This window comes from Monodon monoceros, unplaced genomic scaffold (assembly GCF_005190385.1).
Source record: "Monodon monoceros isolate NGI ecotype Baffin Bay Population unplaced genomic scaffold, NGI_Narwhal_1 Super_Scaffold_7, whole genome shotgun sequence".
NCBI lineage: Eukaryota > Metazoa > Chordata > Mammalia > Artiodactyla > Monodontidae > Monodon > Monodon monoceros.
The window spans coordinates 20,339,005-20,411,093 of record NW_021703784.1 but is presented as its reverse complement, the minus strand read 5'-3'; the positions used below and the strand labels follow the sequence as shown (position 1 = coordinate 20,411,093).

Below are 72,089 nucleotides of genomic sequence, written 5' to 3'. Positions count from 1 at the left end.
AGGATGATTCAAGCACATTGATTTTTTATGGTCTCTGGGCAGTCAAACCTCTCTGCTAATGATAATCTGTATTTGCAGCCACTCCCCAGCGCTAACATCACTGCCTCAATTCCGCCTCAGACCATCAGACATTACATTCTCATAAGGAGCGCGCAACCTAGATCCCTCGCATGCGCAGTTCACAGTAGGATTGGCGCTTCTATGAGAATCTAATGCCACTGCTGATCTAACAGGAGGCGGAGCTCAGGTGGTAATGCGAGCGATGGGGAGCAGCTGTAACTACAGATGAAGCTTCGCTTGCCGCTCGCCTCCTGCTGTGCAGCCCAGTTCCTAACAGGCCACAGGCTGGTACCCGTCTGTGGCCCGGGGGTTGGGGACCCCTGTGTACAGAGCTAATTCACAGCATGATGACTATAGTTAACGACACTGTAGTGCATACTGGAGACAACCTAATAGAGTAGATTTCAACTGCCCTTATCACACAGGCAAAAAAAAGAGGGTAACTAGGTCAGGAAATGACATGTTAATTAGCTTAACTCTAGTAATCATTTCACTATATATATATGTGTATCAAATCATGTTGTACACCTTAATTATATATAATTTTTATTTTTTAAATATATAAACAAAAGAGAAAATTTTAAATTTTAAGTAAAAAAAGATCCCCAGATGATTGGTAGGAACAGTAAAGTTTTAGGAGAATCATAAAACATTACACAGATGTTAATCTTAATTTCCACCAAGATAATTAAGGTATTGATGCTAATTTATACACACACACATGTGTGGGCACACAGACACCCACACACACACACCCTCCCTTGCAACTGCATTTCTTCCACTTTCACCATCTCCACCTCCCAACACACACACACACACACACACACACACACACACACACACACACACACACACCATTTCCTGTGAGCTCACAGTGCCACCTTCTGGAAAGACGAGGGAAGGAGGACTGTGCCATTCAGTGAGAACAAAGCAGATGACAGAGGGATGTGCAGGGCAGGGGGGCACTCACAGTCCTAGGGGCCCCTGGAGAGAAGTGGCTTTGCTGGAAGATGTCAACCTGCTCTGTTAGTATGGTAACCACTAGTCACGTGGATCTACTGAGCACCTGAACTATGGCCAGTCCGAATTGAGGTGTGCTGTAAGCGTAAAATGGATTTCAAAGACAGTACAAAAAATATATATGTATAACATATTATTAGTTTTTATATTGATTACATGTTGAAGTAATAGTTTTGGCACATTAGGTTAAATCAAATATATTATTAAGATTCATTTCACTTGTTATTTTTTACTCTCGTAATGTGGCTACCAGAAAACTATAGATTACATATGTGACTCTCATTGTATTTCTATTGGACAGCACTGATGTAAGCTATGTTGTTTCAGAATACTTGTTCCTAGGAATCTTAATTTCTTCCCCCTTAAATGTGTCTGTAAAGGAGCCTTTGCTTCTGCACCCCAATAACTCTCCTTCCAGCCCCAGCTCCACAAGCAGCATCCAACAATCCTTTGGAGTTTGCAGCACATTCTGTTAGGTACCAGCAGCCCCAGAAGAGAGCCTGGTACACAGTAAGTGCACAATAAATATCTGTGGAATGAATAATAAATAAGAGAGCAAGTAAGGTGCCCTACAGCACAGGGACACCTTGTCCTGGAGAGTAAATCTTTTCTTAGAAGCAGCCAAGTCATAAGTCATTCAGTGGAAAATTTGATGAATTATATCAGATACATGATTTACTATTTTCAAAACCAAGGCCTGATTACAAAGCCAAAGCCATGCAATAAGTTCTCTTAAGGCTCCCCTAACCCAGCACTATTCAAACTTGAGATCAGAGGTCTTATTTACAAATTTAAGTTATGAGGACAAGCTGGGTGGCCTCAAGGTCCCTGCGCTTCAGTTCCCTATCCCTCGAAGCCACATCTCATCTTAGCACTGACTTCCATTAGCATTTTATGGCTTTCCAAGCACTTCCTCATGTTAGCTTGATTGATCTTCACAACTGCAATGAAGAAAGCCAAGTAGTATTATTTATTACCACTTTTTTTTACAAGTGATAAGTCAACTGACTATCTGATTTCCAAAGGTAATTAACAAGGCCAGGACAGGCCCTGTCTCTCCACCACATGCTATGCTTTATCCATTGCATCTCTTCGTTATTCCAAGGGGCTCACCTGCTGTTTTATAGTTTTCAGGTATTTCATGTATGCATATTCTTTAAGAGCATTTGACTGGTTGTATGAATTTGTTCAAACTTTCCACCTTTCTGACCTCAGTCTTCTCATCTGTAAACTGGGACGATAGAACTTAATGATCGGTAAGGTCCTTTGTAATGCTAAAATCGTGTGGGTCTCTGAAACTTGGCTGAATGTGCCCCAAAGGCAGAAGCCTTATGTTTCATTTCTTTGTCATGTCTCCTGCAGGATTTTGCACATGGCGAGTGCTTAAACGAGGTTGACTAGCTTTGCCTTGCAAAAGGAGGGAGCTGGAATGTTCCTCCATCACAGAGCCCAGTTCTACACACACAAACACACACACACACACACACACACACACACACACACACGCTGCTCTAGGAAGGAAAAGTGTATGGAGAGAGGAAAGAGAGGGTGGCAATATTTAAGTTGTCTGGGCCAAAACCTCCCAGAGGACCTGTATCTCAGATTTCACTTCATGAAATATTCAATGAGCGCTTCCCACAGCTCCTGTGATTGGCAGAGGCTGGCTTTCCGGGACATTTCTTTCTACGTACTGATCCTGGGCCCAGGTCTCTCTCTGCATCCTCTATCCTGGTGTTGCTCTGTTACTGTGTCTTTGCCTTTTGCTCCCCTCTCTCTCCACCTGTGTCCCCAGAGTTCTTTCTCAGTGTCTGTCCTCCCCCACCTCCATGTCTTCCTCTCTCCCTGACACTGTCGCCCCTGCCCAGAAGGTGAAGATTCTCCCCTTTAGGAGCATCCCAGGGACATGGGCCTCTGTACCTCTCTTTTGCTTTGCCCTCCAGAGCGCCATGTGCCTGAGCAGGGAGAATACTCAGGACTGTGGGGACCAGATGCCTTGTGCAGAAGAGCCAGATGGACCAGGGTGCCCAGAGGGTAGGGGCTGGGGCTGCATTTGGGCCAAAGGAGTTGGGGGTAAAGTTGAGGAGTGGGGAAAGAAAAACAGCTCTGAGGGATGCTGGCTTTGGGAGACACCTGGGCTGGGTCGGGGATCAGAAGGCCCTTAGTGGGGGAAGAGAGCAGTTGGGGGTCCACCTGGGGCTCCCAGGGGAATCACCAGGGGACCCACAGCCCTGGAAGCTTAGTCTCGGCCTTAATTCTTGTTTGCCTATCACTCCACAGGTGGGCTGTGTCCTGACTCACCGCCTGCACCCTGTCCCCCTGGAACTTTCTTCTCCGGAGTGAGACCCCACAATGCCTCCTCCTGCCACCTCTGCCCTCGGGGATTCTTCAACTCCTGGCCTGGCCAGGATGCCTGTTTCCCCTGTGGCTCAGAGGCCACCCAGCCAGAGGAGGGCAAGGACACATGCGTATGCCTGGGATCTGGTCGAGTGTTCCAGGTATGTCCTCTGGCAGGAGGGACCCAGGGACAGGCTGCATTTCCAGGACTGTTTTGCTCTTAAGCCAAGTTCAGCTCAGGTGTAACATGACCAGGGTTAGTTCAGGTTTCCAAGTGACCTGGGGACAGGGTTGCCAGGTAAAATACAGGGTGCCCAGTTAAACTTGAATTTCACATAAATTATGGATACGTTTTTAATATGTCTCAAATATTTTATTTATTTATTTTTGGCTGTGTCGGGTCTTCGTTGCTGCGCACGGGCTTTCTCTAGTTGTGGTGACCAGGGACTACTCTTCATTGTGGTACACGGGCTTCTCATTGCGGTGGCTTCTCTTGTTGTGGAACACGGGCTCTATGTGCACGGGCTTCAGTAGTTGTGGCACATGAGCTCAGTAGTTGTGGCTCGCGGGCTGTAGAGCACAGGCTCTGTAGTTGTGATGCACAGGCTTAGTTGCTCCATGGCATGTGGGATCTTCCCGGACAAGGGATTGAACCCGTGTCCCCTGCATTGGCAGGCAGATTCTTAACCACTGTACCACCAGGGAAGTCCCTGTCTCAAATACTGAATGGGACATACTTACACTCAAAAAGTATTCACTGTTTATCTGAAATTCAAGTTTAACTGAGTGCTCCATATTTTTGTTTGCTAAATCTGACAACCCTACTTGGAGGAGAGGGCAGACTTAATATTGTTCTCCACCGTGACCACTCCCAAAATACGCCCAAAAGTCCAAGCCCTTCCAACTCGAACTTGTCCTATAAGCCAGCAAATACGCATCTTAGTTCTTCCTTTCCTGAACTTTCCATGTCTTTTTGACAGAAAAGATAGCACCACCTGGACCCTAAGCAGCATGTGCCAGTAACTTCCCCTCTGAGCTGACTCTTCTCTGCCCTGGTGATCCCTTACTTCCCCTCCCCTGCTCTTGTCCTCTGGTCCACTTCACACAGGGTCACAGCCAAAGGGTCCTGTGTGGTTCACAGCAACCAAGTACTACCAGCCAACCTGAAATTGCTTTCCCTCCCCACCTAACCCGCAGCCCAGTGACGGGCAGTGCCCCTGCCTCCAGGGCTACCAAGATGTTGGAGAGCCAAGGGGCTGTGTCCAACGGGAATACAAAAGCTGCAAGGATGGGGCCACCTGGAACCAAGAGGGGGTCTGTTTGACCAAGGATCAATGGAATGACCACTGTGCCCACGAGGTAGGAGGCGCCCATATAGTGTACCTCCTGCACTCCTAGCCCTCTGCTCACCTGTTCACCTGCCCAACCTCCTAGCCACTGGAGGCTCATTCCACTAGCCCCCTTTTGGAAACATGGAGACCTGCGCTCTACACTCTGAAGTTGGGGAGAACTGGGAGCAACCTCCCCCAGGGAGGTGTCCCCAAGAAGTGTGAGTCTTCATGCAGGTGTGTGCCACACCAGAGGATGCACGTGGCTATGACCCAGGCCTGGGGCTCTGTCTGTGCTGGGGACAACACTCAAGTGAGATGTGTGGTCCCCTGTGCCCAAAGAGACAGAGACACGTCCTGCAGCTCAGCTGTCTCGAGGGCATCCCGCAGATTTCCATCACTGAAGACACCTGAAGCCAGGTACGACACCCCAGGCCCAACCCGTGCCGAGCCGGGCCCACTGCAGAGCCATAGACCCAGCCCCTGCAGCCCCTGCCTCCTTTCTAAGAGGTAAGGTGTGTGACACGTTCATGCACGGGGTCTGCAGCCCTGCGCACTGACCCACATCCCTGGCCCAACCTCTGGTGCCAGAGAAAAGATATTATTGTTGATTTAATCTCATCCTATAAAACTTCTTGAAAAAGTCATGGCGTACGTTAAAGACGGGCAAGTGTCATGGAAATCTTCCCACATGAGCAAGGGACAATATTCAAAATCATGACTCCAGGTTGCCCCTGCCACTCCCAGGACTCTCAGACCTATTCCCACAACGGCTTCCCCTCCAACCTCATCAGGACACTCAGACAGGGCTTGAGAAAGCACCTATGCTCTCCCCACCTCCCTGCCAGGGGAGGGTGTTACTCACTGTGTCTTAAGAGAAGAGCTAACACTGGACCTCCCTGTTCCCAGGAATTTTACCTTCTAGACAGGCCTTCCTCACCACGTGCTGTGGGCCATCCCTGCCACTTGAACCAAAGGCAGAATTCTGTCCCTCTGTATGTGGTCAGCGTGGATGGTAAGAAAGCTGGACAGAAGGAGGCCCCAGGGAGGTCTGTGGCTCAGGTCCACACGTGGGCAAATCTTGTCCTTACCACGGCATAAACGTGGCCTCTGTACACAGAAGCTACGGGGGTGATGGGCAACTCCTCTCCAGAAAGGGGTCCCCAAGAAATGCATGTGAATCCTGACATCCCTCCCACAGTTTTTTAGAAAGTTGAACCCTGCCGAGTGCAAGTCGGGAATGGACAGCTTCTGCTGTATCCACACACTAGGACCAACTCTCTCCCCGGCCCTGCAGGCTCAGGGAGATGCCCGTCTTGTTCTAGGGACTGGCTTCCTGGGCCTGAGCAGACCAGGCCGTGACCTACTGCGCTCCCTCGGCCTGCCCCTCAGGGATCCCAGGCTCCCAGGCCAGGATGCAGGTGAGCATTTTGGCGGACACCTGTTGCCTCTCCTCTCCCTACTCCAACCTCCCCAGATCCTGGCACAAAACCACCTGAAGAGTGGCTGCCTTTCCTTGTGTTCTGAATCTTGCCCAGGAAAGTCCAGGGAAGCATATCTGAGCTCTCCTTCAACACTGAGCCTCAACTCCACGCACCTTGGGAATCTGTCTCCCCCAGAGCCAAGCATCCGAAACCCCACAGTCTGCCTCCAAACCAACGATACACTTGCCTTCCTGGTGACCCGTGAGCATTACCCCGAGTATGACCTGTGAGTGTCAGAGGGCATGGCCCTGCCACCACCGGAAATGCTCCTTGTGCCTACAGCCAAGAGACAACACGCCCCTTCCTTCCTCCACCCCAGGGGCCACTTCTACAACACACAGGGGGAATTTGACTGGGGGCGCCTCCGGGCCCTGGCTGAGGAGTCCCAGCTCCAAGACCAAAGCCCTCACCTCTTTCTGCAGCAGTTTCAGCAGCCTGGGGTCTGTGTCTTTCGCCTGAACAGCAACTGGCATCGGAAGATGGTTTGTCTGTGATGGCTTTTGCCTTTTTTAAGACATTATCCCACCATTTCCCCTCTCTTTAAAAAATACTGCCTCATAATCACCCCAGACAGCTCTCCAGGGAAGGAGGTGCCCCGAATGACCCTATCAGAGTCTCAGGGTCCCACAGTCCTAACAGATAATTCTGGGGACGCCAAGGTTCACTCCAAAGCAGCCCAACCTGTGATGTGTAAGGAAGGGATCCTTGTGAGGATGAAAATCCAATGTGTCTCGAAGGATATAGAACGTCTAGCCATCTCTCACAGCCCTCCACTTCATTTTCCCCTGCCCACCCCTCTTTCAACCCGAAGGTACATATCCCGAGCCAATCTATGCAGGATTTTATCTACGTGACCTGTGCATGATGCCACCACTGTTCCGGGTGCACTGTCTTGGTCACACACAGGATTTAGTATCTCAACCTGTCAGTCCAGCTTCCGAGAGATTGTGTTGACCTAGTCCCATAACGTGCAGACAGCTCTCCGGATAGCTATCTGATACAGATTCATTTCCCAGGGATCCAGGTATGTGCAGAGATCTGGACTATTTTGTTAGTGTCAACAGGCCTGGTTTCCCACTCTGTCCCCTGGCCAGGCTCTGGCAGACAGTGGGACCAAGGCTGAACAGGTTTCTTTCTCCCCAGTACGTCCGCACCCTCCCGCCAGGGGGCCAGTGCTTTGGGGAAGGGCCCTTTGTCCCCACAACTCCCAGGTATCTCATCCAAACTGGCATCGCCAAGATCCCCAGGCCCCTGAAGAGGTCCGACTGGCCAGGAGTCCTTGGGGAGATTGTCCTGCTCCTGGGGCTCTGCCTGCTTCTGTTGGTGAGTACAGCTGGACAAGTGACATCTTAACCACTGTGCCAGACCACCTCCCCAGTGCCGTGGAAATGGGTCTTCCAGGGCCCGTCTGCACTAGGCATTATCCTAGTTTCTAAGATGCCAAAGTGGCAAAGGTGCAGCCTCAGGCCTCCATCAGTCAAAGTTGAGCAGGGAGAATACAGACAAGGAGGCAAATAAATGCCAGTGAGTGTTGTGGAGCTCTGGTGAGAGTGTGCCCGGGACCCTGGCTGCACAAAGGACGGAGATGACTGTTCTCCCTGGGTGGTAAAGACAGGCCTTCCTGAGGAGGTGATCCCTGAAAGAGGCTGGAAATATGACACGAACAAAAGTTCAGTCCCTGTACTGACAAAGGGGTTAGTGAGTTGAGGGTGGGAGGATAATGCACTTAGGAGGAGCGGTGGGGAGTGTTATGAGCCAAGGCACAGAGGCATGAAACAAGGTTCACCTGCTCAGGGAACCAAACCTGGTCCCTGTGACTGCAGCTTCAGGTGCAAGGACAGGGATGAGGCTGGAACCAGGGGAGAGAACAAAGTGTGGATGGTCTCATGGACCCTGCTAAGAAGTTTGGACTTTAGGCAGTGGGGATCAATTAAGAATTTTGAGCAAGGGAGAAAACCTGGTAAGACTTTTATGTTTAAAGTGAAAGACAGAGATGGATTAGAAAGGAGAAAGTTACAGAGAGAGAGGCTGTTAGAATGGTCCAAAGAAGCAAAGATGAGGTGCTCCCTAACCACACTGAGCAGGGGTCCTTCTCCTCCAAGTGTCCTCAGAAAGGATGCTTCTCCCTCAGCTTCCCTTTCCTTCACATCACCCATGATGTACCCTGTAGATTCAGTGTCACAGACTGAGCTGGGCCCGGAAGGCTGCTCCCCAGCCCACCTTCAGGAAGCATCAGCAGGGCTACAACCTGGATGCCTACATTTCCCCAAGAACCAGGATAACCTCTCTGAGGAAAGGCCTACCACACCAAGACTCTGATGTCCCCAGGGTTGAGAGAGGTCATGGTGAGTGACAGGCTTGGGCTGGAATCCCAGAGGTGCCCCCAAATCCAACTGGCCAGCTCCTGCTTCCTTTGTTCATTGTTTCACTCCTCTCCACTCATTCATTCATTGCTCAGTACATGTTTATTGAGTAGCCACTGTATGCCAGACACTGCCAGCTTCCAGGCATACAGAGTGTAGAAGGGGACAGAGACAGCTAAACACAAACTTTCATAAAGAAATGTACAGTAACCACGTACAAAGTGGCCAAGTTAGGAAATGACCAGTACTTCTAAAGGAGGCATTACATGGGGCTTCCCTGGTGGCACAGTGGTTGAGAATCTGCTTGCTAATGCAGGGGACACGGGTTCGAGCCCTGGTCTGGGAGGATCCCACATGCCGCGGAGCAACTAGGCCCATGAGTCACAACTACTGAGCCTGCGCGTCTGGAGCCTGTGCTCCGCAACAAGAGAGGCCGCGATAGTGAGAGGCCCACACACCGCGATGAAGAGTGGCCCCCGCTTGCCACAACTAAAGAAAGCCCTCGCCCAGAAACGAAGACCCAACACAGCAAAAATAATTAATTAATTAATAAACTCCTACCCCCAACATCTTCTAAAAAAAAAAAAGTAATAGTCTCAGCTGTAAACCAGGGACAATAAAAAAAAAAAAGGAGGCATTACGTGTCATGCTGAGGTGTTTCCCCTTCTACTCTTGCTACTCCAAGTATGGGCCTCAGAGAGTAGCAGTTTGTTCTTCTCAGACTTCAAGGTGATTATGAAGTAGCTGGGGATCTCCTGCTGCAATAGGTCTGGAATGGGGCCTGGAATTCTGCATTTCTCACAAGTTCTTCAGCAAAGCTAATGCTGCTCATCCAAAGACCACACTTTTAGTAGCAAGTCTGTGAGGACCTGAGGAGGAAGATACATTGAGAATCTGTAGGGAAGCTCATATTTACGTTTCAGGAAGATAACCCTGCTTCCCATCCCCCCCACAGGTGGGGACTGGCAAGCCGAGGAGCAGGTGGACCTGGAGGGCTTTGACACAGAAAACTTCTTCAGGATCCTGCTCAGGCAGTCTCTGGCAGTGACGACCAAACTCAGCCAGACCAAGGAGGAGGTGAGTAGAGAAGCTGGGCCAGCAAGCGAATTTGTCTCTGGGAGCGTTAGTGATGGGACAGAAGGCCTAAAGAAATCCTCAGTGTATCCATAATGAACCAGAAAAAAAAAAAAAATTCATTCGGGGGAAGGGAAGAAGAAGATTTCAGCTTAAATTTAGGGCTGATTTTATGAGCCCTCAGGCTTCAGATCACTGGTAGGGAATCTATCCAGACCACCTCTGGAGTCTCTTAAGATCCCCACTCCTGATCTGGGTAGCCCATCTGCGTGAGAAAATGCAGGCCAGTAGGTGACAGATATTGGGAGCCAAAGAAGCACACTAGAAGTCCAAGTTTCTAAGCTGGGCCAGGGGTTCCCTAGGGGGAAGGTGTCTTGCCCTACGGCTGGGCTGGTCTTCACGGGTTTCTTCCAGTGTAAGGTCACTTTGTCCTCTGGAGTCCCTCCACAAACTGGCAGCAGAGGGCGCTGCGACCACAGCCGTGAAAGCTGCTGGGGCCTCTTGGGGCAAACTCTGCCCTCTCTTCGCAGCTCAAACTCCTCTGCCTCAAACTTGGGAACGAAGCCCGCTCTCTCCAGCAGCTGTGGGGTGCTGAGCACCGCATCCCAGCTTCCAGTGGCCAGCTTCCAGAGAGCCCCCAGAGGGAGCAGCAACAGGTTGGGCTGTTTTCACGCTTCCCATCTGGTCCCGGTGCCCACATGCAACTCTCTCCCTTCACTGAGGCTGCGCACCTCCTCAGCACCTGTTCCATCTCCCAGGCCCCAGGTGTCTTAGCCCCACACCCTGCGCCCCTTTGCCACTGCTGCCACGCCCACCCTCATTGCTCTGCAGTGCCCAGGGGGAGCGGGGTGTCCAGTCCCCGAGGCTGCTGTCTCTGGCGGCTACGGCCCCTGCAGGTAAGCAGGCAGGGTGGTCTCTGACCCCAGGCTGCGGAGGCAGCTGCCAGGGCCGCAGAGGAGGAGGCCAGGCGGAGGGGGCACCTGGCAGGCGAGTACGCAGCAAGCCTCAGTCACCAGCTGACGCTCCTTCGCCAAGACCTCGGTGCGAGGCGAGAGCACTGGGGCTCTTTCTGCTCAGCGCTGATGGCAGCGCGGCGGCTGCTGAAGGCGTATTCAGGCTCCAGGCCCACGAAGTCCTCCCGGGCTGGGCGGAACCCAGAAAGGTGTGTACCTGGTGAATCTGAGTCAAGCTGAGTGAGATCTGGGGAGGAGCCGTGTGGCTTCTTGGGGTCCCGGGACGGGCCGCACCAAAGTGTCCTTCTATCCCTAGTTGCCCCTCCCTCTGATGGGTCCTCCCTCATCCTCCTGCAGGGAAGTCCCCCAGCTGGACGCTGTGCTGGACCGCCTGTCGCAGGCCGTGCTGCAGGAGGGCCACCGCCTGAAGGCCTGGGGCGTCCTGGGCACCGGCACTGGGGCGGAGCTGCTGCGGCCAGGTGAGCCCTGCTGGCCTTCAGGCAGGGCCCCGCCCGCCCCCGCCCCGGAAACCTGGCCCTGTTTTCAGGCGGAAGGAAGGGAGGAGGAAAGCTAAACCAAGTGGAAACCCCCAAGGTTGGGAGGGGCTTCCTGTGCAGCGTCCTGGGCGAAGGTCTGTGTTACAGAAGAGGGAGCCTCCAAAACGGGAAGAGCAGAGGAGGAAACAAAAAAACCACCACAAAGTATAGCTTTACATATAAGGTAGCACTTCCTGAGAGCAAAAGCCTGACTGATGAATGCAAAGGCCAGGTGTGGAAAATGCTGGACTTACCTGGAAAGGAAGAGAGGGAGAAGGGTCCTGCAATATGATGATGTCAGGGTCACATCCCGAATGCGGAGTCCTGACCTGGACTCGGCACAAACACAAGATCCCCTTCCCATGGGGAGCATCTGCTACACCCCCATACCAGGGTGTGGATTGGGTAGGGTTCTCACCAATTCCTTCCAGTCTCCAGCCAAGGGAGCCCCTAACCTGCCAGATGGCCTCAGACCCAGGGCTGAGCAGGAATTTGCTTTCCTGCAGCCTCAGCAAGCCCTTCAGGGGACGCCGAAGACATCAGCGTGAATCCTGTCACCAAGTTAATGGTCCCTGGCCCCAACTGTGTGATGCTCCCGGCCAGTGGCCACACAGGGCCCATACCCCCTGGCTACTTCATCCACCCTGACACTGGACGTGTGCCGCCCGAGGCTGGAAATCTGGGTTATGATCTGCAGGAAGCTACCCTGGTGCCCACCACTGACTCCAGTTCTGGTGAGACTCTGACCACTACCTAGCCCCAACCCAGCACAGGGCCCACTGGGGCCCTCTGGAATGAACTCCCCAGGGGCACAGCATAGGAGGCAGGGCTCTCTCCTTGGACAGTGGGGCTCAGTGAGCAGCAGAGCAGTGAATGCCTTCTCCCCCCTTCCTCACTTTAACATTCTTGCTGAGGAGGCGCCATGCTGGAGAGAGCTGCCAGGTGAAGGAAAGCGGTTCTCTCTGCCCCTGCCCTGCAGGGCATGCCAACGGGTGTCAACACCTCCCTCTCTCCCTGTCCAGGTGGCGTCCGAACCTCAGAAGCTGCCATCCTCCCCTATGTGCCCTACCCAACCTGTCCGGCCACACGCTCCCCTCCAGCCACCTGCCTGCCTGTCCTGCAGCCAAGGAGGACATCACAGCTGGGGGCTCTCATGACGGACCGCATAACTGGCATCGAAGTGCCCGTGCTGGCTGTGACTCTGCACCCACAAACAAGGCAGTGGCTCACTCTTGGGGGGACATACTGCAATCCCCTCACCAAGACCTTGGCCCCTCTAGAGTTGGGGGGGCCCATGGAAGATCCAGTCACAGGAGGCATCTCGCCAATCCTGGGAGTCGGGTTGGATGAAAACACAGGTCTCCTGGCAGCCCTTGGTGCTATCCTTCTGCCTCTCCTCCCTGCCTGGCCTGGCTTCCCAATCCTCTCCTCTCAGCCCCCCAGATCCTCCACGTTCTGGTCCAGTCTGCAAACTCCACCCCAAGCCCGTATTTCCACACTTCATCCTCCCTCTGCCTCTTACCCCCACCTTTCCTCTCCTTCCCAGTTCCCCTCACCCTTTGCCATCTTTGGTGTCCCCCAGTGGGGAGAGAACAGAGTTGCTTCTACAGCAAAAACATAGGGATGTTTTTCAACCAAGAAGGCCATTCCTCCTCCTGCCACCAGTGTGTACTACACGCGCGCCCCCCCCCCCCGCCCTCTCCCTCACCCCATCCCCTGCCCTGCCCCTGCAACCTCCACGCGCACCCTGTCACTCACTCTGTCCTGGGTCCTGGTTCTCACGTGCCTCCTCTGCCTACATCCCTTCCCCCCTGCTTCCAGGTCAGGTGCTTGCCCTGGGAGGACTGCGAGACACCTCGGGGAACCTCATGATGCCTGGTGACAGCTTTGTGGAGCCACTGAGCAGGAAGCCAGTCTGGCTCCAGGGAGCTTCCCGACAGGAGGGACAGACTGTGCCCCATACCGGAGGGTCACAGGCCCTGCTGGATGCCAATGTGCTGGTGGCCCAGAGGCGAGTGATTGCAGTACTCCGGAGGTCCCAGGAGAGGCCAGGGCGGAGGGTACAGGGGCTTCTGGAGACTGCCATCGAGGACATGAGACAGGCGCTGGCTTTGAGTCTGCACCACGTCCTGCAGCAGGCTCGGAGACTGCAGAGACAGCGGGAGGCAGCAGAGAGCATGGAGGCCGGCGGCGGCAGGATAGGTACGTGTTGACCCGGGCCAAAGGCTCCCAGGCCCTGCAATCCCAGGCCCAGAATGACCTGATGCTTCAGTGCCCCTCAGCCAGTAAACCCAGGGACAAGACGACAGTCCCACTGGCCAGGCACACATGTGACCAAAGGAAGAGAGAAGGATTTCGATGACTTCATGCCCCAAGCTCATGAATGGCTTGGCTTTTAATCTCTTTCTTTTAAGCTCTTGCCAATTCCACTGGGTCTTACACTTGATGGTGGTAAAGTGTATATTCTCATGTAACTTCATAGGATCCCCAAGCACCATAACATGTTATGACACCCGTTTTACATTGCAGGATCTGAAGTCAAGGAAGTTAAGAGACTTGACCACCAGGGTCCTATAGCTAGTTAGCTGCACAGCCAGGCATAAAGCCTGAGTCTCCTGGGTCCTCAGTCCTCTTGTCACTTTCGTTCCTGCAGCAGCCTTCGGCTTTCCATTAGTAAACTCAGGAGAGGAGCCCACTCAACTCCTCTACCACCCCACAGCACTAACTAGCACAGGAACGGCAGGGAAAGGAAGTAGGAGTGGCATCTTCCTGGAGCTTATCTCACTCACTCTTTCTAGAACCTTCTATCCAGGGTGTGTACAAAAAAAGAACCAGGGTTTGGGATCACAACTGACTTGAGTTTGAAGACCTGCCCCACTGTTTATTACCTCTTTGACCTTGGGCAACTTACTAAACCTCGCTCTGCCTCTGTTATAGCATCCTTAAAATGAGGATTAAAATAGTATATACTTCAGAGATCTCGTTGTAGGACCAAATAAAATATAATTTATATGGAGTTCTGAGCTCAGACTCTGGCACATGTAGGTGCTCAAGAATGTTTGTCCCCTTCTTTTCCACCTTCTCAGCCTAGCCTAGAAATTGTTCTCAGCTTCCCCAAAGTCCTGCTGCCACTCAATCCTTCCTTTATGAATTCAAAACGCTAAGCTGGGCCCCAAAGAAAACAAATGCAGTCTTTGCAGGGAAGCCTCTCTAGTCAGAGATGTAGCCCTTTGAGCCTGGAAAGCCCCTCAGTGTGGCACTCAGCCCTCACCTCCTCCTCCCTGTGTCCCCTCCCCCTTGTGTTAGGGATGATGTGCTATCCTGGGACAGCGCTGTGGGTCCCGGTCATATATGGGATGGAGATTCCAGACCCTGAGGGCTCAGGGCTCATGGTACCCATCCTGGGCATGGAGATTGATGGGAATTCCAGTGATGCCACGCCCCTGGCAGGTTCAATGGAAGATGCCAGCGGCAAAGGTAGGAGGGAATTTGGAGCCTCCTAAAGCCCTGGGGGATCAGGAATGTAACTGAAAACCTTGTAAAGCTCCAGAAGGGTACCCCCAGTCCACTCACTCATGAGCCAAAGAGTGGGGTCATTCTGACACTACCACTAGGGCTGCTGAGACCCAAAATAGAGGTGCTCAGTGATTCCAGAACACTGGTACCACAGATCACTTATCCCCTACTGAGAAACCTGGATCCTTTCAAAGATGAGCGCTTCAGAAATTCCCCACACACCCTCACCCTCAGGGTCTGTGCCTTCCAGGAAACCCTCTAATCCCACTCAGAGCCCCTCGAAGGGTGAGCAGATTTCTCAGCCTCCTTTAGCTCCCTCCCAGCCATGTTTCCTTCTTCCCATGACTGCCCCTTCCTTCTTTCCCCATCACTGGTTCCTGAAGCCAGTGATGGGCTTGGCATCCCACAGGTCTGGTCCCAATTGCAATTGGGGCTCAAGCCGTAGACCCCTTGACTGGGGAACCTGGTCCCGTCATTGGCGCTCACATGGACCCTTCTGCCAGGGTGGTGGTGCCCGTTGTCCAGGTGCTGGAGGCCTTACCTCGGGGAGTGAGAGACCCCGGTCTGGTATGTAGGAGGCGATGACTCTATTTCTTCATTCACTCAGCAACTACATATCAAAAACCTTCTGTGTCTCAGGCACTGTGTTTGGTGCTGAATGCAGAAAGCTAGACAGGGCCCCTCAGGGCACTGGGCAGCTGTAGGTGCCAGCCGTGATCATGGTTTACAAGGGTGTTAAGGGAGCACAGAGGGGGGGCATCTAAATCACGGGGTGAGAGTTCAAGGAAGGCTTCCCTAAAGAGGCAACACTTGGGATGAAACCTGAGGAAGGAGTCAGAGAAAGGCCTCAGGGACCAGCAAGTGCAAAGGTGGCAGGTGTGAGACCACGAAGGTTCCAGGAGAACGAGGAAGGCAGAGGGGCAAAGGCAGCAGGTGAAGCCAATGAAGAAGGTAGGAAATGAATCATGAACAGCCTTGTGTGCCCGGCTGAGGCCAAGTAATGTAACTTATCATGAAAGCCATGGGGAGCCACTGAAGGATTCTAAGTAGACATGTGATATGATCAGATACGAATATTTTCAAGACTGTTTAATTTGGAAAATTTAGAACAATACAAAAAGAAAATAATTACTCAAAATCCTACCACATTTTTTAAAGTATCTAAATAAAGATGCAAGAGCTCCCTCCTCGCCATTCCTCTCTACTCCATCTGCCATCAACAACTACCCCATTTTGCTCCTCTATCCAGACACTACTCACCTCTCCTCCAGTCTCTCCCTCCAAATGCAGCCACTATTAACAGGTTGGCACACCTCCTCCCAGACATTTTTCTGCTTGAGTATGTGTGTATATAATCAGCATTCTAGAAATTTCCCTCTGGTAGCAGTGCAGAGGATGGATGGGAGCAGGGCCAGACTAGAGCATGAAGCCCTGTCAAGAGGTCATGGCAGTAATTCAGCCTCTGGCGGGTTCTCCACTGAAATGAAAATGATCTAGGGTCCTCCCATGCATTCTCAGCCTAGTTGCAATTTCAGAAACAAAGATAGATATGTTATAAAAGATTCTTGGTAAAAGCTAAGAAATATAGATTCCAGCCCCCCCACTCACAGTTTCACAGATGAGTTTGAAGGAGCAATTCGAGGATCTGAGAACTATTTCCTGCTGCCACGTGCCCATCTCCCCTGGCCTCCCAGGAGAAAGGTGGGCAGGGGGCAGGTGACCCTGGAGAGTCCAGGTGTTAGAAAGAGGGAGGGAGGGCCTGGGAGCTTGCAGAAGGTGTGTGGTGATTATTTTTCCATCTACCATCAAGTCGTTTGGCTCACCAAGCTTAGTCACAGATGCCCAGAGTGGGGGAGGCCCAGGTCTCGAAAGGCTTTGTGGTTCTTCAGCCAGAGCCCAGGCAGTGAGGAGAAAAAGTGTGTGGGCCCTAAACAAGCTGGACATTGCAGCTGGACACCCTGGAGAAAGAGCTGAGAGCCCGGGAGCAGTACTGGCACCACCAGGGACACGAAGAGGCCCGGCTGGTGGAACACCTGAGCGCCCTGAGCCAGCAGCTGCTCTCCACTCCAGGCGAAGATGTGGGGCAGCAGGTGAGGCCCAGAGGCCCCGCCTCATGGCCTCACCCACCCATCTGCCCAGACTGCACAGGCTCCTCTTGGAAGTGGGGAGCCCTTTTCTCTCCCCAACCACAGGAATGGAGCCCATCTCAGGGCAGAAAAATCCCAGGATTTCCCAGCTCCAAGCCCAAACTAAGTGTCTCCGCAGGATGGAGGTGGGGGGGAGGGGGGAGGAGCTGGCCCGTGCCCAAGCTCCTGCCTTCCCCTCCACGACACATCCCTCAGTGCCCCCTGTCCCGCCCCATAGCTGAGGGCTGCTGAGGAGGCCTGCGTGGCCCTGGAGTCCTGCTGCCTGCGGGAGACCGAGAGGAGAGCCGGAGCCCTGAGCAGCCACAGCGGCCCAGAGCGGGTCCTGCTCTCTCAAGGTGGGGAAGCAGCATCCCCGGGGCCCAGATTCCTAGAGCAGAAACCTCCTGGGAGTGGTGCCACCAATCCCAGGTGCCCAGCAGCAGTCCTCCTGCCCTCTCCACGTGTTCCTCTACCTCCCAGGTTTCCAGCCGGGCCCTGGCTCTGACCTGGCACGTTCCCCTGGCTCCAATAAACCATTGTGTCTTTCCTTCTCCTCCCTAACCCCAGAGGTGGCACTGCCATGTGGTCCTTTTCTCTGCCCCTTGCAGCAGACAGGGAGGAGTGGATACAGGAGGCGCAGGTGACTCTGGGCATGCAGAAAGTCCTGCAGAGTTTAGGACAGGCAGCAGGAAAGCTCAAGCAAGCAGCTGGCCGGCTGAGTGGCCAGGAGGAGGAGATGTGGCTACAGCAGAGTAGGAATCAGAGCCCCCAGGTCTGGAACCATCCCAGGAAGGTGAGGCTCAGAGGCTGACAAGGGGACCCGTGTGAGATAGCACATTTGCCCATGTCATCAGATGTGGCTCTTCAGGACAATTCAAGGATGGCTGGACTCAAGGAGCAGCTGGTAGTCTGGGAGGGGAGCAGGAAGAAAGAGAAAGAATCTCCATTCTACTTGGGGCATTTCATTTTCTGTGTTCTAGGTGATTTGGCATCTCTCCAATGAGTTTCAGGAGATGGTGAGAGCGAGACAGATCTTCCTGGATAGGGCCCTCGGTCAGTTACAGTACCAACGGGAGCTGAGCCGCCTCCAACTCTTGCACACCCAGGTACTGACCTCCGGACTTGGCCAAGGGGATCTGTATGCCAACTTTTGTTGGGGGCTTCAAAGAGAAGCTCCCTAAGCAGCCACGTGGGACATGTAGGAACCAAGCACAGGACTAGGTTCTGACTATTTCATCCTAGATTGTTGCCTCAGGAACCCCTGTGTGTTTGGAGAATTACCCTGGAGACAGATTTTCTGGAACAATCATCACTTCTCCCAGGGACCAGGCTGCTGCCTGCCCGCTGTTGATCCCCTTCCTGAAGAGCCTCACTGCAGCACTAGTGGGAGCTCAAGGCCATGGCTTAGGATTGGAGGATGGGGGGCCAGGAACAGGTAAGGCTGGTCATGGGTCCAATGTTCCCTTCTGCTGCTAATGCTGATCATGTTTTGATAAGTTCTAATACTATAATCAGAGCTTCAAGCTCCATAAGAGGGTGGCCATGGTAGCTTCTTTAGGAAGAACATAAAGAAACCCAACGTGGGCTTCCCTGGTGGCGCAGTGGTTGAGAGTCCACCTGCCGATGCAGGGGACACGGGTTCGTGCCCCGGTCTGGGAAGATCCCACATGCCATGGAGCGGCTGCGCCCGTGAGCCATGGCCGCTGAGCCTGTGTGTCCGGAGCCTGTTGCTCCACAACAGGAGAGGCCACAACCGTGAGAGGCCCGTGTACCGCAAAAAAAAAGAAAAAGAAACTCAACGTATCAGTTATACACTGCCGTGTAACAAACTATTCCAAAATTTTGTGGCTTAAAGCAACAAACATTTATTATCTCACAGTTTCTGTGGGTCAAGAATCTGAGTGCAGCTTAGCTGGGAGCCTCTGGCTCAGGGTGTCATACAGGCTACAATAAGGTATCATCAGGCCAGGGCTGCCATCATCTCAAGGTTTGACTGCAGAGTCCAAGTTCACTCTTGTGGCTATTGGCAGACCTCAAGTCCTCACTGGCTTTTGTCCAGAAACATCAATTCCTTGCCACATGGACTTCACAGGGCAACTCACAACACAGTAACTGTTCCTTCAGAGCAAGTGAGAGAGGGCCAAAAAAAGGAAACTACAGGTTTTTTTGTATCCTCATCTCACCACTTTTGCCATATTCCATTCATTAGAAGCAAATCAGTAGATCCAACCCACACTCAAGGGGAGGGGATTACACAAGGGCATGGATACACATGGGGGATCACAGGGGCCATTGTAGAAGCCACATACCACACCTGTTGCTACGTCTAGCTCTTTTTGTCTTTGGCCACAGTCCTGTGGTCACAGTTCCCGACAACTACTTTCTTCTCCTCTGTTCAGATGCAGATAAAGTTGATGTCACATGGACCTCACCACTCTTCTCCACCCTGAGAAAACTAGATATCAGGTCCCAAGCTCACAAGGATGGAGCTGAACTGCAAGGACAGGTGCATCACAGACCAGGTAATCTCCTTCCCCTGGGAGCTCCTGTTTAGAATTATCACGGCGCACTGAAGGTATTCAATGGTGTAACCCCTAGGTCTAGGAGTATCAGAACCCTGCCTTGCCAATCATCCCTTTCTCCCCGCCCATATCCTAGGATTCCCAAGGGATTTTTCCATATGAGGAATAACAAATAGAAATCAAAGTCCCACTGTAATAATAACTTGGCCAGTTCCCCCAAAGGGAATTCCTAAAGGCCCTCTATCCCCCCACCGAACACTGAATCTAAATCTTGGGATTTTACCCCATCCACATGTTACAAGGAGTTAATGGAAAAGTGGGATACACAGGGAGATAGACAGAGGAGACAGAGAAAGATGACCTTGCCCCAGAAAGAGACTCCAAATCACTTTACCAAAACCACCTCCTTGAAATTGGAAAGAGAAAGTGGCTGGCTTGAACTGAAGACTCGGGTCTGTTTCAACTCACCTACCTCCCAAGTGGGAGAAGATTAACAGGAAATGAATGTAGGCCTTTCAGGTGACCACGGTGCAGGCCACTAGTAAGCACAGTTCCAAAAACATCTTTGAATTTGACTAGGGGTCAGCCAACTATTGCCCACAGGCCAACTCCAACTTGCTATCTATCTTTGTATGGCCCACAAGCTTAGAATGGTTTTACATTTTTAAATGATTAGGGAAAAATGTCAAAAGAAGAATAACATTTCTATGGAGTGCTTTACAATATATCATGTGCTATTCTAAATCTTTGGTTATGTTAGCTCATTAAATCTTTATGACAATGCAGCAAAGTAAGTAGTATTAGTCATTTTATAGGTAAGGAAACTGAAGCTTCTGAATAGGTCAAGCAAGCAGTGAAAAATTGTATTGCTATTGAGAAGTTCAGCTGGAATTCAGTCCCAGAGAGTCTCACCCTAGAGCCTGTGCTCTTAACCTGCTTCCCCATATGAAAAATTATCCAATACTGTAAAGGCAGTGCCGAAAGGGAGATGCAGGCAACATATTCTGCTGAGTTCCCAGGAGGGTAGGTCACTGTATCAGAGAAGCAAGGGAAGCCTTTGTAAAGGAATAAAGCCACACTTCTACCCTGATGATAGGGAACACTCAATCTGAACCCCAATTTTGTCTCTTGGCTGGAAAACCTAAAATATTTACTTTTTGACCCTTTACAGAAAACGTTTGACCATTCTTAATATTAATTCTGTCTCCCCTTGGGGTAAAATAAGAAGAATATGGGCAGATAGGTGGGCCCTCCTTTGAGAGTTCCCACCACTACTTCAATTTTCATTGTCTTATGTTTGACTTTATAATGTTGAAATCGATTTGGTATACATTGTCTTGTTTACACCTGGTAACCCAAATTCTGATTCTGTAAGACAGTGGAATTTTTTTTATAGATGAGAGAACTGATAAGTCATTAAGTGACTTTCCCAGGGTCTTACAGAACCTGGACCAGAACTCAGGTCCTCTGACTGCTAGCTCAGCATTCTTTCCTGAGAATTTCCTGAGTGTTTACTGTGTGCCAGTTCCTGTTCTGAGTACATTACATTTAATGCTCCAAACAACCCTATGAAATAGAAGAAAGTCTGTCGCCATCTTTTCTGGACCCTCATTCTGTTGTTCTGGAACCTCTGTTCCTAATGACTGGAAGTCAATTGCTCTTCCATGGCAACTGGCAGGACAGCCTGATCCGCAGTGTATATACAGCACTGGAGGATGGATGGCTGGATACAAATACACCTTTTCCTAAGCTGAATTGTGTTGCTGTTGTTCTTGTTCTTTTCATTAATATATCATTACTGTATGCAAAAGTCAGTGAAATCTTACTGTTTTCTCTTGATCTCTGCAGCCCCCAAAACCTCTTTGCAGGATCTCCCGAAACCTCAGATAACGCAGAAGGAAGAGCTGACAACTGTGCAATCCACAGACCTCTCTGCCAGGGAGTTTGTGGTTTACCAGCATGGCCTTTCCATCCTGCATCTCCTCATCCCACAGCTTCATGTGAGTCTGGTTCTGGTCGCTCTGTGGAGCAGTCATCCCTGGAGCCAAGAAGGTCAGGGTCACCAGGAAGGAGGCTTTGAGGTGGTGGATATTCCTTAGAATGAAGCACTCAGAACAGGGAACTTTCTAAGTCTCCCCTTTAAGGAGAATGATTGGAGTCATTTTACCAATCAAAAGTCTAATCTCTCAAATGATAGAATAATACGTAGAATGAATTAGGTACTTTGTACATAACAGAAAATGTTCTATTAGTTTGCATGAATTAACTCATGTAATCTTCACAAAAACCCTATGGCACTGATGTTATTTTTTTTCTCATTTTAAAACTGGTGGGGGGGGGGCAGGGGAGATACAGGATGGTTGAGTAAACTTATCCAAGAGCACACAACCAAAAGGGGAGAGCCAGGTTAGAATCCAGGCACCATGGCCTGAGAGCCCTCATGCCTGACTGCCACTTTACCTCTGTTTAGAAAAGTAGTAAATCAATGCTTGTAGTTAGCATAAATTTCAAACACTGAGTTAAATACTCCTTCCACTTTCCTGTAGTCTATACTGAATCCACTTATCCTGTTACAATTTAAATTGATGTCTCAATGCATTGACTTCCCTTTCTTGGTTGGTGCTACATAACTGAGCTACATGAGAATCTTTTAGCAAAAGGGTGGGTTTTGTTTTTGTTTGTTTTCTATTCTTTTCAGGCTCCAGAAATCACCCTGCAGATTGCTTCTCGTCTTCCTGCCATGGAAGCCTCAGACAATGCCTTCCAAGATTCCTTCTTCTATCAGGTGCTTCAAATTCCCAGTCTCAGATGCGGGGTTTGTAGAATTCTAGGGTCTAGTAAAGAGAGACAGAAGCAAAAAGAACAGATGTAATAGAACATTTTTCTCTCTCAAGTCCTCACATATTTTATTCCCTCTAGGTAATGTCATTTAGGTAAGGCATAATACATGTCCCCACGTAAGAGCTTTCTCTAATTAGTGAAATGACTATGTCCTGGCTTGTGCCCAGAGAATCATCATGGCTTTGTGCCCGTTAATGAATCTCTGTCCTTATCAAAGCGGGTGGTTCCAGACTGGTGTTTCCCGTAAGAGTCATGGTCCCAGCTCAGGAAATCCTGCGCATTCAGCATCTTTCTACAGAGAGGGATCTAAATTGTTCCTGTTCTGGTAGTTCCTCAAATACGTAGACTGGCAGTGCCTTGGTGGAACTCTCAGCTGGTATATGTCGGCCTTACACGCTATGACAGTAAGCGGTGATTGCGAGAGGGGGACTGCTAGCCAATGTTAGAGGACTAGTAAATGGCTTATACTTGACTAGTAGGTTGTTAGGGGATTTAATAAAACCAAAAATTACTCGTATATGATATTCTCCAGGCATTAATTTACTCGATCCTCAGGGCAATCTATGAAATAAGCAAGAATTTAATCCTTTCTTACTGATGGGGAAACAAACTCAGGATTCATTGAGTGCTATGTGCCAGGCACTTGGCCATGTGCCTTACATGCATTATCTCATTTATAACTTACAACACCCTAACCCCAAGGTAGGGGGTGTCGTTTCCATTTTATGAAGTAGGAAATTGAGACCCAGGGAGGCCACGTAACTTGCCGGAGATCACGGTGTGGCAAGAGTTGAAACTCAAGTCTGGGTGTATTTGACATCAAACTTTTTTAATCACTACTCTGTCCTGCCATCCACAGCTAATTCCAGAAACTGACCTCAGACAGCTGATTCCAAACCATCTAAGGCTTTTCCATGCCAACCTATTGCCTCTGAAGGGACTGAACGAGGAGTTATGTCAAATCAATTAGGCAAGACAGGAGATTTGAGAACCTGATTACAATAATGGCACAAAAGACAAAGAAAGCCTGAGAGCCCTGAGAAGGCAACGCTTCTCAAACTCCGGTCCTTGGGTCTCCTGCATCAACCACCTGGGGAGTTTGGTAAAAATGGAAATGGTGAGCCCCCAGAACCAGAAATTCTGGGATGGGCCCCCAAAATACAATCACTCCTAGGTGATTCTTATTCACACTAAAGTTTGAGAACCACTGAGTAAAGAAACAGTAATTGGAGGACATTGATGAAAAAAACAGAGATATATGGGGCTTCCCTGGTGGCGCAGTGGTTGAGAGTCCACCTGCCAATGCAGGGGACACGGGTTCGTGCCCCGGTCCGGGAAGATCCCACATGCCGCGGAGCGGCTGGGCCCGTGAGCCATGGCCGCTGAGCCTGCGCGTCCGGAGCCTGTGCTCCGCAACGGGAGAGGCCACGACTGTGAGAGGCCCGCGTATCGCAAAAAAAAAAACAGATATATGAATAATTTTTCTCTGAATTTCCAAGTTTGTTTTCTGTAAGCTAGGGGTAGCAAAAATATTGGGAGACAGATTTATTGGGAAAATGATTTATTCAGAGAGTTGAGCTAAAACGATAATTTTTCCCTTGACCTTTGAATCTTCCCTTCAGTAAATTTTCATTAAGCCCAGGGAGTCCGTGACTTTATGATTCCCAAAGTTGTTTTAGATCATATAAAACTAGAAAAAGAAAAGAGGCGGTGGAAATGTTCCCCAGGGTTGACCTCTCTGTGTTTGGGTATTTTCTCCACTCAGAGTGCTGAAAACACACTGTTTGTTAGGAGAGAGTGTTTGGCATCAGTGGGAAGTTTCGTTCTGCTGTTGATCCACTGCCTGGCCCACATCGCTGTCGATGACCTCCAACAGGACTCCAACCCCACCTTCCTGAGGTCATTTTACAAGGTATTTATAGCATGCACAGGCGTTCTGCTTCTCCTTCTCTGTGACTCACGCCCCATTCCCCAGGACAGTAAGTGCTATGAGCTTTGCAACATTTCAAATCTACTTAAGTCCCACTGGCGGCCTTTGGTTCCTACTGCCTTTCCCAATCAAATTTCCCGTGGCAGCATATGACAGAATGCATGCACCACTCTAAGAATTCTGGAGAGAAGTGGTCTTCCTATGCGAACAGCATCACAGCTTTCTGTGGATGTTTCATTGTCAACACTTGGAGCCTCAGCAGAATTACAAATGATAATAGTAACCCGTGGTGGGGGCAAGTAAAGATGATAAATCTCAAGCCCCATTTTTCTTTCAACTATTACTTTAAAGCTTTAATAGCAGTTGCCTGGAAGCTGAACTGATTATGCCCACCTCACCTTTTCCTTGACCAGGGGTTGAAGGCCTATTTCAGGGAAGCATTCTCTATCACTCTGCGAATGTCAGCACTTTCCCAGGACAGTAAGCTTGGCCAAAGCATAAGCGCTATTCTGCTGGGAGAGCAGCCCATGTCTGAAAGAGGAAGAGACCTTCTCTCTAAACTCATTGAAAGGAAACATGAGTCTCACTTGGAGCCAGAGTCATCAGAGGAGGTAACTGGCTTTAACTTGTGTAGCACATGGCTTTAAAATTGACTCCTTCGCAGAGTAAATGCCTCAGTGTATGACCTATTCAGATATTTCTGGCCTCCCTAGGTGGTACACTGCCTTGACACTCAGGCTGCTTCTCAAACCACATATGACAATATTTTTTAAATCCTATATTCTGCAGGGCAGACAGTGGGGACCTGGCTCGTGGGGACTGCAAACACGGCTCCACAGTTAATTCATGTCCCACTAGCATATTATCAATAAGTAAACAGAATTCCATCTATAAAACTCACTGTGACTTAGAGATTAAATTCAGATGCCCAAGTGGTAGCCTATTTACCCAGGCTTACTGTGTGCTGTTTTCTGTGCAAGCTTGACAATGGTGTTCTTTTTTTTTTTTTTAAGAAGATGCTGGGGTGGGAGTTTATTAATTAATTTATTTATTTTTGCTGTGCTGGGTCTTCGTTTCTGTGCGAGGGCTTTCTCTAGTTGCGGCGAGTGGGGGCCACTCTTCATCGCGGTGCACGGGCCTCTTACTGTTGCGGCCTCTCTTATTGCGGAGCACAGGCTCCAGACGCGCAGGCTCAGTAGTTGTGGCTCACGGGCCTAGTTGCTCCGCGGCATGTGGGATCCCCCCAGACCAGGGCTCGAACCCGCGTCCCCTGCATTAGCAGGCAGATTCTCAACCACTGCGCCACCAGGGAAGCCTCGACAATGGTATTCTTAATACTTATTAAGCACTTTTCTAAGGATATTATCTCAGATTTTTTTTTTTTTTTTTTTTGCGATACACGGGCCTCTCACTGCCGAGGCCTCTCCCGCTGCGGAGCACAGGCTCCGGACGCGCAGGCCCAGCGGCCATGGCTCACGGTCCCAGCCGCTCCGCGGCATGTGGGATCCTCCCAGACCAGGGCACGAACCCGTGTCTCCCGCATCGGCAGGCGGACTCCCAACCACTGTGCCACCAGGGAAGCCCTATCTCAGCTTTTTAACTATTAAAATATAAAATTTAAATCTATGAACTTCCACTAAAAGACCGTCTTCCACTAAAGGTCAATTCATTCTTGAGTTATAAAGAAGAACATATTCTTTTTTTCATTATGTATATAAGACTTCATAAATTTCAAGGCATATATATATATATATATATATATATATATACATGTATGTCTCATTTGAGCCATGCAGCAATCCTGCAAAATAGGTACCATACATATTTTTACTCACATTTTGTATTTAAGGGGAAATTAAGCAATTTGCCCTAAACCGTACAGCTATTTGTAATGGTGGATCTGGGACTAGATTCTAGATCATCTGACACCTAAGGAAATATTCCATATACATCTCCCTGTAATCAAACCTCCATTAGTTACTAAGTCAGATTTATTTGTGGTTGTTGGAGGTGATGGTGATGTTGGTCAATTCTCTATCCTCACCTAACAGCAGCATTTGACAATATGATTACTTTCTCCTCCTCCATCTACCTTCTTTACTTGGCTCCCAGGACACCGGCCTCCTCTGGTTTTCCTCCTGCCTCGATGACTGTTCCTTGTCACTCTCCTTTGCTGGTCGCTCCTCTTCTCCCTGGCCTCTTAATGTTGGAGGGACAGGATTCAGTCCTGTCCTCGTCCCTTCTATATTCACGCCCCTCAGGGGTCTCCTCTAGTGATCTAGCTTTAAATCCCACCTATATGTCAACAACTCTCAAATTTCATCTCCAGCCCTGACCCAACTCTCTAACTCAACTCATATATCCAGCTGCTTACTAACCATCTCCACTGGGATACCTAGTAAGTATCTCAAACTCAACATGCCCCAAACCAATCTTCTTTCCAAACCTGCTCCACTTGAAACCTTCCCCACCTCTGTTGATGGCAACTGTGTTCTTTTGATTTTTCAGGCCAAAGTCTTCTCTTCAGGCCAAACCTGTCTCTCTGTTACATACACCCCCAACAAATCCATCAGGATATTTTTCAGAAACTCTTCCTTCACAAACTGCTCCTTCAAGTATATCCATAATCTAACCACTTCTCATCACCTGTGCTGCTACCAGCCTGGTGCAAGGCATCTCTTGCCTGGGCTGCCATTAGACTCACTAACCGATCTCCCTGAGTCCAACCTTACCTCTCTTCAGTCTGTTCTCAGCATAGTCCCATAGTCATCCTTTGAAATTGAAAGTTGGGACTGCTCAAAGTCCTGCTGTGGTCCCCATTTCACTAGGGTAAAAGCCAAAGAAGCCAAGTCCCCCTTGTGTCTCACCCCCTCACCTACTACTCTTCCCCTCATTCATTCAACTCCAACCACACTTCCCTCCTTGCAGTTCTTCAGACACACCAGGGACACTCCCTTCTTAAGGGTTCCCTCTGCCTGCAATGTTCCTTCCTCCAAGGCAGTAGCTCCCAACCAGGAGCAATTTTATCCCTGGCTGGACATTTGGCAATGTCTGGAGACACTTTTGATTGTCTGACTCAGAGGAGGTGTGTGCTACTGTTAGCTAGTGGGTAGAGGCCAAGGATGCTTCTAACCATCCTACAGTGCATTGGACAGCCCCACAACAAAAAAATCATCTATCCCCAAGTGTCACTAGTGCTGAGGTTGAGAGACCCTGGTCTAGGCCTGACTCCCTTGCCTCCTTCATGAATTTGTTCAAGTGTCGCCTTCTTAATGACTACCGTGGCAACCCTGTCTTAAGCTGCAACCCTCTTTACCCTGTTCATCAGCTTTTCCTTACTCTGCTCTACTTTTCTTTATCCTATATCATGTCCTAATGTACTACATAATTTACTTACATTCGGTTATGGCTTTTCTTCCCGTGCTAGGATGTCAGTTGTTTTCTTTGCTTTTTCTGCTATAGCCCATGTGCCACTCTAAGAACAGGCTTTCAATATATTTACTATGCTATTGAATAGATTTATATGAACCCTGATGCTATGCAGTAAAACATTTCAATCTACCAGAGCTAACTAGGAGGCAGATAATAGCAAACATTACACACTTGCCACACGTCAGATGTTCTGCTGGGAGTTTTACATGCATTATCTCATTTAATCTTCCCCATGCCCTTACAGGGTAGATGTTACTTTTATTCCTAACTTACAGATGAGAAATCTTCTGAGGCTTAGAAGTATTAAAAACAACTTTTCCTGGGCTTCCCTGTGGCGCAGTGGTTGAGAGTCCGCCTGCCGATGCAGGGAACATGGGTTCGTGCCCCCGTCCGGGAAGATCCCACATGCCGTGGAGCGGCTGGGCCCGTGAGCCATGGCCGCTGAGCCTGCGCGTCCGGAGCCTGTGCTCTGCAACGGGAGACGCCACAACAGTGAGAGGCCCGCGTACTGCAAAAAAACAAAAAAAAGACAACTTTTCCAAGACAGAGACAGTTGTGGAGCTGGGATGTTAGTACTCTGCCAACCACCATCTATGGAGAGGTCTCATTTTATTTTAATAGCAGAACTGTATATAGTACACTCAGGTACTGGTTAAGAAGATTCAAGAGTACTTAAAAGAAATGAGAGCCAAGATATTAAGTATATTATCATTTATCTTCCATACCCTCTACAGTATATTAGGAAAAACAAAGATCTTCTCCTTTTTACCAACATGGAACACTTTCTGAAAAGCATCCTCGCTGCAGAGCAACAAATCCCAAGAAAACCGAGAGATCAGCTTGGGGATGAAGATAAGGTAAGATGCCCATATGATCTACAGCATCGAGACTGTACTCTGCTATATACTTTGGAACTTTTTATTGTGTGTTTAGGGCCGTATTTATCATTGAGCATGTCAGCAGAACAAAGGATGGGAAATTAATGGTGGTATGAACAGGTAACATCATCAGTCACTTATTAAAAACTTTACCAACAGATGGTGGATCTTAGATCTTAGAGTTAATCCCTCTGCCTTCAGGCAGGTCAGGCATTAATCTTAGAGAGCAGGAACTGAGACTCAGACTTGCCCCAGTTCACCCAGCTAGGAAAAGACAAACAGCAACTAGGTCCACTGCCTTCTCATTCAGGGTTTCTCCCACTGTACAGTAATGATACCTACTGCTGTTTTATAAAAGGTTGTTTTCAGTCTTAAGCACTTAAAATGTTGTTATACTCTTAAAAACCAACAAATATTTTGGTTCCAAGTGATCAGAATTAATATTTTGTAATGTATAATTAGCAAAGAGAAAACCCCAAGCATCCTCATTTTTCTCATGCAGAGCAGTGATCTAAACATGTTGAGATCAAGATCAGAAACAAGCACCCTAGAGACGTAACCGAGCACTGACTCCAGCCCTGGGCCCCAGTCCACTTTAAAGTTATCACCAGAGTCTGGGGTGAAAACTACTTTTAAAACTTTATTAAAGTATAATACAACTTTTTAAAGTGCACATATCATAAATGTACACCTCTTGAACTAGCCAAATGAACGTTCCCAGGTAAGCAACCAGACCAAGAAATAGAATGTTACCAGCTCCCCAGAAGCACCCCATGTCTCCCCTCCCGGTCACCTGAGAGTGGCCACTATCCTGACACCAAACATCATAAATTGTTTTTGCTTATTCGTGAATTTTATATCAATAGAATCATAAACTATGAGTTACTTTATTGCTCAAATTTGTGAGATTTATCCATATTGTTGCAGGTAGTTGTAGCTTGTTGATTCTCTTTGTTGTAAAGTATTCCATTGTACAGATATATCACAATTTATTCACTCTATACTGATGCACAGGTGGGTATTTTCCAGCTTAGGGTTTTTACAAATAGTTGTGCACCTTTTGATGACTATACCTAGTCAGGTATTTACTTAGGACTAGAACTTCTGGGTCTGAGGGTATGGATATGCTCAATGTCAGTATCTGCTATCAACCAGAGTCCCACCAGCCGTGGAACAGAGTTCTGTTTGTTCTCCATCTTTATCAGAACTAGCATTTTCCATCTTTTTCATTTTACCCATACTTCTGTGTGTGTGGTTTTAATTTGCATTTCCCTAATGGCCAATGGAACCGAACATCTTTCATATATTTATACAGCATTTGACTGTCCTCTCGAGAGAGATGCCTATTCAAGCCTTTTGCCAATTTGTCATTGGATTGCCTATTTTTAATTGATTTGCAGGAATTCTTTATTCTGCGACTATTTTTCCTCATTCTGTGGATTGTCTTTTTATAGAAATAACTGCATGTTTCTTTTTCTGTTTTATTTTTAGATCTAGAAAGAAAATGGTGGCCTCATTTCAAGTCTGCATTATTAAAACGTGTTAAATATATCAGTATAACATCCAATGAAGCTGAAAAGAGAACATTCATATATAAATCACATAAATGTATATTATAATTTGGGGTAGATACATAACATAAAGGGCTACTTCCTGACACGAAAGAAAAACATGCTGACATTTTCACTGTGACTAAAAGATTAGACCACATATATTATTATAATATTCATTTAAAGATATTGACTGAACCTCTTTATAAAAATGTAAAATTTGTATATATCATCATTTATCAGGCTAACTTATTAAAATTGTTTGTTACCAAGTCACACAAAAGGAGATGGATATAGTTACAAAATATTTGGTGATCTGGAATGAGAATACATAAAATATAGGCCATGTGGCATATGTAAAATTCACTTTGGAGGCCCTGATTGGAAAATTTCAAAGGGATAAGCAGTTACCTAAAACTGAAGCTTCAGGGTAGATTTGAATATTAAGTAGGAGAGATACAACCATCACATGAATTCAGTGTAAGCCAAAAAAAATTTTTTAATACAAACTCCAAACCTCAGATTACAATCCAAAGTCTGCAATTCAAGCTGTTTCTCACATGGATAAATTTCTTACTGTGTTTCAAGATAGCAGAAGGGTTTTTTTTAATATATAAACTGTTATTGAGTCTCCCAAGCAATGCAAGGAAAGCAGACAAGTTAAGAATTAAAACTGTAATTTAAATAAAAATTATATGGATGGATAATGAATAATAACTAATCATTTAATTCAGTGACCATCTCATAGTCAAATTTTTAGTCCTGCAGGCCTTTGTCCTAATTAAAATATGTTCAGATATGGCTGAGGATTTAGCTTTAAATCCAACCAATCAAAATACTAACAGTAAATTACTTTAGAGAAAAATTAAAACACTGAGACAACATGACAAGGTTTACAATTAAGGTTTAACAAAGAGTTTTAAATCAAGCCCTAAGGATGATCTGCTCAGAATCAACTCCCTACATCTAACCTCTCCATTTCTCCAATCTTACACTGACATTGGGTTTTCATTTCTTTGTTGCTAGAGATTGGTCACTTAGTCATCTTAAACATTCATTCAGTTTAAATCATAGATTAGCCATCAGGCAAAGCAAGTACAAAATTTGTCAGCCTTAAAGCTGTTTCATTAGTGGGAATTCCCTGGCAGTCCAGTGGTTAGGACTCTGTACTTCCACTGCCAGGGGCCTGGGTTCAACCCCTGGTTGAGGAACTAAGATCCCACAAGCCACGCAGAGCAGGCAAATAAATTTTTTTTTTAATTTTTAAAAAACTGTTTCATTAGTTACTATCTCAGTTAAAATTACCTGCTGCCTTCATAGAATAGATACCAATAAAATGATAGTTGCCCTTAATAATGGGCCATGGGGGGCTTCCCTGGTGGCGCAGTGGTTGAGAGTCCGCCTGCCGATGCAGGGGACACAGGTTTATGCCCCGGTCCGGGAAGATCCCACATGCCGTGGAGCGGCTGCGCCCGTGAGCCATGGCCGCTGAGCCTGCGCGTCCGGAGCCTGTGCGCCGCAACGGGAGAGGCCACAACAGTGAGAGGCCTGTGTACCGCAAAAAAAAAAATAATAATGGGCTATGTGGCAGCTGTTCTGTCTCTTCCATGAACTGGGAATTCTTAAATAAAGCATACCTCCGAAATCATTGCATAATAACTTCATAAGATTAAAGCCTTGTCCAATACTCTGAGAAGGTAAATCTTATTTTGATATGATAAATATTGAGTGTGTGTCAAGAACTTTATTTAATTATTCACATAAATTATGCAATGTATTTCCTAGAAAGCATCGTGAACATTAACTAAGCCAGACATACAAGACTATTTAGAATAGTTAGACTAAAACTCCAGATCCTCACAAAGAAAAAGTCGTGCAAAAATGAAAGTTTTTTTTTTATGTTCCTCATACTTTGCTGAACAAGGCACCTACCAAAACATGACTCTATTAACCTCTTGGCTGAATTCTTGGGCCCTCCATTTGATTCTATTAATACACTAACAGCTGCAGGCTTTTACTAAGTGCATGATTTTTAATGGAAATACCATAGATTATAAGGCAGAGATCATGTTCTTCTTCCTGCTGCATTATGCGTTTTATTGCTGAATCAAATCAATAGTAAGCTTTTAAAGTTTTGAGACTCTAGTATCTTTAAGGAATTAGCTTGTGTGCACGCATATATACACACATGCACAACTCATTGATCAAAAAAAAAAGAATAAGAAAACCTCAATAGATACAGAAGCCATATTTTACCAACTACCAGCAATAAGAACCCTTTCCCAAAAATACAATGCTTAAAATAATTCTTCTTGAAACAATTTTTATTTCAAAAGTGGTACATAGACTTCTGCTTCCAGAAGGATGAATCAGACATACTTTTCCCTATTCCTCCCACTGAGAACAACTAAGCCTCTGGACATTACATACAAAAACAAACAAGAAGATTTTGAAATGCATAGAGAAGAAAGTAGACCAGCTAGGGAACTCAGAACCCAAAGTAGGATATGGTGGTGAACTCCACAGAGTCCCTTTTTCCCTTAATATTCCAGACTTGGATATAAAGAAGCCAGTAACCCATAAATACGAACGAGCACAGACCAAGAAAGCCCCCCAAAAGCCTTCTCTCTCTAGCCAAAGGACTAAGAAAGGGGCAGCCTAGCGAGACAGAAAACTTTGAGATAATAACTGCTTTACTCTAGTCAAATATCAGAAAAAAGCTGACTCCACCCATGCCAGCAAAGGTTGAGTGAGGAATCTAGACCTTCACCCTTGCCAGGCTGCAACAAGACACCACAATCTCCTTTGGGGGTGGTGTCAGAGAAGAGAACCAAGCAGAGAACTAGAAGTTTTTACCTTTCCATCCTCTCCGGGCAGTAACAAACCCCTCTACACCTCATGGTATCAGTGGAGACCACATGGTGAATCTACCAACATATGGCAGTAATGCGCTACCTTATTACCACCACCTCCCTGCTGAAGTAGCATCAGTGGAGGCCAAGTGGTGAGTCAGAACTTTTACCATTGCCCACTGGTAATGATACCACCCTCATTAAAGCATTTATGGGTACCACATGGTGAGGTGGAATTCCCATACCTGCCCAGCAGGTATGAGAAACCCCTTCCCTGCATGTCAGTGGAGGCCAAGTGGGGAACCTGGACTTTCATCTCCCATCAGGCAGTAACAAGGCAGCATCCTCTCCCCTCCCGCCCAAAGTGGGTGGAATAGTGTCAAAGGAAATCAGCTAAAACAAAGTTTAAATAAGATCCCAAGCCTTATAATATCAAAAATATACAGGTTTCAGTCAGAGAACCAGAAAGATATAAAACTGAGTGGAAAAAAAGACAATAGATGCCAACACCAAAATGACAAAGATATTAGAATTATATTTCAAAGAGTTTAGGGGCTTCCCTGGTGGCGCAGTGGTTGAGAGTCCGCCTGCCGATGGAGGGGACACGGGTTCGTGCCCCGGTACGGGAAGATCCCACATGCCATGGAGCAGCTGGGCCCATGAGCCATGTCCACTGAGCGTGTGCATCCGGAACCTGTGCCCCGCAACGGGAGAGGCCACAACAGTGAGAGGCCCGCGTACCACAAAAAAAAAAAAAAAAAAAGAGTTTAAAAGAACCATCATAAAAATACTTCAACAAGCAATTATGAACATGCTTGAAACAAATGAAAAAAATGGAAGTCTCAGCAAGAAACTATAAAGTCACAAAAAAGAAACAGAAGAAAAAGAAGAAACAAATGAAAAATTTAGAACTGAAAAATATACAAACCAAAATAAAAAGCTCAATGGATGGGCTCAACAGTAAAATGGAAAGAATAGAGGGAGGAAAAAAGTGAATTTTTAGATAGAACAATAGAAATTACCCAATATGAACAACAGAGAGAAAAAAAGACTGAAAAATGAATGTATCAGTGCCTCAGGGAATTATGGTACTATAACAAATGATCTGGCATTCAGATCATCAAAGTCTCAGAAGAAGAAGAGAAAGATGGCAGGCTATAAAAGTACTCAAAGGAATAATGGCTGAAACTCCTCAAATTTGGAAAGAGACATAAACCTACAGATTCAAGGAGCTGAGTGAATATGAGACAAGATAAATCCAAATAAATCCACACCAAATGCACCATAATTAGATTTCTGAAAACTAAAAACAGAGAAAAAATTTGAAAGCAACCAGAGAAAAATGACACCTCACCTATAGAATAAAAGCATTTTTATGACAGCAGATTTCTCATTAGAAAGCATAGAAGCCAGGAAGAAGTAGCACACTTTTCTAGTGCTGAAATAAAAACCATCAATCCAGAACTCTATATCTGGTGAACATATTCTTTAAAAATGAAGAGAAAAATCAATACATTCACAGATGAAGAAAAACTAACCCAGACTACCCTAAAAAAAGGCTAAAGGAAATTCCCTAAAAAGAAAGGAAACAAAACACCTTGGAACACCAGGAAGGAAGAACACAGTAAACAAAAATAAGGATAAAAACAATATCTTTCTTTCCTTCTCCTTTGAGTTTTCTAAATTATGTTTGAAAGTTAAAGTAAAAATTACAATGCTGTCAGACGTGGCTCTAAAATCTATGTAGAGGAAATATTTAATACAATTATAAATGCAGGAGGATAATGAGAAATGAAGGGGGTTCAGGTTTCGACACTTCATTTGAACTGATAAAATAACAATGGTAAATCATGACAAGTTATGTACTTATAATGCAATACCTAAAGCAACCACTAAACACACAAACACAGAAAGGCAAGAAGACAAATGAAAAGCAGAGAGAACAAATGGAAAACAAAAATTAAACAGCAGACTTAAGAACTAACATATCTATAATTATAATAAATAGTCTAAACACACCAATTAAAAGACAGAAATTGGCAGAAAATATGACTCAACTATATGGACATCATCAACTATAACCAGGTTCACAGCAGGTTGAAAGTAAAAAGATGGGAAAAGATACACCATGCATACATTAATCAAAAGAAATACACCATGCATACATTAATACACCATGCATACATTAATCAAAAGAAAGCAGGAGTGGCTACATTAATATCAGATAAAGCAATATCAGGGCAAAATAAATTACTAGAGACAGAAAGGAACATTATATAATGATAAAAATGTAGGTCTATCAAGGAGACACAGCAGTTCTAAATGTATAAAACAACAGAGTTGTACCATATAAAACAACAACAGAGTTGTACCAAATGTAAAACAAAAACTGATAGAACTGAAAGGAGAAATAGACAAATTGCAATTATAATTGGAGACTTCAACACCCCCTCTCAACAATTTATAAGACATCTAGACAGAAAATCAGCAAGGATATAGAAGAACTCAACACTTAATCAATAGTACTACTTAACATTAGTGGAACATTCCCCCAAACAACAGTAGAATAAATTATTTTCAATATTCTCTAACCAGAATATAATCAAATTAGAAACCAGTAACAGAAAAACAACAGGTAAATCTCCAAATACTTAGAAACTAAACAACATCTAAATAATCCAAGGATCAAACAAGTTGTCTCAAGGAAAAATTTTAAAATACATTGAACTGAATGACAATGAAAAGTCAACATATAAAAGTTTGTCGGAACAGGTGAGCAGTGTTGAGAGGGAAATTTATAGCCCTGAGTACCTATATTAGAAAAGAAGAAAAGTCTCGAATCAAAAATCTAAGGTTGGGGAAATCCTTCAAGATGGCAGAGGAGTAAGATGTGGAGATCACCTTCCTCCCCACAGATACATCAAAAATACATCTACATGTGGAACAGCTTCTACAGAACACCTGCTGAACGCTGGCAGAAGGCCTCAGACTTCCAGAAAGGCAAGAAAATCTCCACATAACTAGGTAGGGCAAAAGAAAAAAGAGAGACAAAGGAATAGGGATGGGACCTGCACCTCTGCGAGGGAGCTGTGAAGGAGGAAAAGTTTATGCACACTAGGAAGCCCCCTCACTGGCAGGGGTGGGTGGGGGGAGCTTCGGAGCCTCAGAGAACAGCGCAGCCACAGGGGTGCAGAGGGCAAAGCAGAGAGATTCCTGCACAAAGGATCGGTGCCGACCAGCACTCACCAGCCTGAGACGCTTGTCTGCTCACCTTCTGGGGTGGGTGGGGGCTGGGAGCTGAGGCTTGGGCTTCGGAGGTCAGACCCCGAGAGAGGACTGGGGTTGGCTGTGTGAAGACAGCCTGAGGAGGCCAGTGCACCACAGCTAACCGGGAGGGGGTCCGGGAAGAAGCCTGGACCTGCCAGAAAGGCAAGAGACCATTGTTGCGGGGTGCGCGAGGAAAGGGGTGGGCCCAACATAGGAGCTTCTTGCTCCGTGCGCTCACAAATGGCAGGGCACCGCCTACACAAGGTCCAGGGGCGGGTGCAAGCCACAGCTGTTATCTTGGACACCAGAGGCGGGCAAGATGGCTAACGCTGCCACCGCGGGTCCTGTGAGCAAGTGCAGGTCCCTGCCCACACCTTCCCGGGAGCCTGTGCAGCCCACCACTGCCGAGGGTCCCACAGCAGTCTGAAGCATGCCATGCGCTCTTCTGGGGCCAGCTTCGCCAGGAGAGCGCACAGTGCACCTCAGGCTGTTGCAACTTCCTGCCGCCTTCTGCCGTCGCAGGCACACCCCGCACATCCCAATTGTGACTGCTTATCCCTCCCTCTCCCTGGCCTGAGTGAGCAAGTGAGTACTAATCAGCCACTGAATTCGCCCCTCTTGCCTGGGCGGGGAACAGATGCCTGAGGGTGACCCACACGCAGAGGCGGGGCCAAAACCAAAGCTGAACTCAAGGGGCAATAGGATCAAAGAAGAGGAAGGGATCTCTCCCTGCAGCCACAGGAGCAGCAGATTGCGTCCCTGCAAACGGTTGGTGAACCCTGCATCTGTGGAATATCTGATTTAATGAGTGTTCCCACAATTGAGGCTATGGACTTTGGCGGCAACTGTGGACCTTGGGAGCAAGTACACGCAGGAGTAAGGCCAGATCAGACAGAGTCTGAGTTGGCCACAAGTGCCCACTGCAGGTCCAGAGACCTACCTAGAAGTATTGGAGGACTTCCTAGGAAGGCAGGGATTGGCTGTGGCTCATTGTGGGGGCAAGGACACTGACAGCTGAGACCACAGGAGAATATTATTATTATTACTATTGTTTTTTTCATTTTGTTTTGTTGTTGTTCTTTTTTTTATTATTCTTTTAATTTTATTTTTTATTTACTTTTTATTTTTATGGTTTTATTCTCTTTTTTTTACTTATATTTTTATTGGAGTATGATTGCTTTACAATGTTTTGTTAGTGAATCAACTATATGTATACCTATATCCCCTCCCTTTTGGACCTCCCTCCCACCCCACCCATCCCACCCATCTACGTCGTCACAGAGCACCAAGCTCAGCTTCCTGTGCTTTTATAAAGCATGTTCCCTCAAGCTATCTATTTTATATATGGTACTGTATGTATGTCAATCCTAATCTCCCAATTGGTCCCACCCTCCCCTTCCCCGCCATGTGTCCACATGTCCATTCTCTACACCTATGTCTCTATTCCTGCCCTGCAAAAAGGTTCATCTGTACCATTTTTCTAGATTCCACATATATGCGTTAATATACAATATTTGTTTTTCTCTTTCTGACTTATTTCACTCTGTATGACAGACTCCACGTCCATCCACATGTCTACAAATGACCCAATTTTGTTCCTTTTTATCACTGAGTAATATTCCATTGTATATAGGTACCACATCTTCTTTATCCATTCATCTATCAGACATTTACATTATTTCCATTTCCTGGCTATTGTAAATAGTGCTGCAATGAATATTGGGGTACATGTGTCCTTCTGAATTATGGTTTTCTCAGGGTATATGCCCAGTAGTGGGATTGCTGGGTCGTATGGTAGTTCTATTTTTTGTTTTTTAAGGAACCTCCATACTGTTCTCCGTAGTGGCTGTATCAATTTACATTCCCACCGACAGTGCAAGAGGGTTCCATTTTCTCCACACACTCTGCAGCATTTATTGTTTGTAGATTTTTTGATGATGGCCATTCTGACTGGTATGAGGTGATATCTCATTGTAGTTTTGATTTGCATTTCTCTGATAATTAGTGATGTTGAGCATCTTTCCATGTGCCACCTGGCCACCTGTATGTCTTCTTTGGTGAAATGTCTATTTAGGTCTTCCAACCATTTTTTAATTGGGTTGTTTGTTTTCTTGATATTGAGCTCCATGGGCTGTTTGTATATTTTAGAGATTAATCCTTTGTCCGTTGCTTCATTTACAAATTTTCTCCCATTCTGAGGGTTGTCTTTTCATCTTGTTTATAGTTTCCTTTGCTGTGCAAAAGCCTTTGCTTCATTAGATCCCATTTGTTTACTTTTCTTTTTATTTTCATTACTCTTGGAGGTGGGTCAAAGAAGATTTTGCCATGGTTGATGGCAAGAGTGTTTTTCTTATGTTTTCCTCTAAGAGTTTTATAGTGTCCAGCCTTACATTTAGGTCTTTAATCCATTTTGAGTTTATTTTTGTGTATGGCATTAGGGAGTGTTCTAATATCATTCTTTAACATGTAGCTGTCCAGTTTTAACACCACTTATTGAAGAGTCTGTCTTTTCTCCATTGTATGTTCTCGCCTGCTTGGTCATAAATTAGATGGCCATATGTGTGTGGGTTTATCTCTGGGCTTTTTATCCTGTTCCACTGATCTATGTTTCTGTTTTTGTGCCAGTACCATACTGTCTTTTTTTTTTAAATTTATTTATTTTTGGCTGCATTGGGTCTTTGTTGCTGTGCACGGGCTTTCTCTAGTTGTGGCAAGCGGAGGCTACTCTTTGCTGCAGTTCACGGACTTCTCATTGTGGTGGCTTCTCTTGTTGCAGAGCATGGGCTCTAAGCACACGGGCTTCAGTAGTTGTGGCATGCAGGCTGAGTTGTTGTGGCTCACGGGCTTAGTTGATCCGTAGCATGTGGGATCTTCCTGGACCAGGCTCGAACCCGTGTCGCCTGCATTGGCAGGCAGATTCTTAACCACAGTGTCACCAGGGAAGCCCCCATACTATCTTGATTACTGTAGCTTTGTAGTATAGTCTGAAGACAGGGAGCCTGATTCCTCCAGCTCCGTTTTTCTTTGTCAAGATTGCTTTGGCTATTCAGGGTCTTTTGTGTTTCCATACAAAAGAAAAATTGTAAAATTTTTTGTTCTAATTCTGTGAAGAATGCCATTAGTAATCTGATAGGGATTGCATTGAATCTGTAGACTGCTTTGGGTAGTATAGTCATTTTCACAATGTTGATTCTTCCAATTCAAGAACGTGGTATATTTCTCCATTTGTTGTTTATGTCATCTTTGATTACTTTCATCAGTGTTTTATAGTTTTCTGAGTACGGGTCTTCTGCATCCTTAGATAGGTTTATTCCTAGGTATTTTATTCTTTTTGTTGCTATGGTAAATGGGATTGTATCCTTAATTTCTCCTTCTGAATTATCTTAGCTTTTGCTTGTCTGTAAAGGTTTTAAACATGGCAGTGTGTACATGTCGATTCCAAACTGCCTAACTATCCCTTCCCCCACCCTTCCCCCAGTAACCATAAGTTCGTTCTCTAAGTCCATGAGTCTGTTTCTGTTTTGTAAATAAGTTCGTTTGTATCATTTCTTTTTAGATTCTGCACATAAGGGATATCATACGATATTTCTCTTTCTCTGTCTGACTTACTTTACTCAGTATGACAATCTCTAGGTCCATCCATGTGGCTGCAAATGACATTTCATTCTCTTTAATGGCTGAGTAATATTCCATTGTATATATGTACCACATCCTCTTTATCCATTCCTCTGTTGATGGACATTTAGATTGTTTCCACGTCTTTGCTATCATAAACAGTGCTGCAATGAACATTGGGGTGCGCGTATCCTTTCAGACCATGTTTTCCTCCAGATATATGCCCAGGAGTGGGATTGCAGGGTCATATGGTAGCTCTATTTTTAGTTTTTTAAGGAACCTCCATACTGTTCTCCATAGGGGCTGTACCAATTTACATTCCCACCAACAGTGTAGGAGGGGTCCCTTCTCTCCACATTCTTTCCCGCATTTATTGTTTGAGGATTTTTTGACGATTTTTTTTGACTGATGTGAGGTGATAGCTCATTGTAGTTTTGATTTGCATTTCTCTAATAGTTAGTGATGGTGAACATCTTTTCATGTGCCTCTTGGCCATCTGTGTGTCTTCTTTGGAGAACTGTCTATTCATGTCTTCTGCCCATTTTTGGATTGGGTTGTTTGTTTTGATGATATTAAGTCTCATGAGCTGTTTGTAAATTTTGGAGACTAATCCCTTGTCAGTGACATGATTTGCAAATATTTTCTCCCAATCTGTGGGTTATATTTTTGTTTTGTTTTGTTTATGGTTTCCTTTGCTATGCAAAAGCTTTTGCGTTTAATTAGGTCTCATTTGTTTATTTTTCTTTTTATTTCCATTATTCTGGAAGATGGATCAGAAAAGATACTGCTGCAATTTATGTCAGAGAGCGTTCTGCCTATGTTTTCCTCAAAGAGTTTTATAGTATCCGGTCTCACATTTAGGTCTTTAATCCATTTTGAGATTATTTTTGTATATGGTGTTAAAGAATGATCTAATTTCATTTTTTACATGTAGCTGTCCAGTTTTCCCAGCACAATTTGTTGAAGAGACTGTCTTCCCAACATTGTGTAGTCTTGCCTCCTTTGCCATAGATTAATTGACCATAGGTGCATGGGTTTATTTCTGAGCTTTCTTTCTTGTTCCATTGATCTATATTTCTATTTTTGTGCCAGTACCATAATGATTTGATGACTATAGCTTTATAGTATAGTCTGAAGTCAGGAAGCCTGATTCTTCCAGCTCTGTTATTTTTTCTCAAGATTGCTTTGGCTATTCAGAGCCTTTTATGTCTCCATACAAATTTTAAGATTCTTTTGTTCTAGTTCTTTGAAAAATGCCATTGGTAATTTGATAGGGATTGCACTGAATCTGTAAATTGCTTTGGGTAGTATAGTCATTTTCACAATATTGATTCTTCCAATCCACGAACATGGTATATCTTTCCATCTGTTTGTGTCTTGTTCGATTTCTTTCATCAGCATCTCATAGTTTCTGGAGTACAGGTTTTTGTCTCAGATATGTTTATTCCTAGGTATTTTGTTTATTTATTTTTTCATGCAATGGTAAATGGGATTGTTTCTTGAATTTCTCTTTCTGATCTTTCATTGTTATTGTATAGGAATGCAAGAGATTTCTGTGCATTAATTTTATATCCTGCAACTTTGCCAAATTCATTGATGACCTCTAGTAGTTTTCTGATAGCGTCTTTAGGATTTTCTATGTATAGTATCATGTCATCTGCAAACAGTGACAGTTCAACTTCTTTTCCAACTTGGATTCCTTTTATCTCTTTTTCTTCTCTGATTGCTGTAGCTAGGACTTCCAAAACTATGTTGAATAAAAGTGGCGAGAGTGGACATCCTTGTCTTGTTCCTGATCTTAGAGGAAATGCTTTCAGCTTTTCACCATTGAGTATTTTAGCTATAGGTTTGTCGATAAGGCCTTCATTGTGTTGAGGTAGGTTCCCTCTATGACCACTTTGTGGAGAGTTTTTATCATAAATGGGTGCTGAATTTTGTCAAAACCTTTTTTGGCATCTATTGAGATGACCATATGATTTTTAGTCTTCATTTGTTGATGTGGTATATCACACTGACTGATTTGCAGATATTAAAGAATCCTTGCATCCTAGGATATATCCCACTCAATCATGGTGTATGATCCTTTTAATGTATGGTTGGATTCAGATTGCTACTATTTTGTTGAGGATTTTTGTGTCTATGTTCATCAGTGATATTGGCTTGTATTTTGTGTGTGTGTGTGGTATCTTTGTCTGGTTTTGGTATCAGGGTGATGGTGGCCTCACAGAATGAGTTTGGGAGTGTTCCTTCCTCTGCAATTTTTTGGAACGGTTTCAGAAGGATAGGCGTTAGCTCTTCTCTAAATGTTTGATAGAATTCGCCTGTGAAGCCATCAGGTTCTGGACATTTTGTTTGTTAGGAGTTTTTTAATCACAGTTTCAATTTCAGTGCTTGTGATAAGTCTGTTTATATTTTCTATTTCTTCCTGGTTCAGTCTCAGGAGACTGTACTTTTCTAAGAATTTGTCCATTTCTTCCAGGTTATCCATTTTATTGGCACACAGTTCCTTATAGTAGTCTCTTATGATCCTTTGTGTTTCTGCAATGTCACTTGTGATTTCTCCTTTTCATTTGTAATTTTATTGATTTCCATACTCTCCCTTTTTTTCTTGATGAGTCTGACTAAAGGTTTATCAATTTAGTTTAGCTTTTCAAAGAACCAGCTTTTAGTTTCATTGATCTTTGCTATTGTTTTCTTTGTTTCTATTTCATTTATTTCTGCTCTGATCTTTATGATTTCTTTCCTTCTACTAACGTTGGGTTTTGTTTGTTCTTCTTTCTCTAGTTCTTTTAGGGGTAAGGTTAGATTGTTTATTTGAGAGTTTTCTTGTTTCTTGAGGTAGGATTGTATTGCTATAAACTTCCCTCTTAGAACTGCTTTTGCTGCATCCCATGGGTTTTGGGTCATTGTGTTTTCGTTGTCATTTGATCTAGGTATTTTTTGATTTCCTCTTTGGTTTCTTCAGAGTTCTCTTGGTTACTTAGTAGTGCACTGTGTTTTTTACAGTTTTTTCCTGTAATTGATTTTTAGTCTCATATGTAGTGGTCAGAAAAGAAGTTTGATACAATTTCAATTTTCTTCCATTTGGTAAGGTTTGACTTGTGACCCAAGATGTGATCTATCCTGGAGAATGTTCATGTATACTTAGGAAGAAAGCATATTCTGCCACTTTAAGGTGGAATGTCTGGATGATCTGTCGATTGGTGTAAGTGAGGTTTTAAAGTCCCCCACTCTTATTGTGTTACTGTCGATTTCCCCTTTTATAGCTCTTAGCATTTGCATTATATATTGAGTTGCTCCTCTGTTAGATGCACATATATTTATAATTGTTATATCTTCTTCTTGGATTGATCCCTTGATCATTATGTAGTGTCCTCCTTCATTTCCTGTAACAGTCTTTAATTTAAAGTCTATTTTGTATGATATGAGTATTTCTACTCCAGCTTTCTTTTGATTTCCATTTGCATGGAATATCTTTTTCCATCCCTTCACTTTCAGTCTCTATGTGTCCCTAGGTCTGAGGTGGGTCTCTTGTAGATAGCATATATACGGGTCTTGTTTTTGAATCCACTCAGTCAGTCTATGTCTTTTGTCTGGCACATTTAATCCATTTACATTTAAGGTAATTATTGATAAGTGTATGCCTACTGCCATTTTCTTAATTGTTTTGGGTTTGTTTTTGTAGGGCTTTTTTTCTTCCCTTCCTCTTTTGTTCTCTTCTCTTGTGGTTTGATGACCATCTTTAGTGTTGTGTTTGGATTGCTTTTTCTTTTTTGTGTGTGTATCTCTTGTACTTTGGGGGTTTCCTGTTCCCATGCAGTTTTGATATAGCAGTCTATATATGTGCAAGGGTGTTTTGGGGTTTTTTTTTTAAGTTGTTAGTCTCTTTCCCACCTAGAGGGGTTCCTTTAACTTTTGTTGCAAAGCTGGTCTGGTGGTTCTGAATTCTCTTAGCTTTTGCTTGTCTGTAAAGCTTCTGATTTCTCTGTCAAATCTGAATGAGAGCCTTGCTGGGTAGAGTATTCTTGGTTGTAGGTTCTTCCCTTTCATCACTTTAAATATATTGTGTCACTCCCTTCTGTCTTGCAGGGTTTCTGCTGAGAGATCAGGTGATAATCTTAGGGGAGTTCCCTTGTATGTTATTTGTCATTTTTCCCTTGTTGCTTTTAATACTTTTTCTTTGTTTTAATTTTTGTCAATTTGATTACTGTGTGTCTCAGGGTTTTCCTCCTTGGGTTTATCCTGTCTGGGACTCTCTTCACTTCCTGGACTTGTATATTGATTACTTTTAATCACAGCAAAAAATACATAGTTCCTTATATTTTCCCCTATACATTTGCTTCAGGGAAACATGAGAAGCTGTAAAGAATTTTGCAGGGCTATAAAGCTCATGGATGGCTCCATCTGTGCCAAGTTCTAGAACAGTGATGGAATTGATTTCTTCTTGAGTACAACTTGGAACAATTCATTTTAATGGCTGTCTCTAGTACTATGTTGCATAGAATTGTGAGACAATCTCTGCACCCAAATAAGAACATTATGATTTATTAGCACATCCATCAAGGGGTACAGGAGTAGTAATACATGTGCCACAGATTTACCATCTGTTTTCTGGAAGTTCTTTCAAGCCAACCTCACAATTTTCACAAAGCACTTTGTTAATAAAACCATCTCTGCAAAAGTTCTTACAAACCCATTCTTCTGTCACAGTCAAGTATTACATTATATTTTAGATATAGTAACTTTTATACACTTCTGTTTCATTTTTTAGTCCAACAAATTTGAGGTGTGATTAAAACCTACAGAGAAAATCATTAATTGAAATCCAACATAACATCATTATGGAATATATAAGGTAAAAACAAGAAAGACTAAACAGGACTGAGAATCAAACTGGCAGTAGGAAAGCTTAAAACAATTATGGTTTATAAAAGAAGAAAGAAAAATATGAAAACAATCAAATAATAGTTATGACAAAGAAAATTTTCCAGCATAAAGAGACTTGGTATCCCCTAAATGGACAAAGAACACATTCAAATATAACATTACAGAAGATAGCTTTAGAAAAATTAAATCTGCAGATCAGAAACAGCCACAATGTTTCAGGAAAAGAATGATACAGAATGACTGAGACATAGACTTCAAGTATAAAGAAAGAATTTTTCAGACTGTCAGGCAAAGGGATTCACCTAAAAAAGTAAACATACATGTTTGTGTCAGTGTCTGAAAGTTGGGGAAATCAAACTGGTCTCAGGTTTCTCTACAGTAAGTACAATGCCAGAAACATTAGATTAGAGTGATGGCTATGAAGCTATAAGTGAAAGAAAACATGACCTAACATTTTAATCCTCAGACAAGTTGTTCTTCAAGTATAAAAGAATAAAGAGCCTGAAGCACAAATGAACTCACAGGATAGAACACCTATGAGCTATTTGTGAAAAGGCTGCTTAACAATAAAATCCAGCTAATCAAAGGTGAATCAAGCTGTGGGAGCTCAGCATCGAGGGGCTGGCCTAGCTGGGGCCCATGGCCCTGCATCTTCTGACTGTGATGCCGGTCCTGCAAAGGCTGCAGGGCTGCAGCCACTGGGCTCTGTGCGCCCGAGTGGCCGGGAGGTGAGCCGTGGCCCCCAGGCAGGTGCGGGCATCGTGTCCTCAGAGAGTGTTTACGAGGCCCTGCTCAGGCCACAATCACGCAGTGAAGCTGTGCCGCGACAGCTCAGCCAACTTCTTCTCACGCTGTGGGAACCACTGCAGGCTGCAGTACTTGGTGCCTCCACCTACTGTGCGCACTTCGCTGCGGGAGGGCCTGCTGGACTTCAATGCCGACCGCCTCCATGAGGTGGACTGGGCGCTTCCACTGAGCACCCTCTGCCTCTGATCTGTATCCAGAGTTTCTTCCAGCCATGGCATGGTGAGACAGGGCAGACAGCAGAAGCAAGAAGAACTACAATCCTGCAACCTGTGGAACAAAAACCACATTCACAGAAAGACAAGATGAAAAGGCAGAGGACTATGTACCAGAAGAAGGAACAAGGTAAAACCCCAGAAAAACAACTAAATGAAGTGGAGACAGGCAACCTTCCAGAAAAAGAATTCAGAATAATGATAGCGCAGATGATCCAGGACCTCAGAAAAAGAATGGAGGCAAAGATGGAGAAGATGCAAGAAATGTTTAACAAAGACCTAGAAGAATTAAAGAACAAACAAACAGACATGAACAATATAAATAATACAATAACTGAAATGAAAACCACACTAGAAGGAATCAATAGCAGAATAACTGAAGCAGAAGAACGGATAAGTGACCAGGAAGACAGAATGGTGGAATTCACTGCTGTGGAACAGAATAAAGAAAAAAGAACAAAAAGAAATGAAGACAGCCTAAGAGACCACTGGGACAACATTAAACACAACAACATTCGCATTATAGGGTTCCCAGAAGGAGAAGAGAGAGAGAAACACCACAGAAAATATTTGAAGAGATTATAGTCAAAAACTTCCTGAACATGGGAAAGGAAAGAGCCACCCAGGTCCAGGAAGCGCAGAGACTCCCATACAGGATAAACCCAAGGAGAAACAGGCAGAGATACATAGTAATCAAATTGGCAAAAATTAAAGACAAAGAAAAATTATTGAAAGCAGCAAGGGAAAAATGACAAATACCATACAAGAGAACTCCCATAAGGTTAACAGCTGATTTCTCAGCAGAAACTCTACAAGCCAGAAGGGAGTGGCATGATATACTTAAAGTGATGAAAGGGAAGAACCTACAACCAAGATTACTCTACCCAGCAAGGATCTCATTCAGATTCGATGGAGAAATCAAAAGCTTTACAGACAAGCAAAAGCTAAGAGAATTCAGCACCACCAAACCAGCTCTACAACAAATGCTAAAGGAACTTCTCTAAGTGGGAAACAAAAGACAAGTAAAGGACCTACAAAAACAAACCCAAAACAATTAAGAAAATGGTCATAAGAACATACATATCGATAATTACCTTAAATGTGAATGGATTAAATGCTCCAACCAAAAGACACAGGCTTGCTGAAAGGATACAAAAACAAGACCCATATATATGCTGTCTACAAGAGACCCACCTCAGACCTAGGGACACATACAGACTGAAAGTGAGGGGATGGAAAAAGATATTCCATGCAAATGGAAATCAAAAGAAAGCTGGATAGCAATACTCATATCAGATAAAATAGATTTTAAAATAAAAACTCTTACAAGAGACAAGGAAGGACACTATATAATGATCAAGAGATCAATCCAAGAAGGTAATATAACAATTATAAATATATATGCACCCAACATAGGAGCACCTCAATACATAAGGGAACTGCTAACAGCTATAAAAGAGGAAATCAACAGTAACACAAAATAGTGGGGGACTTTAGCACCTCACTTACACCAATGGACAGATCATCCAAAATGAAAATAAATAAGGAAACAGAAGCTTTAAATGACATAATAGACCAGATAGATTTAATTGATATTTATAGGACATTCCATCCAAAAACAGCAGGTTACACTTCCTTCTCAAGTGCGCATGGAACATTCCCAGGATAGATCATATCTTGGGTCACAAATCAAGCCTCAGTAAATTTAAGAAAATTGAAATCATACCAAGCATCTTTTCTGATCACAACACTATGAGATGAGAAATGAATTACAGGGAAAAAAAACGTGAAAAACACAAACACATGGAGGCTAAACAATACGTTACTGAATAACCAAGAGACCACTGAAGAAATCAAAGAGGAAATCAAAAAGAAGGAAGAGGGAAGCTTATATACAAGCCTACCTCAAGAAACGAGAAAAATCTCAAATAAACAATCTAACCTTACCCCTAAAGTAACTAGAGAAAGAAGAACAAACAAAACGCAAAGTTAGCCGAAGGAAAGAAATCGTCAAGATCAAAGCAGAAATAAATGAAATAGAAACAAAGAAAACAATAGCAAAGGTCAATAAAACTAAAAGCTGGTTCTTTGAGAAGATAAACAAACTTGATAAACCATTAGCCAGACTCATCAAGAAAAAGAGGGAGAGGACTCAAATCAATAAAATTAGAAATGAAAAAGGAGAAGTTACAACAGACACTGCAGAAATACAAAGCATCCTAAGAGACTGCTACAAGCAACTCTATGCCAATAAAATGGACAATCTGGAAGAAATGACAAATTCTTAGAAAGGTATAACCTTCCAAGACTGAACCAGGAAGAAATAGAAAATATGAACAGGCCAATCACAAGTAATGAAATTGAAACTGTGATTTAAAAACTTCCAACAAACAAAAGTCCAGGACCAAATGGCTTCACAGGTGAATTGTATCAAATATTTAGAGAAGAGCTAACACCTATCCTTCTCAAACTCTTCCAAAAACTTGCAGAGGAAGGAACACTCCCAAACTCATTCTGTGAGGCCACAATCACCCTGATACCAAAACCAGACAAAGGTACTACAAAAAAAGAAAATTACACACCAATATCACTGATGAATATAGATGCAAAAATCCTCAACAAAATACTAGCAAACAGAATCCAACAACACATTAAAAGGATCATACACCACAATCAAGTGGGATTTATCCCAGGGATGCAAGGATTCTTCAATATACACAAATCAATCAGTGTGATACACCATTTAACAAATTTAAGGATAAAAGCCATATGATCATCTCAATAAATGCAGAAACAGCTTTTGACAAAATTCAATGCCCATTTATGATAAAAACTCTCCAGAAAGTGGGCATAGAGGGAACCAACCTCAACATGATAAAGGTCATATACAACAAACCCACAGCAAACATCATTCTCAATGGTGAAAAACTGAAAGCATTTCCTCTAAGATCAGGAACAAGACAAGGATGTCCACTCTCACCGTTATTATTCAACATAGTTTTGGAAATCCTAGTGACGGCAATCAGAGAAGAAAAAGAAATAAAAGAAATACAAATTGGAAAAGAAGTAAAACTGTCACTCTTTGCAGATGACTTGATACTATACATAGAGAATCCTAAAGATGCCACCAGAAAACTACTAGAGCTAATCAATGAATTTGGTTAAGCTGAAGGATATGAAATTAATGCACAGAAATCTCTTGCATTCCTATACACAAATGATGAAAAATCTGAAAGAGAAATTAAGGAAACACTCCCATTTACCACTGCAACACAAGGAATAAAATACCTAGGAATAAACCTACCTAGAGAGACAAAAGACCTGTATGCAGAAAACTATGACACTGATGAAAGAAATTAAAGATGATACCAACAGATGGAGAGATATACCATGTTCTTGGATTGGAAGAATCAATAATGTGAAAATGACTATACTACCCAAAGCAATCTACAGATTCAATGCAATCCCTATCAAATTACCAATGGCATTTTTTACGGAACTAGAACAAATAATCTTAAATTTTGTATGGAGATACAAACAACCCGAATAGCCAAAGCAGTCTTGAGGGGAAAAAACGGAGCTGGAGGAACCACACTCCCTGACTTCAGACTACACTACAAAGATACAGTAATCAAGACAATATGGTGCTGGCCAAAAACAGAAATATAAATCAATGGAACAAGATAGAAAGCCCAGAGATAAACCCACGCACCTATGATCAACTAATCTATGACAAAGGAGGCAACAATATACAATGGAGAAAAGACAGTCTCTTCAATAAATGGTGCTGGGAAAACTGGACAGCTACATGTAAAAGAATGAAATTAGAACACTCCCTAACACCACATACAAAAATAAACTCAAAATGGATTCGAGACATAAGTATAAGACCAGACACTATAAAACTCTTAGAGGAAAACATAGGAAGAACACTCTTTGACATAAATCACAGCAAGATCTTTTTTGATCCACCTCCTAGAGTAATGGAAATAAAAACAAAAATAAACAAATGGGACCTAATGAAACTTCAAAGCTTTTGCACAGCAAAGGAAACTACAAACAAGACAAAAAGACAACCCTCAGAATGGGAGAATATATTTTCAAATGAATCAATGGACAAAGGATTAATCTCCAAAATATATAAACAGCTCATGCAGCTCAATATTAAAGAAACAATCCAATCCAAAAATGGGCAGAAGACCTAAATAGACATTTCTCCAAAGAAGACATACAGATGGCCAAGAAGCGCATGAAAAGCTGCTCAACATCAATAATTATTAGAGAAATGCCAATCAAAACTACAATGAGGTATCACCTCACACCAGTTAGAATGGGCATCATCAGAAAATCTATAAACAACAAATGATGGAGAGGGTGTGGAGAAAAGGGAACCCTGTTGCACTGTTTGTGGGAATGTAAATGATACAGCCACTATGGAGAACAATATGGAGGTTCCTTAAAAAACTAAAAATAGAATTACCATATGATCCAGCAATCCCACTACTGGGCATATACCCAGAGAAAACCATAATTCAAAAAGACACATGCACCCCAATGTTCATTGCAGCACTATTTACAATAGCCAGGTCATGGAAGCAATCTAAATGTCCAACGAGAGACGAATGGATAAACAAGATGTGGTAGATATATACAATGGAATATTACTCAGCCATAAAAAGGAACGAAACTGGGTCATTTGTTGAGACGTGGATGGATCTAGAGGCTGTCATACAGAGTGAAGTAAGTCAGAAAGAGAAAAACAAATATCGTATATTAAAGCATGTATGTGGAACCTAGAAAAATGGTACAGATGAACCACTTTTCAGGGCAGAAGTTGAGACACAGATGTAGAGAATAAACATATGGACACCAAGGGGGGAAAGCCTCGGGAGGGTGGGGATGGTGGTGTGCTGAATTGGGCAATTGAGATTGACATGTATACACTGATGTGTATAGAATTGTAGACTAATAAGAACCTGCTGTATAAAAAATGAATAAAATAAAATTTATAAAAAAGAAAGGTGAATCAAAATAGATTTCACATATAGAAAATATTGATGAGCATTCATTGAATAAGTTGAAATATAGAACTAAGAAAAATCAACTATTAAGAATAATTATTTCAGGAGAGAACTTAAATGTGAAACCTTGACATTAAAAATGTTGCATATTTGAAAGTTACCAAGAGAGTAAAAACAGTTCTCATCCCCCCCCAAAAAAAGTAACTATTTATGCTGACAGACGTTAACTAGACTTATTGTGGTAATCATTTCACAATGTATACAAATATCAGATCATGTTGTGCACCTGAAACTAATGTTATATGTCAATTATACCTCAATTTGTAAAGTGACATGGAAGATAAGGGGCAAAGAAAAAAATGAAGAATGTTAATTTCTGGAGCTTTCATAGTAACAAATAAGCAATACTGCATTTTTTTTTTTAAGTTTTAAAGACTGTCTGGCCTCCTGGTGTTCCTTTTTTTAAACCATAAAAGAAATATTTCAAAAAATAAAATACTCTGTGGTAGAAAATCTTATGACTATTTCAACAACTTTCAGTTTCACTTTAGGTTTCTTTTTTTCTGAGGTCAAGTAAAATTAAATCTAAATATCTATCAAGTAGCTCCCGTAGTATGGTTTTCTTTAACTTTTCTATATGTCAATTCTTACATTTGTATGTATATAAAGGATCACTGGAAAGATGGTCACCATTTAATGTTAATAATGGTAATTTCTGGTTGGATGGGAGGGATGTTTATTTCCTTGGTACTATGCTTTTTTCTGCTTCACTTGAGTTCTTCATAGTGAGATATATCATCCACAAAGTGTCATAATTAAGGCTATTATGAGGTTTAGAAATAAGCCAAATTTTTTAAGGGAATGATGTCTTAAAAAGTAGTTTTCAGACAAGCTCTTACTGACCTTATAAAATAGAACAGTAATGGCAGGTAATAAAGTAGAACCTGAATACTATGAGGATCACTCTTCCCTAAGTGAAGGTCTACTTTTTTTTTTAATGGCTAATGAAAAACAAGAACTTTTAAAACTTTCTTGCAACAAACTCAACTAAGAAGGTATTAAAAACACAGCACGTTTATTTAAACTGTTACTCTTCATAATGCATTGAATCTTATTACAGGTCAATATCTTCATTCTATTACCTTATTGGGTACATTCATTTGTGTTATATAAACCTTCATTTAAAATTAAAGAATTAAAAGTACAGCTAAGAACACAGTCATGATCTGCATGAGAGGATTCACCATCATGCACCCTAGTCCCTAATGTGGTTATTTTTTCTGTTTCCTGGGCCTCTCAAGCTTAGACTTGTTTTCATTTCAGAGAAAATAAAGTAGCTCTGCTGAGCTCTACCCCGCGAGGGCCCAGCCGCTGCACTATCGGTGTGTGTTGACCCAGTGGTACCTGTCCACCCGGTGCCCAGCAGCAGGCCTGTGACCCTTAGGGATCTTATGCAATGCATGATAAGCATTTCCTAGGAGGCCCATTCGGCCATCCCCCATATTGTTTTTGCGGGGAATATGGAACCAAGATTGAAAGGGCTGTTTCAAGTTTTCAACCTGGGGAGAAAAAAAGAAGAAAAAAGGAGCATGATGATTTTCTGTAAACTGATAAGCCACTTCTAAGGATTAAATATAAACCCATAACTCACAGGTTCAACTTTTCAAAAGCATAGGAAATACAAATGAATAGAAATCAAAGTAGATCATTATCTTTGGAAAATTGAGTTGCATTTTAGGGTATGAAGTAAGTCACTTCATATCTTTTAACAAAATTCTTTAGTCCAACCAAGAATTTTAAAAACAAAAAATTTACTCAAATTAGTATATATTCCTGTGTTCTCTCCTACCTGATCCCCACCTCGCTCAACCCAAAACTATCTAATCACAATCTCTGGGGTTGAGGTCTAGAAACATCCATCTTAAACATCTCAGATGACCAATATAAATGTTTTGCAGACCACACTTTCAAAGGACATTGTTCTAAAAGAATATAGCTGACTACATATCTGATCCTTAGATTAAGAAGATCTCTCTAAGCATAAAAATAGAATTAAGGGCAAACATTTTACTACATAATTTTAAACTTTACATATAGAACTAAATATAAACTACATATATAGTTTAGAAAACTAAACAAGCTAGGGAAAAAAGTTTTCTAGTAATATGACAAGGGGTTAAAATATTTCTAACCTTTGAAAAGCCTTTAAAAACACATTAGGACCTCAAATGATAAATGGGTGAAGGAGAAAAAATTCATAAGACAGTAAGTAACTACAACACTTAGGTACATGGAGTTTTTGTTTTAATGTTTAATTTAATTAATAAAAATGATATTTTTCAATGAGAATACCCAGTTTTAGGGAAAATGATAAACACTTTTACATAGAGCTGGTAAGACTACAAACAAAGACATCTTTCTAGAAGGTACTTTGTCCTGTGTTAAGAACTCATAAAATATTCATACACAATGACCCAGTAATTACATGTCTGAGAATCAAATCTCTAGAAATAACTTAGAATTCTGACACCTCTGTAAAAATTAGATTTTTTACTATCACAACAATGTGAAAACAACCTAGATGTCTTCCAATAATACATTAGCTAAAAAATTATAAGGGAAGCAAATGATTTAAAATATTTAAATTGCTTTAATGTGTCAATACATAAGTGATAAAGAAAACAAATTTACATACATACAAAGGGTCAGAGATTCTCCCTAAATCAGTGCGCACTCAGCCAAGTAGAGGGTATAAAGAGAGAGAAGGAAGAAAAAAAGACAGAAAAGGTTTTGCCAGAATATTATTATTGTGATTTTAATCTTTATAATCTTTCCATATTTTCCAATTATTTGTTTCTTTGCTTTTACAGTGAGCATACTCTTTTCAGAATTAGAGTAGAAAAAAAATGCACAGAGAAGAAATGGAGAACACTTTACCTGATAAATACTCTTTGGATTGCTGACTTTAGGAATTATCTGAGGTTCTTTGTTACAACTTTCTTCATCAGAGGAAGTGCCAGAAGAGTAGTCTAACGTGGCTCTATTAACAGCATCACTGATTTGTTGGGATAATTCCCATTCCTCCCATCTGTCTTTGAAAGAAGCAATTGTAAATGGATGATTTTTCTCACCATACCTAAGTAGGAAAGGAAAATAAAGCATTCATTAGGGATTCAAATTCTCACAGGTTTTATCTCTAATCTTTTCTGGAAACAACTCAGTAATTTACAAGAAGAGTTACTTTAAAAAAAAAAAAAGAAAACAAATTCTCAAAGCTTGGCCAAGATAGTGGAGTAGGAAGATCCTGAGCCTACCTCCTCTCATGGGCACACCAAGATTACAACTATTTAGAGAGCAACTATTGATGAGAGACTGGAATCTAGCAGAAAAGATTTCTACAGCTAAAGTTATAGAGAAGGAACCACAATGAGACCAGTAAGAGGGGCAGAGTCACGGTATAGGTCAGACCCATACCCCTGGGTGGGCAACACACAAGTCGGGGGGCTAATTACAGTTGTAGAGGTTCTCCCGAAGAAGCAATGGGTCTGAGCCCCACATGGAGCTTCCCACACCAGGGATCCTGTACCAGGAAGATGAGCCCCCAGAATGCTTGGCTTTGAATGCCAGTGGGGCTTACTTTGGGAAAGTAGGAGGGCTGTGGGAAATAGAGATGCCACTCGTAAAGGGCCCACACAAAATCTCCAGGACCCAGGGCAGAAGCAGTAATTTGAAAGGAGCCTGGGTCAGACTCACCAGCTGATCTTGGAGAGCTTCCTGGAGAGGCAGGGGACAACTTGAGCTCATCCTGGGGACACAAACACTGGCAGCAACCATTTTGGGGAGCTTGTTCTACCACGTGGACATTCATGCTGGCAAGCGCCATTTTGAAATCCTTCCTCTAGCTTATTAGAACCAGGACCCAGACCCGCCCATCAGCCCTTCAGAGCCAGTGCTGGGATGCCTCAGGCCAAGCAACTAGCCAGGTGGGAAAACAGCCCCACCTACTAGCAGGTACACAGCCTTAAGAGCCCCTGAGCCCACAGATGCCCCAGGATGCAGCACTGTCCAACAGAGGGCCCAGGGCCTGGCCCCACACACCAGTGCACCAGCACTAGCCCCAGGATCCACAGGGCCCTGCAGGCAGAGACCCCAGGACCCAGCTCTGCCTACCAGTGGGAAGGAATCGGCCCCAGGATACCCTGGACCCTGACCCCACCACCACCAAGGAGCCAGCACCAGCCCAGGGAGGAACCTCACCCACCAGTGGGCATCCTCAAGACCCCTGGGCCCTGGCTTCCCAGCCCACCCACCAGCAGGCTAACATCAGCTCCAAGATCACCTGGGCCCAGGCCCCATCTACCAACAGGCCAACACTAGCTCTGAGACACCTTGGGTCCCTCAGCCAGCCATTCGGGGATACAGCCCCACCTACCAGCAAGCCAAAACAAGCTTTGGGACACCTCAGACCCTGTAGCCAGCTATGTCAGGGAGCTGCCCCACCCCCCAGCAGGCCTATACCAGCTAACTCTAGGACCCACAGGCCCTGCAGCCAGAAATTTCAGGACTCAGCTCTAGTGAGCCAACACTAGCCCCTGCACCCTCTCAACCAGAGCCCAACCCACTGGCAGGCCAACACCAGCTCCAGGACACCGTGAACCCCTCAGCCAGCCACTTTGGGATCCAGCCCCATTCACCAATGGGCCAGCATCAACTCTGAGACACCCCAGAATGCACAACCAGTTGTATCAGGAACTGACCCTACCCACCAGCAGACTGACACTAGAACTGGAAACCTCAGCCCCACAACCACCAAGGCCAGAACCCAGCTCTGCCCATCAGTGAGCCAGCACTAGCCCCAGGACCCCCTTCTCCATGGTTCCACAGCCAGTTTCCTAATGACCCAACATCACAACCAGCAGCTGGCAGCCTCCATACATGGCAGGGCCTGGCAACCAACCAGATCAGGGACCAGCCCCACCTACTAGACCACCCACAGTAGTCAGTCCACCACAACATAAGGACCCACACATCCCACATAGGGGGCATCCCTAGAGCATATAGTCCTGGTGACCAGAGGGGAGTGCACTGCTGGGATGCACAGGATGTCTCCTACAAAAGGCTACTTCTCCAAAGCCAGGAAATGTTATCAACCAACCAGATACATAGAAATAAAAACAAATTAGGCAAAATGAGGAAACAGAGGAACATGTCCCAAATGAAGGAATGGGATAAAACCCCAGAAGAAGAATTTTAGGAGAAAGGTAATCTACCCAATAAAGAGTTGAAGGTAATGATCATAAAGATGAACAAAGAACTTGGGAGAAGAATGTAGGGAAATAGTGAGAAGTTAAACAAAGGGTTAGAAGATACAAAGAAGAACAAAGCAGAACTGGAGAATTTCACTGAAGTGAAAATACACTAGAAGGAATCAACAGTAGACTAGATGATACAGAGGAACAGATCAGTGAGCTGGAAGACAGAGTAATAGAAATCACTGAAGCTGAAACAGAAAAAAAGAATAAAAAGAAATTAGAATACTTTAAGAGATCTCTGGAAAAACACCAAGAATGCTAACATTCACATTATAGGGATCCTAGAAGGAGAAAAGAAAAAGGGTCAGAGAATATATTTGAAGACATATAGCTGAAAACTTCCCTACCTGGCAGAGGAAACAGATATCCAGGTCCAGGAAACACAGAGAGCCTCAAACAGGATCAACCCAAGGAGGAACACACCAAGATACATTGTAATTAAAATGGCAAAAATTAAAGATAAAGAGAGGATATTAAAAGCAAGGAAAAAGTAACAGGTTGCATGTAAGGGGACTCCCCATAAAGCTATCAGCTGACTTTTCAGCAGAAACTTTGCAGGTCAGAAGGGTGTGTTGCAGTATATTTAAAGTGATGAAATGAAAAACCTATGGCCAAGAATATTCTACTTGGCAAGGCTTACCCTCAGATTTGAAAGAGAGATCAAAAGTTTTACAGGTAAGCAAAAGCTAAAAGAGTCCATCATCACCAAAGCAGCTTTACAAGAAATGTTAAAAGGGGCTTCGCTAAGCAAAAAAGGAAAACCACAGCTAGAAACATGAAAATTACAAACGGAAAAAGCTCATTGGTAAAGGCAAAATATACAATAAAGGCAGTAAGATCAACCACATACAAAGCTAATAGGAAGGTTAAAAGACAAAAGTAGTAAAATTGCCTAGATCTGCAATAAGTAGTTAAGGGATACACAAAACAATTAGATGGAAAATATGATGTAAAAAAGCAGTAATCATGAGAGGGGAGGAGTAAAAATGCAGGGTTGTTAAAATGCATTTGAAATTAAGAGATGAGCAATTTAAATAATCACATATATAGATTGCTATATATAAACCTCATGGTAACCAAAAATTAAAATCCATAATAGATACACAAAAAACAGAAAGAAATTTGAACATAACACTATGTTATGATGTTAAGATAGTCATCAAATAACGAGGGAAGAGAGAAAAGAAGAAAGGAACAAAATAACTACAAAAACAACACCAAAACAATTAATAAACTGGCTGTAAGTACATACCAATCAATAATTATGTTAAATGTAACTGGAATAAACGTTCTAATCAAAAGATATAGAGTGACTGAAGATACAAAAACAATACTCATATATATGCTGTCTACAAGAAACTCACTTCATATCTAAAGTCACACATACACTGAAAGTGAGAGGACAGGAAAAGGTATACCATGTAAATAGAAATGAAAAGAAAGCCAGGGTAGCAACACTTACACAAAGTAGACAAAGTAGACACTAAGACAAAGTAGACTTTAAAACAAAAACTGTAACAAGAGACAAAGAAGGACATTACATAATGATCAAGGGATCAATCCAAGAAGAAGGTATAACAATTGTAAATATATATGCACCCAACATAGGAGCACCTAAATATGTAAAGTTAATATTAACAGAGATACAGGGACAACTTGACAGTAACACAATAATAGTAGGGGACTTTAACTCCCCACTTATATCAATGGACATATCACCCAGACAGAAAATCAAGAGGGAAACACTAGTCTTAAATGACACAGTAGACCAAATGGACCTAACAGATATCTACAGGGCATTCCATCCAAAAGCAGCAGAATACACATTCTTTTCAAGTTTACATGGAACATTCTCCAGGACAAATCACATGCTAGGCTACAAATCAATTCTCAGTACATTTAAGAAGACTGAAATCATATTGAGCATCTTTTCTGACCACAATGCTACAAAACTAGAAATCACTATAAGAAAACTGAAAAAAAAACCCACAAACATGTAAAGGCTAAACAATATAAACTAAACAACCAATGGATCATTGAAGAAATCAAAGAGGAAATCAAAAAATACCTGGAGACAAATGAAAACATAAACACAATGATCCAAAAATCTATGGGATGCAGCAAAAGTAGTTCTAAGAGGGAAGTTCATAGTGATACAAGCCTACCTTGGGAAACAAAAGTCTCAAACAGCCTAACCTTACATCGAAAGAAACTAGAAGAAGACAAATAAAGTCCAAAGTTGGTAGAAGGAAAGAAATTATAAATATCAGAGCAGAAATGAAATAGAGACAAAAAACAAACAAAAAATAGATCAATGAAACTAAGAGGTGGTTCTTTGAAAAGATAAACAAAATTGATAAACCTTTAGCCAGACTCATCAAGAGAAAAAGAGAGGGCCCAAATCAATAAAATCAGAAATAAAAAAGAAGTTACAAACAATAAAAAGATCACAAGAGATTACTATGAATAACCATATGCAAATAAAATGGACAACCTAGAAGAAATGGACAAATTCCTAGAACTGTACAATCTCCCAAGACTGAACCAGGCTGAAATAGAAAACATGAACAGACCAATTACCAGTAATGAAATTGAATTAATAATGGAGAAAAAAAAAAGAAACCCCCAACCAACAAAATTCCAGGACCAGACAGCTTTACAGGTGAGTTCTAGCAAACATTTAGAGAAGAGTGAACACCTATCCTTCTCAAACTCTTCCAAAAAATTGCAGAGGAAGGAACGCTTCCAAACTCATTCTATGAGGCCACATCACCCTGATACCAAAACCAGACAAAGATATCACAGAAAAAATTACAGGTCAGTATCGCTGATGAACATAGATGCAAAAATCCTCAACAAAATATTAGCAAATCAAATCCAACAATACATTAAAAGGATCATACACCATGTCAAGTGGGATTTATCCCAGGAATGCAAGGATGGTTCAATAACCACAAATCAATGCAATACATCACATTAACAAGTTGAATAAAAGATCCTATTATCATCTCAATAGATGTACAAAAACCTTTCAGCACTATTCAACATTCATTTATAATAAAAACTCTCCACAAAGTGGGTATAGAGGGAACTTCTCTCAACATAACAAAGGCCATATATGGTAAGTCCACAGCTAACATCATACTCATCATAAAAAGTTGACAGCATTTTCTCTAAGATCAGAACAAGACAAAGATACCGACTTGCACCTCTTTTATTCAACATAGTATTTAAAACTCTAGACACAGCAATCTGACAAGAAAAAGAAAAGGAATCCAAATTGGAAAGGAAGAAGTTTGCAGATGACATGATAGTATACATAGAAAATCCTAAAGATACCACCAGAAAACAATTTGGTAAAATTGCAGAATACAAAACTAGCATACAGAAATTTGTTGCAGAAATCTGTTACATTTCTACACACTAACAATGAACTATCAGAAAGAAATTAAGAAAACAATCTCATTTACCATCACATCAAAAAGAATAAAATACCTAAGAATAAATCTAACTAAGGAGGTAAAAAGACCTGTACTCAGAAATTTATAAAACACTGATGAAAGAAACTGAAGACAAAAACAGATGGAAAGACATACAATGTTCATGGATTGGAAGAATTAATATTGTTAAAATAACCATAATACCCAAGGCGATCTACAGATTCAATGCCATCCCTATCAAAATACTAATGGCATTTTTCACAGAACTATAGCAAATAATTCTAAGATTTGTATGAAAACACAAAAGACCCCAAATAGCCAAAGCAATCTTGAGAAAGAACAGAGCTGGAGGTATCAAGCTCCTGCACTTCAGCCTATATTACAAAACTCTGGTAATCAAAACAGTATGATACTGGCACAAAAATAGACATATAGATCAGTGGAAGAGAACAGAGAGCCCAGAAATAAACCCATTCACCTATGGTTAATTAATCTATGACAGAGAGGCAAGAATATACAATGAGGAAAAGACAGTCTCTTCAATAAGTGGTGCTGGGACAACAGGGCAGCTACAAGTAGACAATGAAATTATAACAGCTTCTCACACATATAAACAATAAACTCAAAATGGATTAAAGACCTATATGTAAGACTGCAAACCACATAAACTCCTAGATGAAAACATAGGCAGAAACCTAATATAAATTGTAGTAATATTTTTTTTGGATCTGTCTCCTAAGGCAAATAAAACAAAAATAAACAAATAGGACCCAATTAAACTTAAAAGCTTTTGCACAGCAAAGGAAACCATCAAGAAAGCAAAAAGATAACCTACTGAATGGAAGAAAATATTTGCAAATAACATAACTGACAAGGAATTAATATCCACAATATACAACTCAATATGAAAAAAACAACAACAAACAAACAACCCAGTCAAAAAATGGGCAGATAGGATTGGTTCAAGATGGCAGAGTAGAAGGACATGCTCTCACTCCCTTTTGTGAGAGCACCGGAATCACAACTAAGTGCTGAACAATCATCGACAGGAAGACACTGGAACTCACCAAAAAAGATACCCCACATTCAAAGACAAAGGAGAAGCCACAGTGACATGGTAGGAGGGGCGCAATCACAATAAAATTAAATCCCATAACTGCTGGGTGGGTGACTCAAACTGAAGAACACTTATACCACAGAAGTCCACCCACTGGAGTGAATGTTGTGAGCCCCACGTCAGGTTTCCCAACCTGGGCATCTGGCAACGGGAGGAGGAATTCCTAGAGAATCAGATTTTGAAGGCTAGAGGGATTTGATTGCAGGACTTCGACAGGACTGGGGGAAACAGAGACTCCACCCTTGGAGGGCACACAGAAAGTAGTGTGCGCATCAGGACCCAGGAGAAGGAGCAGTGACCCCATAGGAGACTGAACAAGACCTACCTGCTAGTGTTGGAGGGTCTCCTGCAGAGGCAGATGGTGTCTGTGTTTCACCGTGAGGACAAGGACACTGGCAGCAGAAGTTCTAGGAAGTACTCCTTGGTGTGAGCCCTCCAGAGTCTCTCATTAGCCTCACCAAAGAGCCCAGGTAGGCTCCAGTGCTGGGGCATCTCAGGCCAAACACTCAACAGGAAGGGAACCCAGCCCCACCCATCAGCAGACAAGCAGATTAAAGTTTTACTGAGCTCTGCCCACCAGAGAAACACCCAGCTCTACCCACCACTAGTCCCTCCTATCAGGAAGCTTGCACAACCCTCTTAGATAGCCTCATCCACCAGAAGGTAGACAGCAGAAGCAAGAAGCACTACAATCCTGCAGCCTGTGGAACAAAAACCACATTCACAGAAAGACAAGATGAAAAGGCAGAGGGCTATGTACCAGATGAAGGAACAAGATAAAACCCCACAAAAATAACTAAATGAAGTGGAGATAGGCAACATTCCAGAAAAAGAATTCAGAATACTGATAGTGAAGATGATCCAGGAACTCGGAAAAGAATGGAGGCAAAGATCGAGAAGATGCAAGAAATGTTTAACAAAGACCTAGAAGAATTAAAGAACACACAAAGAGAGAGGACCAATACAATAACTGAAAAGAAAAATACACTAGAAAGAATCAATAGCAGAATAACTGAGGCAGAAGAACGGATAAGTGACCTGGAAGACAGAATGGTGAAATTCACTGGTGTGGAAAAAATAAAAAAAGAATGAAAAGAAATGAAGACAGCCTAAGAGACATCTGGGACAACATTAAACGCAAAAACATTGGCATTATAGGGATCCCAGAAGAAGAGAGAGAGAAAGAACCCTATAAAATATTTGAAGAGATTATAGTCGAAAACTTCCCGAACATGGGAAGGGAAATAGTCACCCAAGTCCAGGAAGCACAGAGAGTGCCATACAGGATAAACCCAAGGAGAAATATGCTGAGGCACATAGTAATCAAATTGGCAAAAACTGAAGACAAAGAAAAATTATCGAAAGCAGCAAAGGAAAAAGGACAAATAACATAAAAGGGAACTCCCATAAGGTTAACAGCTGATTTCTCAGCAGAAACTCTACAAGCCAGAAGGGAGTGGCATGACATATTTAAAGTGATGAAAGGGAAGAACCTACAACCAAGATTACTCTACCCAGCAAGGATCTCATTCAGATTCGATGGAGAAATCAAAAGCTTTACAGACAAGCAAAAGCTAAGAGAATTCAGCACCACCAAACCAGCTCTACAACAAATGCTAAAGGAACTTCTCTAAGTGGGAAACAAAAGACAAGTAAAGGACCTACAAAAACAAACCCAAAACAATTAAGAAAATGGTCATAAGAACATACATATCGATAATTACCTTAAACATGAATGGATTAAATGTTCCAACCAAAAGACACAGGCTTGCTGAAAGGATACAAAAACAAGACCCATATATATGCTGTCTACAAGAGACCCACCTCAGACCTAGGGACACATACAGACTGAAAGTGAGGGGATGGAAAAAGATATTCCATGCAAATGGAAATCAAAAGAAAGCTGGAGTAGCAATGCTCATATCAGATAAAATAGACTTTAAAATAAAGACTGTTACAAGAGACAAGGAAGGACACTACATAATGATCAAGGGATCAACCCAAGAAGAAGAAATAGCAATTATAAATATTTATGCACCCAACATAGGACCACCTCAATACATAAGGCAACTGCTATCAGCTCTAAAAGAGGAAATCAACAGTAACACAATAACAGTGGGAGATTTTAACAACTCACTTACACCAATGGACAGATCATCCAAAGAGAAAATTAATAAGGAAACACAAGCTTTAAATGACACAATAGACCAGATAGATTTAATTGATATTTATAGGACATTCCATCCAAAAACAGCAGATTACACTTTCTTCTCAAGTGTGCACGGAACATTCTCTAGGATAGATCACATCTTGGGTCACAAATCAAGCCTCAGTAAATTTAAGAAAATTGCAATCATATCAAGCATCTTTTCTGATCACAACACTATGAGATTAGAAATCAATTACAGGGAACAAAAAATAAAACACACAGACACATGGAGGCTAAACACTACATTACTAAATAGCCAAGAGGTCACTGAAGAAATCAAAGAGGAAATTTAAAAATACCTAGAAACAAATGACAGTGAAAACACGATGATCCAAAACCTATGGGATGCAGCAAAAGGAATTCTAAGAGGGAAGTTTATAGCAATACAATTCTACCTCAAGAAACAACAAACATTGCAAATACACAATCTAACATTACGCCTAAAGGAACTAGAGAAAGTAGAACAAAAAACCTAATGTTATGGGCTTCCCTGGTGGCGCAGTGGTTGAGGGTCCGCCTGCCGATGCAGGGAACACGGGTTCGTGCCCCGGTCCGGGAAGATCCCACATGCCGTGAAGCGGCTGGACCCGTGAGCCATGGCCGCCGAGCCTGCACGTTGCTCTGCAATGGGAGAGGCCACAACAGTGAGAGGCAGGCCCGCATACCACAAAAAAATAAAAATTAAAAAAAAAAGCAAAAACCTAATGTTAGTAGAAGGAAAGAAATCATAAATATCAGAGCAGAAAAAAATGAAAAAGAGACAAGGAAAGCAAAGGTTAATAATATTAAAAGCTGGTTCTTTGAGAAGATAAACAAGATTGATAAACCATTAGCCAGACTCATCAAGAAAAAGAGGGAGAGGACTCAAATCAATAAAATTAGAAATGGAAAATAAGTTACAACAGACACCGCAGAAACACAAAGCATCCTAAGAGACTACTACAAGCAGCTCTATGCCAATAAAATGGACAACCTGGAAGAAATGGACAAATTCTTAGAAATGTATAACCTTCCAAGACTGAGCCAGGAAGAAATAGAAAATATGAACAGACCAATCACAAGTAATGAAATTGAAACTGTGATTAAAAATCTCCCAACAAACAAAAGTACACGACGAGATGGCTTTACAGGTGAATCTATGAAACAATTAGAGAGGAGCTAACACCCATCCTTCTCAAACTCTTCCAAAAATTGCAGAGGAAGGAACACTCCCAAACTCATTCTGTGAGGCCACCATCACCCTGATACCAAAACCAGACAAAGGTACTACAAAAAAAGAAAATTACAGACCAATATCACTGATGAATATAGATGCAAAAATCCTCAACAAAATACTAGCAAACAGAATCCAACAAAACATTTAAAGGATCATACACCATGATCAAGTGGGATTTATCCCAGGGATGCAAGGATTCTTCAATATACGCAAATCAATCAGTGTGATACACCATATTAACAAACTGAAGAAGAAAAACCATATGATCATCTCAATAGATGCAGAAAAAGCTTTTGACAAAATTCAACACACATTTATCATAAAATCTCTCCAGAAAGTGGGCAGAGGGAACCTACCTCAACATAATAAAAGTCATATATGACAAACCCACAGCAAACATCATTCTCAATGGTGGAAAACTGAAAGCATTTCCTCTAAAATCAGGAACAAGACAAGGAGGTCCACTCTAACCACTATTATTCAACATAAAGTCCTAGCCACGGCAATCAGAGAATACAAATTGCAAAAGAAATAAAACTGTCACTGTTTGCAGATGACATGATACTATACATAGAGAATCCTAAAGATGCCACCAGAAAACTATTAGAGCTAATCAATGAATTTGGTGAAGTTGAAGGATACAAAATTAATACACAGAAATCTCTTGCATTCCTATACACTAATGATGAAAAATCTGAAAGAGAAATTAAGGAAACATTCCCATTTACTATTGCAACAAAAAGAATAAAATACCTACGAATAAATCTACCTAGGGAGATAAAAGACCTGTATGCAGAAAACTATGACACTGATGAAAGAAATTGAAGATGATACCAACAGATGGAGAGATATACCATGTTCTTGGATTGGAAGACTCAATATTGTGAAAATGACTATACTACCCAAAGCAATCTACAGATTCAATGCAATCCCTATCAAATTACCAATGGCATTTATTTATTTATTTTTTTGTGGTACAAGGGCCTCTCACTGTTGTGGCCTCTCCCGTTGCGGAGCACAGGCTCCGGACGTGCAGGCTCAGTGGCCATGGCTCACGGGCCCATCTGCTCCGCGGCATGTGGGATCTTCCCGGACCGGGGCATGAACCCGTGTCCCCTGCATCGGCAGGCGGACTCTCAACCACTGCGCCACCAGGGAAGCCCACCAATGGCATTTTTTATAGAAGTAGAACAAAAAACCTTACAATTTGTATGGAGACACAAAAGACCCCGAATAACCAAAGCAGTCTTGAGGGAAAAAAACAGAGCTGGAGGAATCAAACTCCCTGACTTCAGACTATACTATGAAGCTACAGTAATCAAGACAATATGGTACTGGCACAAAAACAGAAATATAGATCAATGGAACAAGATAGAAAGCCCAGAGGTAAACCCACGCACTTATGGTCAACTAATCTATGACAAAGGAGGCAAGGATATACAATGCAGGAAAGACAGTCTCTTCAATAAGTGGTGCTGGGAAAACTGGACAGCTACATGTAAAAGAATGAAATTAGAACACTCCCTAACACCATATACAAAAATAAACTCAAATTGGTTTAGAGACCTAAATGTAAGATGGGATACTATAAAACTCTTATAGGAAAACATAAGAACACTCTTTGACATAAATCACAGCAAGATCTTTTTTGACTCACCTCCTAGAGTAATGGAAATAAAAACAAAAATAAACAGATGGGACCTAATGAAACTTCAAAGCTTTTGCACAGCAAAGGAAACTACAAACAAGACAAAAAGACAACCCTCAGAATGGGAGGAAATATTTGCAAACGAATCAACAGACAAAGGATTAATCTCCAACATATATAAACAGCTCATGCAGCTCAATATTAAAAGAACAAACAACTCAATCTAAAAAATGGGCAGAAGACCTAAATAGACATTTCTCCAAAGAAGACATACAGATGGCCAAGAAGAACATGAAAAGCTGCTCAACATCACTAATTATTAGAAAAATGCAAATCAAACCTACAATGAGGTGTCACCTCACACCGGTCAGAATGGCCATCATCAAAAAATCTACAAACAATAAATGCTGTATAGGGTGTGGAGAAAAGGGAGCCCTGTTGCACTGTGCATGGGAATGTAAATTGATACAGCCACTATGGAGAACAATATGGAGGTTCCTTAAAAAACTAAAAATAGAATTACCATATGACCCAGCAATCCCACTGCTGGACATATACCCAGAGAAAACCATAATTCAAAACTATAATTCAAAAATGCACCCCAATGTTCATTGCAGCACTATTTACAACAGCCAGGACATGGAAGCAACCTAAATGCCCATCAACACATGAATGGGTAAAGAAGATGTGGTACATATATACAATGGAATATTACTCAGCCATAAAAAGGAATGAAATTGAGTCATTTGCAGAGACGTGGATGGATCTAGAGACTGTCATACAGAGTGAAGTAAGTCAGAAAGAGAAAAACAAATATCGTATATTAACGCATATATGTGGAACGTAGAAAAATGGTACAGATGAACCAGTTTGCAGGGCAGAAACTGAGACACAGATGTAGAGAACAAACATATGGACACCAAGGGGGGACAGTGGTGGGGGATGGGTGTGATGAATTGGGAGATTGGGATTGACATATATACACTAATAAGTACAAAATGGATAACTAATAAGAACCTGCTGTATAAAAAAATAAATTAAATAAAATTGAAAAAAAATGTTCAGAAGACCTGAATAGATATTTTTCCAAAGAAATGGACATACAAATGGCTAACAGGCACATAACGAGATGCTCAACATCTTACATTATTAGAGAAATGCAAATCAAAACAATGAGACATCACCTCACACCTGTCAGTATGGCTATCATCAAAATGTCTACAAATACCAAATGTTGGCGAGAACATGGAGAAAACGAAACCCTTGTACACTATCGGTGGGAATGTAAATTGGTGCAGCCACTATGGAAAACAGTATGGAGGTTCCTCAAATTAAAAGTAGGATTACCATATGATCCAGCAATATATATCCTAGGTATATATCCAGAAAAAAAAACACTCCTGGGTACATATCCAGGAAATTTGAAAAGATGCATGCACCCCAATGTTCAGGGCAGCACTATTTACAATAGCTAAGACAGAAGCAACCCAAGTGTCCATCAACAGATGAATGGATAAAGAAGATGTGGCATGTATATATACAACTGAGTACTACTCAGCCATAAAAAAGAATGAAATTCTGCCATTTGCAGCAACATGGATGGACCTAGAGAGTATTACGCTTAGTGAAGTAAGTCAGACAGAGAAAGTCAAATACTGTACTATATCATTTATATGTGGGATCTAAAAAATAAAACCTATGTATATAGCAAAACAGAAACAGGCTCAGCAGACATAGAAAACAAACTAGTGGTTACCAGCAGGGCAAAGGGAAGTGGGGAGGGGAAAGATAGGGGTAGGTACAAACTACTATGTATAAAATAAATAAGCTACAAGGATATAGTACAGCACAGAGAATATAGCTAATGTTTTATAATAAATTTAAATGGGGTATAATCTGTAAAAACTTTGAATTACTATGTTGTATACCTGAAACTAATATAATTTTGTAAATCAACTATACTGCAATTTAAAAAAAAACAAATTGAAATGGCTTGATAGCAAAGCACATTGAGAGACATTATGACCTTCAGCTACTAATACTGTCGTAATTGGCAGGGGTCAAGGATTCTATAAAAGCTTTCTAGGAATTAACTAAGATAAAGTCAGACTACTTTCTTTCGATTCAACTGATGGACTGAATTGCCGATGGTAAATAACTCCTCTTCCCCCTTGACACTGCCTATAATACTTGGACATTATAATCTACAGTTGGCAATATGATGCAGTGATTAAAGTCAAATTTCAAATACTATGCAAAAATCTTTGTGCTTCCCACTCCATCCACCCTAATTGGGAAGTCTGTGTTGTCTGATATAGTTTGCATCTAGTCTTAGCCACCCTGTGCCCTCCCTGCTAATCCAGGGCTTTGGAGCATCACCTTTCACAAAGGTGCATAGAGCTGACTAAATACCCTAAGATTTCCAAGGGCCACAGAGCACACAAACTAACTCCAATGAGATTACTCACCTACAGCACACTTCAAAGGGATCTACCCATATGGTCATCTCCTTCGGAAGTCCCAGGTGAGAAAAATCCACATTACTTTCAGCACAAGCCCTTTCTAGAATAGGATCTTTATTCTGATTATTGTTTATCCTGATACACCTTTAAAAACAAGGAAAGGGAAACAAAGACGTGGTGACAGGTACTTTAGCTGGAGAATCATGCTGTAGGCAAGAAACTCCAATACACACAGCTCCCACCTCACTCCCATCTTTCCTCAACTCCTTGGCCACCCTCCAGTTTTACAGCAAGAGTAAAATACCGACTTTTTACACAGCAACTCAGAACATGGATTCCATTACTAAGTCACACCAAAGGTTCACTATATAACCTTCAGGGTAAACACAATTTAGAAATTGTTTAATCCACCTCACATAAATAGGTTTGCTCTATAGTTTTTGACTTGTACTATCACCTACCACATCTCATTTTTTCAAGTCCAAGTTCAAACAAATAAATTTGAGCCCATAAAATTTTCATTACTTAAAGGCTGCCAACAAAATCATTGCAGGTGGTTACCTCCCTTTGCCATGCATATCAACTCTCACCTGAAGGCTTGCCCTTTAGAAGGGTGATCAGAGTGCCAGTGACTTCTGTATGTTTCAAACAAGATCGTCATCAACTTTTCTGCAAAGTCTTCTATCTGTTGTTTACTCAATTTATCATGTTTTTTTGCTAATCTTGTGACAAAGAAGACTGTTGTTGCTATTTCATCTCTCATGATTCAAGAAGAGTCGACGAGTAGGTCTGCAGCCATTAAAAGGAGGCAAGAAGAAATTAAACAGAAACAAGGGTCTAACTTATTATCAACATGTAATTGCCATTTGGAAACTTTATATACCTTAAATTTAAAACAGAAGTCACTTGTTAGTCTTTAATGAACTAAAAAAAAGCACATCAATACTATGAATCAACAAAACAGCCAGGAACACCAATTCCTCAACTAACCTTTAATGATTTTCAAATCATTTGAATGATTTTCAAAGAAAAAAACATCTTTTAAATACTGTAATACACTTAAACAAATGAATCATTATGCAAATTAAATGCTTTTAAAAGTCTGGACATGGGACAGTAAATTACTCCAAGTGCCAGTGTTGAAAACCTATTCACAGAGAGCAAAAACATTTCAGGATACAGTAGCTCCTAAAATGCGGCTCTCAGGTCACACAATTTAAGTAAAAGTTAAGATTAATCAAATATATATTAAACTTGCCAGCAAAAGCTCTTTAGCCCAACAGAAAGTGGGCCAGAGTTAGAAGACACTCTCACCACACTTGTTTTGTCAGTTTTAGGCTGCAGTTTATATAAACCTGGGCCCCCAAACCTGATAGGTGTTAGCCTTACACAGGTGCTGTCCTTTAGGATAATTGACAGCTTTTTCCAGGTCCGCATCAGATTGCTCCTTGGCATATGCAGAGTGGGTTCCTTACTTAAAGTGTTTAAAGATCTTCCAACTGAATTTCTATCTTCTATTTTGCTCTTAAAGTCTTACCTTTTATGAATCAAGCCTTCTCCTTCCATATCCTAAGAGCCTACATTCCAATATTTTTGTCTCTCATAACCATCAACATATTAAAGAAGTTTGTCTTGGATCTATTCTGAAACTAAAGACAACTCTCTTTGAATAGTCATTATATTGACTACACACATTTTTCACTAAAATGCTTATTTGTAAAATAAGTGGACGAGACCTCAAAGTTTATCTAGTCTTACTAGCTCTCAAAGCGTAGATCGCTGATCACCTGATTTGGACCCACTGAGCTGCTTGTTAAAAATGCAGATTCCAGGACCTTATCCCAGATCCACTGAATCAATACTTCTGAAGGCATACCTGGGAATCAGTATTTAACAAGTTCCCTCTGGTGATTCTTATACTCACTAAATTTAAGAACCACAACACCTGGCATATGTCTTTAACACCCATCATAAGTGGTCGTTCAGGTTCTCTGTCACTGAAAAAGAATTCATTCTCTTACAAGGAAGCCCATTTCTTTTCTAAAAAGTTCCAAATGCCAGGAGGTCCTTCCTCTCCTTGAGAAACTACATCCAACTCTTTGATCCTCTATATTTGTAGCCTAATTGTTTCCCTCTGGAACCATACAGATTGTATCTAATCCTCCACCACATGAAGACGCTTCAAATACTAGCTATTCAGCATCCCTTGAGACTCCTCTTTGGGGGCGGTGGCTAACTATTCTTAGCTTTTCCACAGTTCTTCCCATAAACATGTTACTCAGACATTGTGCCATGCTCAGCACTCACATCTGGATGAGTTTCAGGTGCATCAGTAACCCTCTTTCAAAGTGTAAAGCCCAGAAGCCCAATGTTCCCAATGTGTGCTCTGCCATGACAGAATAGAATGGGACTGTTAACCTCCCTTGCTCTGAATACTGTATTTCTAGAACACAGCCTCAGGTGGCATTCGCCTTGGTGGTAGTGGCATCATACCTCTGCTTCACGCTGAACTAGCACTTAGTCTTTTCCGCTAATGTTATTGTTTTTGTCACATCTTTCCTTCCTGCACAATATAATGCTTAAGAATATGGGCTTTGAGAAGACCTGAATAGACATTTTTCCAAAGAGGGAATGCAGATGGCCAGCAGGCACATGAAAAGATACTCAGCATCACTAATCATCAGGGAAATGCAACCCCAAACCGCAATGAGATATCACCTCACACCTGTCAGAATGGCTATCACCAAAAAGAACACAGGTAACAAATGTTAGTGAGGATGTAGAGAAAAGGGGATCCTTGTACACTGTTGGCGGGAATGTAAGTTGGTGCAGCCACTGTGGAAAACTGTATGGACGTTCCTCAAAAAACTAAAAATAGAACTACCATATGACCCATCAATTCCACTCCTTCTGGGTATACACCAAAAAATACCAAAAACATTAATTTGGAAAGAAAATATGCACCCCAGTGTTCATAGCAGCATTATTTACAATTGCCAAGATACGGAAGCAACCTACATGTCCATCAACAGATGAATGGATAAAGAAGATGTGGCATACACACACACACACACGCACGCACACACGCACACACGCACACACAATGGAATACTACTCAGCCATAAAAAAGAACAAAATTTTGCCATTTGCAGCAACATGGATAGACTTGTAGGGCATTATGCTAAGTGAAGCAAATCAGAGAAAGCCAAATACTGTCTGATATCACTTATATGTGGAATCTAAAAAAATACAAAAACTAGTGAATATAACAAGAAAAGAAGCAGACACAGCTATAGAGAACAAGCTAGTGATTATCAGTGAGGTGGGGGGAAGGGGCAATATAGGGGTGGGGGAGTGGGGGGCACAAACTATTGGGTGTAAAATACAGACAATATTTTGTAACAAGTGTAAATGGAAAGTAACCTTTAAAAATGTATTAAAATATTTTTTAATTTTTTAAAAATAAATTAAAAAAATTTTTAATATATGGGCTTTGGGGTCAGACAGGACTAGGTATAAATGGCAACTTTACAACTCACTATCCATGTAACCTTGGGCAACTTGCTTAACTTTTTGTTTGTTTGTTTGTTTGGGGGTTTTTTTTTTGCGGTATGTGGGCCTCCCACCGCTGTGGCCTCTCCCGTCGCGGAGCACAGGCTCCGGACGCGCAGGCTCAGCGGCCATGGCCCAAGGACCCAGCCGCTCCGCGGCATGTGGGATCCTCCCGGACCGGGGCACGAACCTGCGTTTCCTGCATTGGCAGGCGGACCCTCAACCACTGTGCCACCAGGGAAGCCCCTTGCTTAACTTCTTGAACTTTCATTTGCCTGTCTGTGAAATTGGGAGGGATGATAGTGACCTTATAGTGTTGTTAGCAAGCTACAGTCAATAATGTTTTGTATTAAAGTACCTGGTGGCAGGTATGTAGCAGTTGTTACAGGAAGGCAGTACAGCAGAGTAGTTAACAAATCAGCTATAAGATCAAGCGTCATGGGATTGACTCCCAGTCCTCTAGCTTACTAGAAACTTGGAGAGGTTTCTCAACTGCTTTAATCTTCAAAATATCATCTGTAAAAA

The 72,089-nt window shown here is 43.0% G+C and overlaps 1 protein-coding gene across 1 annotated transcript; it reads right to left on the bottom strand.

Annotated features, from left to right (window-relative positions):
- Positions 1–21,988: 21,988 nt before the first annotated feature.
- BTG4 (BTG anti-proliferation factor 4) lies at positions 21,989–68,775 on the bottom strand. Its single transcript, XM_029209578.1, has 5 exons — positions 68,603–68,775; positions 68,019–68,156; positions 53,546–53,744; positions 52,013–52,167; positions 21,989–22,143 (listed from the first exon to the last, which is right to left on the bottom strand). Exons 1-5 carry the CDS (start codon positions 68,773–68,775, stop codon positions 22,107–22,109), a joined length of 702 nt encoding a protein of 233 aa, XP_029065411.1. The 3' UTR covers positions 21,989–22,106.
- Between the last annotated feature and the right edge of the window lie 3,314 nt (positions 68,776–72,089).

Coding starts and splice junctions, on each gene's coding strand:
- BTG4 (XM_029209578.1), bottom strand. CDS start 68,775: ATGAGAGATGAAATAGCAACAACAGTCTTCTTTGTCACAAGATTAGCA. Junction 68,157..68,602: donor TCTAAAGGGCAAGCCTTCAG/GTGAGAGTTGAT, acceptor TTGTTTTTAAAG/GTGTATCAGGATAAACAATA. Junction 52,168..53,545: donor ATCCAAAGAGTATTTATCAG/GTAAAGTGTTCT, acceptor TTTTCTCCCCAG/GTTGAAAACTTGAAACAGCC.